At 39.4% G+C, this 68,956-nt stretch overlaps 5 protein-coding genes and 1 long non-coding RNA gene across 9 annotated transcripts in view; 3 read left to right on the top strand and 3 right to left on the bottom strand.

Moving 5' to 3' along the window:
• LOC126593121 (TATA-box-binding protein 1-like) overlaps positions 1–961 on the bottom strand; it is a 5,150-nt gene extending 4,189 nt beyond the window's left edge. For both annotated transcript variants that reach the window (XM_050259007.1, XM_050259008.1), the window contains exons 1-2: positions 648–961; positions 1–14 (exon numbers count right to left, since the gene is read on the bottom strand). The exon at positions 1–14 is cut by the window's left edge and continues 74 nt beyond it. In XM_050259007.1, coding sequence (XP_050114964.1) covers positions 1–14; positions 648–727 — 94 coding nt within the window. In that variant the 5' untranslated portion in view covers positions 728–961. The remainder of the gene's footprint in view (positions 15–647) is intronic.
• Positions 962–3,762: 2,801 nt separating this feature from the next.
• Positions 3,763–4,894, top strand: LOC126593130 (uncharacterized). Its single transcript, XR_007612886.1, has 2 exons — positions 3,763–4,121; positions 4,206–4,894. It is a non-coding gene; the product is annotated as an uncharacterized LOC126593130 (long non-coding RNA).
• A 36,219-nt stretch (positions 4,895–41,113) lies between these two features.
• Positions 41,114–43,782, top strand: LOC126593119 (lectin-domain containing receptor kinase VI.3-like). The gene has a single exon (XM_050259005.1). It carries the CDS (start codon positions 41,651–41,653, stop codon positions 43,673–43,675), a length of 2,025 nt encoding a protein of 674 aa, XP_050114962.1. The 5' UTR covers positions 41,114–41,650; the 3' UTR covers positions 43,676–43,782.
• LOC126593118 (importin subunit beta-1-like) lies at positions 43,690–48,003 on the bottom strand. Of its 2 annotated transcripts, none has more exons than XM_050259004.1 (3): positions 47,726–48,003; positions 44,392–46,800; positions 43,690–44,252 (listed from the first exon to the last, which is right to left on the bottom strand). In XM_050259004.1, the coding sequence occupies exons 2-3, from the start codon at positions 46,788–46,790 to the stop codon at positions 44,054–44,056; spliced, it is 2,598 nt and encodes an 865-aa protein (XP_050114961.1). In that variant the 5' UTR covers positions 46,791–46,800; positions 47,726–48,003; the 3' UTR covers positions 43,690–44,053. The 2 variants fall into 2 exon arrangements, with proteins under 2 accessions (XP_050114961.1, XP_050114960.1); XM_050259003.1 differs by having other exon boundaries at positions 44,392–46,797; positions 47,726–48,002.
• Positions 48,004–48,366: 363 nt separating this feature from the next.
• LOC126593117 (ethylene-overproduction protein 1-like) lies at positions 48,367–54,475 on the bottom strand. 2 transcript variants are annotated; one of them, XR_007612879.1, is made up of 5 exons: positions 51,941–54,475; positions 51,310–51,601; positions 50,920–51,229; positions 49,511–50,113; positions 48,367–48,823 (listed from the first exon to the last, which is right to left on the bottom strand). XR_007612879.1 is itself a non-coding variant. In XM_050259002.1 (4 exons), the coding sequence occupies exons 1-4, from the start codon at positions 53,959–53,961 to the stop codon at positions 49,881–49,883; spliced, it is 2,856 nt and encodes a 951-aa protein (XP_050114959.1). In that variant the 5' UTR covers positions 53,962–54,475; the 3' UTR covers positions 49,321–49,880. The 2 variants fall into 2 exon arrangements, 1 of the variants encoding a protein (XP_050114959.1); XM_050259002.1 differs by lacking the exon at positions 48,367–48,823 and having other exon boundaries at positions 49,321–50,113.
• Positions 54,476–61,807: 7,332 nt separating this feature from the next.
• On the top strand, positions 61,808–62,843 carry LOC126593127 (EG45-like domain containing protein). Its single transcript, XM_050259022.1, has 3 exons — positions 61,808–62,108; positions 62,202–62,484; positions 62,565–62,843. Exons 1-3 carry the CDS (start codon positions 62,003–62,005, stop codon positions 62,569–62,571), a joined length of 396 nt encoding a protein of 131 aa, XP_050114979.1. The 5' UTR covers positions 61,808–62,002; the 3' UTR covers positions 62,572–62,843.
• The last annotated feature ends 6,113 nt before the right edge of the window (positions 62,844–68,956 follow it).

Genomic DNA, 68,956 nt, shown 5'->3' with positions numbered 1-68,956 from the left:
TAGATACAATATTACTACAAACACAACCAGAACAGAAGGATTACTAGACTTCTTATTAAGCACAAAATACTCCAGCTTGTAAATAATGCAATCACTATAAAAGAATAAGAAAATAAATTAAGATTAAAAAATGCATATCATGAACTAATGAATACCAAACTTGGTGGATTTCATTACCGAACTGGCCCGCAATAAAGAAAGTTACTCTTTTCGTGCAAGCAAGTTTTGATGACAAGTTTTAGCCATGGCTTCATTTACAATAACAGAGATCACTATCAAATGAAATCTTTCATTGACGGCCATCTAATTCATTTCTACCCTAAATTCGACTTCAACCAGAAAAATCAAAAGAATTTCAATCCCTTCAAGAACCCAAAAACAACATCTTGGAGATATAAATGAATAAGTATACACTAGAACTTTAAATCCTCTTTTCCCTTTAGGAAACCAGAACCCTGTAACCCCCATAAACCCACAAACGGATATTCCTAGCATAAAACCAAGAAAACCAATAACATTCAAACGGTTTAGAGCATTTACCCTGCACCCGCGGTCCTGGGTTCAGTCCCCCCTCCCCAAAAATACCCAGAATCCAGAATTAGAACAACCACATAACAAATGAGTGAGAGAGAGAGAGAGAGAGATACTGAATAGTGGGAACAATGCCAGAGGGGTGAATGGAAAGATCCACAGGCTGCTTATCTTCAGATCCACCTTGTTCTTCCATTCCCTGTATTTTGGACCGGCGATTGTTTAAATTGTATTATACAGAAGAAGAAAAATTGAATCTTATTAAGGGTTTCTTGTGTTGCTGCCTCAAATTCTTCGACGTTTCTTGGCGGGCAAATTGGAATTTGGGGACGGAAGTTTTCAAATTAGGGTTTTTTTTATAGTTTTTGATGGAAGAAAATTGTGAACGATGGCGGGCTTTTGTTTGGGTTTAGGACTTCCAGTCACTCTTCCGTTTTACATTTGGGAACATATACATATACGGCGGTGTCGTTTTAGTAAATTAATGAAATAAAATAAGGTCTTCGGTGACAAAAGCCGAAAATTGATTATTATTCGGCCAATCCTTCCGAATGTTTATTCAAAATTTGACCAGAGTATGCCGAAAGGTTCTCAAAATTAACAAAAATGTGTGAGCAGTAAAAATGAATGTGAATAACACTATCCTTTTAATTATCATCTCTCTCTCAAGCCACTCTTTTGTAATAATTACCTGCATACGTAGTATGTGGTCTCATTCTAGCTAATATTCATGGCAAGTTGAATACAAGTCTCGCATCGAGAAATTGAGAAAATAAAATAAAATATATATGTGTATAGTTGCACTCCTGAATTTCTAATAACATCGAGGCCCTTTAAGAAAAACTTTACACCTCTTAAACTACATATGGTCAAATTGAGAATAATATGCTAGACCTTTTGGCTCATCTCTCTAAAACTTTAACATGGCATGTCGACCCACTTCTAATAAGAAAACAAAGAATTGGCACATGATCAATTAATTAGCCTCCTAATTGACTTGATTCTTAATATTTCAGCCTTATTTACAGTGAAACTTAGCGTCGCATAAATAGTAAAAGAATGCAGATCGAGAGAAGCTGGATGATCTCAGTTGTTCACTTCAACAAGCTCAGCTAATTAGTGGTGGTGCTCGCTGCTCATGAAGTCAAGTAGTGCTCGTATCCCAGGGCATTGGATTAGCGTCAGATTGAAACTTGAGAATCCCTTCAGCTATGATGCACGTATACTTCACTTTGGTCGTGTATCCCCTATGCGAGATTTTGTCGGATACGATACTCGTCTGATAATGTCATGGTCAACAAATATGGCTTTGTCTTGATGGATACGCGTATTTCATATGAGAGATACTTTTACACTTTCAGATAAGAAATTAAAAAGAAAAACTTAATATGAGACATAGCTTAAACTGAAATCTGATCAATACAAAGAACTTGAATTTGAATTTGGATGATGAAATCGAATTCTTGTTTGTCCAAACTTGTTTTAAATTATATATTTTTAATTGATGTGTATATGGTGTACTGTATCCTATTTTTTAGAGATTGTTTGTATTGCCATGTCGTATCGTCACCGCATCCATACTTGTATCCGTATCCGTGTTTCATAGCCCCTCAATTTGGAGAATAAAACAAGTGTCGAGATGATGATGACGATGAAGATTTCGGGGATGACAATGCTTGCAGTATTTCTATAACCATTCGAGAGGCGGCAATCTTCCCAAAGGAGGCAAAGCTTCGTTAAGTTCTGCAATGACACCAACCAATTCGGAGACAACGCAGCCCCTTGACAACTTCCTTTTACTAGGCAAGTTAAATTTGGATTTGGGTTGTAGGTGGCATCAATGTTTCTTCACTGTTTTTTGGCTTGGGCCAATACTCCAAGTGAGAACATAGAGAACAATTGAAAACTAGCTCTAGGCTAATGACAGAATGCTTTGAGTTTAGTGACAAGGGTACTCAGATTTTTGCAATATTGGAAAACATCAAATGGGATGGACCCTCAACAGCAAACATTAAGAGCATCTCCACCGACTTTATTGCCTTTGCAATTGGGTCAAATTGCCTCCAACCCAAAAAAAACTCCTCCACGGTCCAAAATTGGAGAGGCAATTGCTTCAAGGGCTGATTGCACCTTGCAATAATTACACGGGCTTCTGCCCTTTCAACTGACAGAGGGGGTGGGGGGCCTCACCCATGTGACAGCCAGCCCAGCCCAGCCCACAGATAACAGCACGATTATGTTTGTTCGTAATGCTATATTTTGATATGTAATTAAAGTTAAATGATTGGAGCTAAATACTGAATTTATTTTCAAAGATCAAACTTACTAAGTACATAATTACAAGGCACAAAACATAATATATATATATATATATATATTGTAAACACGAAAATTCCTGAAACAAACGAGACAAGAACACGTTTATAAAATAATATTTTGTATTGATGATTTAGGGGTTACAATCTCTTCTACAAATTTAGCATCTGATTCTATCTTTGTAATTGGTAGATTTGATGTTGTTGATCCAAAGGGCCGTCGAGACTTGATCTTGGGATAAACAGTTGTGCGGATTTGTTGACGTCGTTGATCCAAATGGCCGTCGAGGCTTAATCTAGGGATGAACGAATGATGAATGATGAACAATTTCTTCAAGGGCTGTTGGGGCTTGATTTTGAATGAGGATTTGACGAAGAACGAAGAGAGCTTTCTTGATCCTTCGGGATTTGCTTGGGAGCTTTGGAGTTTCAAAGTTTCAAGGTTGTGGTGTGAGGTGAATTGGTTATGAATTGGTTCCCCCAATGAATGCCTTGGCTTCCTATTTATAGGAATTCCAAAACTTGATTTTTGGGTTTAAATAATCAGATGAAATAAATTATTTCTGCCAAGCATTGACACGTGTCATGTTTGATGACTTTTCTGATGATTCTCGATTTTTTTGTTGAGTCACATGCTATGTGTAAAATTTATGTGACACGTGAACGTTGAAATTCTAATTATTGATCAACATTTATTTTACCAAAATTTCGATGTTTATATATATATATAATTTATAATATATATATATATATATATATATATATATATATATATATATATGGGGATAGTAATTGTCTTTGCCCTTTCTTCTTCCAAACATGGACTTGCATACAAACAATTATTGTTTAGAGTGAATAGTAAGAGCAATTTTATTGCTCTTGCCCTCCAATTGCCCTTTCCTCCACTAACAAGCGCAACAAGTGGCAAACTCTTTTCTTTACAACTTCCTTACCCAGAGCTTCAAACACTCGAGTGTTAAGGTTTTTCCCATTGTATTCTATTAGAATGATTCACTAGTATTGTTAAGTTGGACGTGGAAAGCTAGGGTTTCATCATTGTCTTCAATTACCATGAAGGGGCTTATAAGCACCCTACAAGGAGGAGTATTAATTGAATGCTATATTATTTAGACGTGGCTTGTTTTGGAGCAATTAAATATAGGGTTTGGAGTTGTCGAACCTACATCGCATGGAATTGGCAGGAGTAGATTATTTTTTGGAATTGAAATTCTCTCCAAATCTTCAAGTCCGAAGTCTGCGGACCCATAGATCCAGGTCATTTATTTAAAATTTTACAGTTCATTCCACTAGTCCGTTTTAACAAACTGAGAGTGCCAATATCTCTCTTTCTTTGAACAGCCCAAGTTTTTGGATTCGCTCTGTGAGAACATGGTGGGATCCAAGACGAAGAGAAGACGACAAAGACGAAGCATGAGAACATGGTGGGATCCAAGTTTTGGTGCGGCAGTGATTTTAATGGTGATGCGATGAGGCGGTGGTGTGGTGCGGCAGAGAATCACACCCATGAATTAAACAGGGATTATTTTGAATATCAATGAAATCACACCCTCTATCTTTCCCACCCAGAATTTTTTGAATATCAATTAAACTGGGATTATTCTAAGTGTGATTTCATGGTGGGTTCTAACTTTTCAAAATTACATCTGGGTGTGATTCCTGCCAATTTAATTTCAAGTTTTGGGATCCAAGGTTTAATTTTGGTTGTTCATGGTGATTTTAATGGTGATGCGATGTGGGGGTGATATGGTTTGCAGCCAGAGATGTGGAAACATAGGGAAAAGATGGTTGAGAAGGTGAAGGAAGCATAATTGTTGCACTTATTTTATCATACCTTTATTTATTTGTTTTGTGGTGGGCTTGTTTTGTTTATATTATCAAGATAGAGGGCGTGTATAACGATTTCCATGAGACTTATTTGGATGACGAGTTTGTTTAGCAATTCTCATTTTAAAATGTATAATTAGTAGTAGAATTTAGAAACTTGTCAAACTGAATAAAGTGTAGCATTTACTTAAGCATTTTACTTAGATTTTGGGAGAGAGAGAGAGAGAGAGCAAGAAAGAAGTCATCACCATTTTTTTGGTTTAAAAACGGGACTAAAAGCAAGAGCCCAACACAAACCTACTCAATAATAGATTTAGACCGGAACATCCCAAGTCGGCTCTCACGGAGAGAAGTCACCATTTCAATGGGGTTCTCATGTCTTTGCTCCAATACAAAATTAAAAAATAAAAATAAATAAAATTGAATATTTATAAAGTATTTGTTGAACATGAGTCCAGAAGTGTGATTACATATTGTTGTTTGTGATTTGGTGGACATAAACTTGTATTATTTATGGAACTTCTCAAAACTAAACCAAAATAACTCACACTATTTTTGGAACTACTGCAAAATAACTCATATTATTTCTAAAACTATAGCAAAATAACCCACACTATTTCTGGGACTGAACCAAAATAACTCACATTATTTCTGGATTGGAACAAACCGAACATTATTTCTGAAACTATAGTAAAATAACCACACCATTTCTGAAATTGAACCAATATGACTCACCTTATTTCTGAAACTACTGCAAAACCCACACTATTTCTGGAGCTACTGCAAAATAACTCACACTATGTTTTAAAGTACAGCAAAATAATCAACACTATTTATGGAACTGAACCAAAATAACTCATACTATTTCTGAAACTACATCAAAATAACACACACTATTTATGAAACTAAAACAAAATAACACATACTATTTCTGGAACTAGAACAAAATAACCCACACTATTTTTAAAACTGAACCAAAATAACGTACACTACTTCTGAAACTGAACTAAAATAACTCACACTATTTTTTGGAAGGGAACAAACTAAACATTATTCTTAGAAATACACAAAATAGCACACACTATTTATGAAAGGAAACAAAATAAACACTATTTTTAGAAATACAACAAAATAACCCATCTTATTTTTAAAATTAAACTAAAATAACTCAAACTATTTCTAAAACTACTGCAAAACTACATTCCAAGTTATTCCTACCATTTCCAAATTTGTAGCAAGCCCCGAGTTTCATTGCAGATTCCAAAATGATTAGTAATTGTTTTTATGTTCACACTTTAAAATTTAATAATAGTGCTAATTAATTAAATTAACTTCCAATATTCACTGACAACTTTCTCAGAAATGAAAGGTTGAAGCAATGGATGATGAGACATCAAAAATGAAAGTTGAAAGCCATGGTTGAAGTGTCTTTTCTCTCTCTTTCTCGTCTGCTTTTTCTATTTTCTTTTTCTTTTCCAAATTTTGTAACAGGGGAAGGTGAATGGTATTTAAACTCCGCCTATGTCTTACATGGCCGGTCCCAAGCCCGGATAAAGGAGGAGGGGGAGGGCGTCAGGTAGTCGACAGCCGGCACTCCATGATCACGTCGAATCCTTATGAAAATGAATCCAGAACAAAATCGCGCTAAAGCTAGGGCGTCACCCGTAAGTGGCGCGCTGTGTGGCCTGAGCACAGTGATAAGTGAGCAAGGGTCGCTGCATCTCCATCGGCACCCGGATGCAGTGTTAAATGAGCAAGGGGGCCATAGAAACTTCTTTTCGAACGACTCCACTCAAAGTTGTTTAGGAGCATATGCTCCTATCAACTTTACCCGGGACACACAAAAGAAGTACTTTGATCCTATTAGACGGGGGAGGGTGAAGAAGCTAGGACAGAAGGGTAGAGTTCAAGAGAGCAAAATGCGTTTAGGAACGTGGAATATAGGAACCTTAACGGGAAAATCTATGGAAGTAGTGGAAGTTATGGTGAGGAGAAGGATAAATATTATGTGCCTACAAGAAACTAAGTGGGTTGGTAGTAAGGCAAAGGATCTAGAAAACTCAGGGTTTAAACTTTGGTATTCGGGCACAAATAGAACGAGAAACGGTGTTGGCATCATCGTGGACAAGACCTTGGTACAAGATGTTGTAGATGTCAAGAGGGTAGGAGATAGAATCATGGCAATCAAGATTGTAATAGGACAAGAACTTATCAATGTGATTAGTGCGTACGCACCTCAAGTAGGGTTGGATACGAGTTCGAAAGAGAAATTTTGGGAAGATCTTGGAGACTTGGTGCAAGGAATTGCTCAGACGGAGAAGTTATTTATAGGAGGAGATTTAAATGGACACGTGGGCAGGGAGACAGGCAACTATGGAGGTTTTCATGGTGGCCATGGTTTTGGGGAGAGAAACGAGGATGGGGAAGCTATCTTGGATTTTGCAATGGCATATGATCTCTTCTTAGCCAACACCTTCTTTAAGAAGAGAGAAGAACATGTGATCACCTACAAGAGTGGGTCGTCAAAAACACAAATAGATTTTCTTCTAATGAGGAAAGGGGATCGTATAACTTGTAAGGATTGCAAAGTTATACCAGGAGAGAGCGTGGCTAATCAACATCGCTTGTTGGTGATGGATGTACATATCAAAAGAGTAAGACAAAAGAACAAGACTTGGAAGTGCCCAAGGACTAGATGGTGGAATCTAAAAGAAGAAAAACAAGTCATTTTCAAAGAGAAGGTAATCACCCAATGTGTGTGGGATAGAGAGGGGGAAGCTAGCCAAATGTGGGATTCCATGGCTAGTTGTATCCGAAAAGTAGCAAAAGAGGTATTAGGAGAGTCCAAGGGCTTTGCCCCACACCAAAAGGAATCTTGGTGGTGGAATGAGGAGGTACAAACAAAGGTGAAGGCTAAGAAGGAATGTTGTAAAGCCTTATACAAGGAGAGGACCGATGAAAATGGTGAAAAGTATAGAAAAGCGAAGCAAGAGGCGAAAAAAGCTGTCAGAGAAGCTAAGTTAGCGGCTTACGACGATATGTATAAACGACTAGATACCAAAGAAGGAGAGTTGGATATCTATAAACTATCTAGAGCAAGGGAAAAGAAGACAAGGGACCTAAACCAAGTGAGGTGCATCAAGGATGAGGATGGAAAGGTTCTTGCTACAGAGAACGCGGTTAAAGACAGATGGAGAGGTTATTTTCATAATCTTTTCAATGAAGGACATGAAATGAGTGATTCTTTAGGGGAGTTGAGTAACTCAGAAGAGTGTAGAAACTACTCTTTTTATCGTCGAATCCGGAAGGAAGAAGTGGTTGTAGCTTTGAAGAAGATGAAGCATAAAAAAGCAATAGGCCCATACAATATACCAATCGAAGTGTGGAAACTTTTGGGAGAGACAGGTATAACATGGCTCACTGACCTTTTCAATAGGATTTTGAAAACGAAGAAGATGCCAAATGAGTGGCGAACGAGCACTTTGGTGCCTATCTACAAGAACAAGGGCGACGTACAAAATTGCATGAACTATAGGGGTATTAAGCTAATGAGTCATACAATGAAGCTCTGGGAGAGAGTCATTGAGCATAGATTGAGGCAAGAGACACGGGTTTCGGACAACCAATTCGGGTTCATGCCAGGGCGCTCAACCATGGAGGCAATCTATCTCTTACGAAGATTGATGGAAAGATATAGAGATGGGAAAAAGGATTTACACATGGTCTTTATAGATTTGGAAAAAGCGTATGATAGGGTCCCAAGAGACATTCTTTGGAGGATTTTAGAGAAGAAAGGAGTACGAGTAGCATATATCCAAGCTATAAAGGATATGTATGAAGGAGCAAAGACTGCCGTAAGAACTCATGAAGGACAAACCGAAAGCTTCCCCATAACTGTAGGATTACATCAAGGCTCATCCTTAAGTCCTTACCTTTTTGCGTTGGTAATGGATGAGTTAACAGGACATATTCAAGATGATATTCCTTGGTGTATGCTTTTCGCAGACGATATAGTGTTGATAGATGAAACTCAGGAAGGGGTAAATGCAAAGCTTAACCTTTGGAGAGAAGTGTTGGAATCTAAAGGTCTTCGCCTAAGCCGATCAAAGACAGAATATATGGAGTGCAAGTTCAGTGCAAATGGAGGCCAAAACGAGTTAGGGGTGAGGATCGGAGATCAAGAAATACCAAAAAGCGACCGTTTTCGTTACCTAGGATCTATCTTGCAAAAGAACGGAGAATTAGATGGAGATCTCAACCATAGAATACAAGCTGGATGGATGAAGTGGAAGAGTGCATCCGGTGTGTTGTGTGACCGCCGTATGCCATTGAAGCTCAAGGGAAAATTTTATAGGACGGCAATAAGGCCGGCGATGCTGTATGGCACAGAATGTTGGGCGGTGAAACATCAACACGTACACAAAATGGGTGTAGCGGAGATGAGGATGCTTCGTTGGATGTGTGGGCACACGAGAAAGGATAAGATTAGGAATGAGGATATCCGGGGTAAAGTAGGAGTAGCCGAAATTGAAGGAAAGATGAGAGAAAATCGGTTACGGTGGTTTGGACATGTGCAAAGAAGGCCTACTGACGCTCCGATTAGAAGATGCGACTATGGGACAGAGGTTCAGGGCCGAAGGGGTAGAGGAAGACCTAGGAAAACTTTGGAAGAGACTCTAAGAAAAGACTTAGAGTACTTGGATCTAACGGAGGACATGACACAGGATCGAGCACAATGGCGTTCTAAGATTCATATAGCCGATCCCACTCAGTGACTTGGATTTTCCAAGTCTTCAATCGAGAAGTTTTCCTCACTCGGGAAATTAAGGGAACACTACCCCAACCTACATGCTCCACTCAGAAAGCTTCAACATACAAGCTTCAACAAAAGAAAATTCAAAGAACTTAGCGAAGAAGGCTTTGGTGTATTTAACACAATACGTTGAAATGAAGGAAAGCTTATTTATTGATATCCCCGATCAGCTACAAATATGTACATATACATGAGTCAAAATAAACACACAAGACGGAGCCTTCACAAAGGTTGCTTAGGAGAAGTCTCAGCAGTCGGTAGAGCCCCAGAAAGAGAAGGCACCGGAGGGGGATCATTTGGAGCCTCAGTACTGGACAGAACCCTAGAAGGAGGAGGCATCAGAGGTTGATCATTCGGAGCTTCATTACGCGGTACAGCCCCAGAAGACGAAGGCAATAAATGCCTTTGGAACAAACCCACAAATCTCTGATGATCAAGTAAAACCTGACCATCAGTTTCCTTCATCTGGTCAAGCTTCCTCTTCATGTTTGTAGCATAGTCATGTGCGAGCCGGTGCAACTGTTTATTCTCATGCTTGAGCCCTCTAATCTCCTGTTTGAGACTCATCACTTCAGCCGCCAAGGATTCAACTTGGCGGGTTCGAGCAAATAGGCGTTGGGCCATATTAGACACAGAACCTGCACACTGAACACTGAGAGCCAGCGAATCCTTAACAGCTAACTCATCAGACCGTTTGGAAAGTAGTCTGTTATCTTTGGGAGTGAGAAGGTTCCTGGCCACCACCGCAGCGGTCATATCATTCTTCATCACGGAATCCCCAACGGTAAGAGGACCAGTAGGGGAGACGAAGGATGAGCGCCATATGTTGTCTGGAGAAGGCGGGGCTGCCTCTTCAACAAGGTTCAAGTCAAAACGACGGTCGGAGGGGCCAGACATTTTCAAAGGTGTTGAAGAGAGAAGAGGTCGGACAAATCAAGATCTTAGAAGTGCAAGAATGAAGCTTCTACTGGTGGAGATTCAAGTGTGCTTTGGAACTTAATGTCAGCCTCTATAAAAATCTGCACTCGACGGAGCTTCGGAAATCGAAGAGGCGCCTGCTCAGAAATCGAAGAGGCGTTTGCTTTCTCAAAAGCTGGGCTGCTTAGAGATCACGAGGGTTGATCTCAGAAATCGAAGAGGCGTTTGCTTTCTCAAAAGTTGGGCTGCTCAAAGACCACGAAGGCCGATCTCATAAATCGAAGAGGCGCTCGTTTTCTCAAAAGCTGGGCTCCCCAGAGACCACGAGGGCCGATCTCAGAAATCGAAGAGGCACCTACTTTTCCAGCCTTGTCAGCACCCGTCACACGCACACTCAGTTTTGCAGAAATTATGGGCATTCTGTCGAAGACTTCTGGGGAAGTAGAAAACACATGAATCTTACTGTTCAATCACCCACTTCTCACACGCAACAATAGCTCATGGGTACCACAGATAACTTTGCCAAAGTTCTCTGCCAAAGTTGAGCACGTGAAGCTTGCAGCTCCCACTACATCGCTCTGACCAAGAAGGGTAAAAGAATAGCAAAGAAACAGCACTAACAAAGTTTAGACCCATAAATTTTGAAGGTCTAGCTACCATATTATTACCCACAAGGGTAAAGGAACAGTACCACTGCTGGATAATTGGAAAGTCCCTGTGTGTCAACCTCTGTGCTTCGTGGCAAGGTAGACTAGCAAACATGCCCAACCTTTACTCACATTCGAGAAAACACTCCCAATAAGATTGCTTGCTCCAAAATCGAAGAGGCACCGTCCTCCGAATCTCGAGAGCCAGACTCCCAACATGACTACTTTCTTAAAAATCGAAGAGAGGGTAAAGGAACAGTACCATTGCTGGATAATTGGAAAGTCCCTGTGTGTCAACCTCTGTGCTTCGTGGCAAGGTAGACTAGCAAACATGCCCAACCTTTACTCACATTCGAGAAAACACTCCCAACAAGATTGCTTGCTCCAAAATCGAAGAGGCACCGCCCTCCGAATCTCGAGAGCCAGACTCCCAACGTGATTACTTTCTCAAAAATCGAAGAGACACTGCTCCCCGAATCTTCGAGAGCCAGACCCCCAGCATGATTGCTTTCTCAAAAATCGATGAGGCATCGTTATCCGAATCAACCGAAGAGGCGCTTGCTTTCTCAAAAGCTGGGCTGCTCAGAGACCACGAGGGCCGATCTCAGAAATCGAAGAGGCACCTACTTTTCTAGCCTTGTCAGCACCTGTCACACGCACACTCAGCTTTGCAGAAATTATGGGCATTCTGTCGAAGACTTCTGGTGAAGTAGAAAGCACATGAATCTTACTGTTCAATCACCCACTTCCCACACGCAACAATAGCTCATGGGTACCACAGATAACTTTGCCAAAGTTCTCTGCCAAAGTTGAGCACGTGAAGCTTGCAGCTCCCACTACATCGCTCTGACCAAGAAAGGTAAAAGAATAGCAAAGAAACATCACTAACAAAGTTTAGACACATAAATTTTGAAGGTCTAGCTACCATATTATTACCCACAAGGGTAAAGGAACAGTACCACTGCTGGATAATTGGAAAGTCCCTGTGTGTCAACCTCTGTGCTTCGTGGCAAGGTAGACTAGCAAACATGCCCAACCTTTACTCACTTTCGAGAAAACACTCCCAACAAGATTGCTTGCTCCAAAATCGAAGAGGCACCGTCCTCCGAATCTCGAGAGCCAGACTCCCAACATGACTACTTTCTCAAAAGCGAAGAGAGGGTAAAGGAATAGTACCATTGCTGGATAATTGGAAAGTCTCTGTGTGTCAACCTTTGTGCTTCGTGGCAAGGTAGACTAGCAAACATGCCCAACCTTTACTCACATTCGAGACAACACTCCCAACAGGATTGCTTGCTCCAAAATCGAAGAGGCACCGCCCTCCGAATCTCGAGAGCCAGACTCCCAACATGATTACTTCCTCAAAAATCGAAGAGACACTGCTCTACGAATCTCGAGAGCCAGACCCCCAGCATGATTGCTTTCTCAAAAATCGAAGAGGCATCGTTCTCCGAATCTCGAGAGCCAGATACCACAGACCACTTTTTCAAAGTGCTCTGACAGAGTTAAAACATGTGAAACTGGCAGCTCCCACTACCGTGCTATGACCAAGCAGGGTAAATGAATAGCATTACTACCTGTTGTTAGGGAGACTCCTATATATGTCGACCTCCATCCCCAACGGACAGGCAGACCTGCAAAAATGCTCAACCCTTCATCATATCTGAGAGGGCACTCCCAACGAAGCCTTTCGAAATATTCAGCTTTCTTTCCCCCCGATAATACCTCTGCAAACAAGCTATACTAGAGCAAGAATATCTCATATCATCAGGGTTAAAAGCAAGAGTATCCCATATCATGCTTTTTCCCTGTCTTTTCCTTTGGCCTTGTTTTTACCTGCAAGACAAGGAGAAAGAGAGCAATCAGTCAGCACTTGGATCAAGCTTCCAGCCAGGAACTGACTGCCTGGAACCCCTTACCTGATTACTTACCTGGCATTGCTCTCGAGTACTCATCTTCAACATCTTATGTTTCCAGGGAAGATTCCGCATCTGCTTGAGGAACAGATAGGGCAAGTGCGAAGGATACAAGGAAGCATGTGGAGACAAGCGTAACAGCACACGTGCCGATACACCCATTACTCTGTCAAAAGCAAAAGTATCCCATATCAGCAGGGTGGAACGTACTCTAGATTTGATGGACTTGTTTTGACCCTCAAATTCTTCAGTCGGCCTTATACTCTGGAGGAAACCAGAAAACCCTCGAGCTCAGTTCAAGAATAAGCCTGTGGAAAGTTACTTCTTCAAAAGCAAAAGTATCTCATATCATCTCTTCTCATTTTTCTTCTCTTTATCCTTCATGCTGCTGCAAGATGGGGAGAAGGTGAACAATCAGTCGGAGCTCTGATTGCTTACCTTGTCTGTCACCTCTTTTAGCAGACCCCCTAGCTCGGCGACTTGGGGGACTCCTACTACATGGTTTGTATTGCGCTTGACCAAGCCTGAGACTACAAGTAAGCTTCAAGTGAAATTGATACATTACCTTGTGCATCTCCACCAGTTAAAGATACCACCCCTGGATGGAGGAAGAGTACTTCCAGAGAAGATGCCACATCTACCTATGAGACAGATAAGGCAAGTCAAGACGACACCACACTCCGATACTTAGAAGTTTCGTGATTACGAGATCATTCTCCCACAATATTTCCTAATGTCATTTGTACTAAATCATTCACTTGTACTCACTAAAGGAGAGCTTGAACCTATGTACTTGTGTAAACCCTTCACAATTAATGAGAACTCTTCTATTCCGTGGACGTAGCCAATCTGGGTGAACCACGTACATCTTGTGTTTGCTTTCCTATCTCTATCCATTTATATACTTATCCACACTAATGACCGGAGCAATCTAGCGAAGATCACAAAAAGCGACCGTTTTCGCTACCTAGGATCTATCTTGCAAGAGAACGGAGAATTAGATGGAGATCTCAACCATAGAATACGAGCTGGATGGATGAAGTGTAAGAGTGCATCCGGCGTGTTGTGTGACCGTCGTAGGCCACTGAAGCTCAAGGGAAAATTTTATAGGACGGCAATAAGGCCAGCGATGTTGTATGGCACAGAATGTTGGGCGGTGAAGCATCAACACGTACACAAAATGGGTGTAGCGGAGATGAGGATGCTTCGTGGGATGTGTGGGCACACGAGAAAGGATAAGATTGGGAATGAGGATATCCGAGGTAAAGTAGGAGTAGCCGAAATTGTAGGAAAGATGAGAGAAAATCGGCTCCGATGATTTGGACATGTGCAAAGAAGGCCGACTGACGCTCCGGTTCGAAGATGTGACTACGGGACAGAGATTCAGGGCCAAAGGGGTAGAGGAAGACCTAGGAAAACTTTGGAAGAGACTCTAAGAAAAGACTTAGAGTACTTGGATCTAACGGAGGACATGACACAAAATCGAGCGCAATGGCGTTCTAGGATTCATATAGCCGACCCCACTTAGTGGGAAAAGGCTTTGTTGTTGTTGTTGTTGTTGTTGTTGGAAGGTGAATGGTATTTAGGTGGTGGTCTTTCACCGGTAGAGATTTATTTTTCTTTCTAGTTTTATGGAGAAATGGGTGCAAGGAATTGGGATTTTTGGTTTTTTCCAGTTCCATGGAAAATGGATTCAATTTGGGGGTCCTCCTCCTTGATTCAATTGCACAGCTCTTTTCTTGTTCGTTTTTTTTTAATTCTAGTTTTGGAGATTGGATTCAATAATTTGGGATTTTTTTCTTCTCAAAGTCTAGTTATTCTTCAAATTTGAATCTAATTTGAACAACGAAATTCAAAGACTGATATATGCACCAAGAATGAAGGAAGAAAAACCCAAAAAACGAAAGGTTTCAAACATGCGCCTCCTTATTCTTCAACCATTCTTTGTCCCGTTGAAAGAAAAAAAAAGGAAAGAAAAAGCACGTTAAATCCAGCCGCACGATCTCATCGATGGCTGAGCGCATCATCCTCATTTTGTGACTAAGATGGGGATCCCACTCTTTAAAGAACCTACACTATAGTCTAAGTTTTCTTTATGTTGGGGTAATTTTGGAAACTTATTTTTTGTTCATGTTGGGCTCAGTAATCCAGCCCATGTAGAATTGGAGGCCTATGTCCTTATGGTTAATTTTGAGGTGTTTTTGTTAAAGAAAACTATTGGGTGGTTTTTTTTATTAAATTAGTCTTGGTCCAAACCCTTTTCATTAAAACTCTCATTATTATTATCATTGTGGATAATATGGGTATTATGATAATGTTGATTATATAAATATATTATTGCATATTGGAGTGGAAGAATTTTATTGGAATATTCGAGAATGAGATAAGGAGATTAGCATTTGTGTAGTTGAATCTATTCATTGTGAAACCGGCTAACACGAGTAAATTAAAAATAAATAAAAAACTCGATTTTAACGAATTTATGCTCTTTTAGTCTCAAGCCTTGTTTTTTAGAAACTTATTCGTTTCTATACTTGTTTTCTAGAAATTTAAGTTCTAGTTTCTATATTATTTGTCTTGAGACCTTTCCGCCAAAAATATTTATTGACTGGTTCCGTTTACGCCTAAATTATTTCCATGGACACCCATCAGCTTTAATTAAAATTAAAATAAAATCTTATATCCATATGTAAAATTATCACAAAGAGCTTAATAATTTCTCGAGAAAAAAATAATTTTTTGCTACACATATTGGCCATCATTAGGATTTTTAAACAATACAACGTGGTAACCAAGCGATTACTTTTTTGAAGAACACATCGACAACTATGATGATTCACACTATCATTGTTTTATACTTTTATTATTTGAACTCTTTTTCCATCTTTGATTAATGATGGCCTTTCTTCGTGTACCATTTAGTATTAAAAAGAACACGAAGAAATAAAGAGCATGGGACTACATTACTCAATAAATCAAAACGTGGGCCTAAACTAACATGCGAGAAGTGACAGCTATCTATGAATAAAGGGTAATTTTTCTTTTTTGTGGTTGCTGTGGTGACATGTTAGTAGATTTTATATTATATATTTTACCTTATTTTTAGTATATTGTGGTTAATATTTTGAAAGAATTTTGATGATTTGAATTGTATTTTCACTATAGGACTTTTGACTTCCTCTAGAGCAAAACAGGAACAAATGGACGAATTTTGGAGTAATTCCAGTTGGAGGACGTTCGTGAGTCACTTAGCTTGATCGTATCAAAATTTGAGATTTTTCCACCAAGCGGTTATTTTTTGGCAATAAAATAAAAAGCGATGCGCAGTGTTGGAAAATGACGTTTTTGAGCTTAAATTGCGTTTTTGGAGCCCAATATGACCTCGGATGGGTTTGTAGCCTTCTAGAGAAGTGTTCAGAATATTCCAAACATTGAATCCAGCTATATTGGGCCAATTTTGGAGCAGCTTATGGGTCCAAAACGTGACTGTTCATATTTTAGACGAATTTTACCATTTAATTTAGGGTTATGTTTCCTATTTTATTTTATTATTATTTTTAGTTTCCTGGTGGGAATAAATGACTTGTTTTTAGGGTTTGTGTGGGGGCTTAGCAGATATATTGCTTGGCCGTCTACAGTTTTTTACTACGCTCTTTTTATGCAATTTTGGAGACAGAGAGAATTGCTAGGGTTTTGGAGATTTTCTACTTTGAAGGTGCTTTCAATCCTTTTCTTAAATATATTTTCTATGATTTTAATTATGAATATGCGTAACTAATTCCTTTTGCTAAGGCGAAGCCTTGAGCCTTAGCATGAATATGTGATTTTTATTTAATTGTTTATGATTGATTGTGTTTATACCATATTTAGGGCCTCGTATTTAGATCTCGTACAAATACTTGAGGGACTTAAATGTAATTATGTGATAAAGGAAGAGGCAAATATGTAATAAGTGAAGAGTCCTTATTCTATAAAAGGACCCCTCACCCTCACAATTAGAGGAGGCCATTTCTGGAGCCTTCTCACCCCTCTCAACGCTCTCACTCCTAGAGCTCTCTCTCCTCCTCACTTCTCAGAGAAATATAATACAATCAGTGTGGACGTAGCCCAAACTTTAGGGTGAACCACGATACATCTTGTGTTATTTACATTACTTGCAGATTCACGGTCGGATTTACGTTGTTCCAAGACTTCCGGTTTTGTGCATCAACAGATTGCATGCATACTTTGAATTGTTAATCAACAACAACAACAAAGCCTTTTCCCACTAAGTGGGGTCGGCAAAGTTGGCACGCCCGGTGGGATAAAATATAAATACTCAAAACCTGCTGGAGAGGGGATTCGAAAAGTAATTTGATGCAATTTTGGTCAGAATGTTCCTTGAAATTGATGCTGGCTTTTTGTGATTAATAATTGTAATTTCACTTAGGATGAACACCACGTCTTAAGGGTTGCATGGTTTTTCAAAGGGTTTTCATAAAGCATAATGAGTATTTCATGTTCAAATTTGATCCGAACGTCCGGACGGGTTGCATGTTAGATATACGTTCTATGTTGGAGGTTCCAAGTAGAATATGAATTAGGAAAATCTAACCTTCAAAGTGACATGTATAGATCATAAGTAATTGGTAAAAGTTCATAGGATTGCTAGGTGATGGTGGAATCCTAGTGCTTTCTTAATTTGATTTATCCCAAAAACTGTTTTCTTTTCCCTCTAGTTTTAATATTGCAGATTGTCTTATTTTTATTCTTTAATTTCGTTTTATTAGATTAGGCCATAAAATCAATCATCTCAGTTTCTACTTTACAATAATTAACTGGAATTTGGATTGTTTCGAATTATTTAATCATTCATGTGGAGAACGACCTTGCGAGATCCGTTTATACTACAACAACCTTGTGATTTTTGCAAGTATAATAGGAGTTTTTAGCCCGTTCACATGAGTAGTAAAATCCCTATCATTACTTTCAATGTGACCTCTGTGGTGAAACAACTATTAATTAAACTTCTGCGGTTAGCCCTGTTAGCAATTGCTCCAAATCTAAAGTTCCATTAGTCTTCCGTTAAATAAAACCATGTGAATATGACGTGTGGATCTGTCAAAATTAAGTTTATTTATTTTGGAAAATAAAAAGACAAAAGCATGATTGAATTAAAATAAAATTACAAATAAAAGAAACTCGTAAAGATAAAAAAACCCAATAGTTCCCGTATCTCATCTCAAGCTCCCACCCACTGCCGTAGCCACTTGTGGACCTCCTCCACCATCACTAGCCATCACCCCAATTTGATAGCACATGTATCTCAACCTATATAATGCACTCTATATGCATTGTAGAATATATGCATTCAGACATGACACACCCCGTCCCGAATGAAGGCATGCTGGCCGTCACGTGAGAGTGACGTAACCATTTACACAGTTCGGAAGCTTTAAAAATAAAATTACTAAGATGAAACACCCGAGGGTGAGTCCTACTTTTGTGAATTCTGTCAGAACACCGTTGGATTCCCCGTGGCCACCAAAGCTCTGCTATCTAGAACCTGGAGGGGCGCAAAACAAAATTGAGTGGGTCAGTAAAACAAAGTTTTTCGAAAACTTTTCATTTAAAACATTTCTAACCCCTCGCTGTAAAACATGTATACTTTCCCAGAAAATAGCATAATAGCATAATACTTTTCATAAATCTCAAATCATCAATTTTTCTCAAAAACTAGAAAGTATGCCATGTTATAATTTCAAAAACAGAATGAATGATGCATCAATGTAACAAGTGAAATGGTGAATTAACCGGAGACCCTGCAGTTGGTCATGTACAGTTAATTCTATAGCTCAACATCCAATCCAACCGGAGTCACCTCGGTGACCTGTACGGCACTACACTGCATATAAGTCGGAACTACCTGAAGTAGTCTGTACGACATGAATGGTGTAATAATACGCTCTAGTGCTTCTCTCATCAATCATCTGTGCACATAATCTAAGGTCACCTATCAGTTGGAACCCTCTCATGGTCTGTACGACATGCACCTACTTGGATCCAAGGTGAGCGTGCGGTGCGAGGTGAATAATATAAGCACTAACACCATGATTGCAGGTTATGAGCTATCAACATAATATACATCATCAATGATTCACATGAATAATATAAAACTCACCTGATACTTACCTGTGCTTCCACAACACCAATTCACATATATATATGCATCAATTATCAATTCATATAACTCATATCATTCATATCATTCATATTATGCATGCATGGCATTTTAGAAACATACTTTCATTAAAACTCAATTTCTGGGAAAATTCATAGTATATAGGTATAAATAGAAAGTACTGCCCACTCACCTGGAGTTTGCCCAACAACTCCCTAGCATAACACATCAAGGCGTCATGACGATCGGCGCCTAGAACAATAATCAAATCCAACCTCAGAAATCATATCAATAGAATATAACTTATATAAAACACATCACTACGCAGTTCGATCTGGAAGATCTGCAACTCAGATTTCAAATCCATAACTTCCAGAGGTCCACAATATACCTCTAGGACAACATCCTAAAATTTCATTACCATCCAACGGTCGGATCTCCGTCAATTTCCAAAACCAAGTGACGGTTAACATTCTATTTTATGAACTTACAACTCCAATTCCGGAAGATCCATAAATCGGATTCCCAATCCGTAAGTTCCTATAATCCTCGAATATTACGTATTACAACAAATCAAAGTTTGGTGACGATCCAATGGTCGGATCGTCAATTCACATTTTCACCTAACCACGAATCGTAACGAACTTAGGTTCAATTATTCAATTTACGTCCATCAATTATCAAAACTGAACCTAGAACCTTAAACACATGCCAAGAATGATATTGGCGGGCCATTGGCCACGCGCCACCGCACGGGCCGCCGCGGGTGGCGGTTGGCCGTCCCGACTCGCCGAAAAATCCAACTATTTCCAAAAATTCTCAAAAAATAGAAGATCTCAATGAGTAGAGTAAACTTTATACCTGTGGCCAAGGCCAATTTTTCCTGGAAGAGCTCCAATTTCACCAAAATCTGTGTGGACCCTAGAATTTGGTGAGCTTCAATTCGACCTTCAAACTTGTTCCAACACCTCTACTACTTCTTGGGCTTTGTTCTAGGCCTCAAGAGAAGTGTATGGGTGGTGGAAATTGAAAGAAATTGCTTCGGAATTGGGTGATTCGAAGCCAAAGCCGCCACACCCCTTCTTGCGGTTTTCTCTATTTTCAAAGCCAAATCTCTCCAAATTTGAGATGGAATGGATAGAGGAAGGCTCCTATAGTGTTTCCCATGAAGTTTCTTGAAGCAATTCGCCGGAAAAACGGGTGAAAATCACCGAAAATCGGCATGGGTGCCGACCAGGTCAAAAATGGGCCAAGGGGATCCGGTCGATCCCCCGTGTCTCTCTCTCCCTCCTTTCCTCTTTCCTAGTTGGCCAGATTCTCCTTCTCTCTTCTCCTTATTCGTCCCCTTCTTCTTCTTTCAGATTGGGCAGTTTTGCCCAATCCCATTTTTCCTTTCTTCTTCCCCGATGCCCAATCCTCATTCTTCTTCTTTTTCTTATGCACACACACGCACAAACCTTCTTTCTCTCATCCCAACCATCCATTTCAAATTCCTTTAATCTGGGCCATCCAAATTTTAATAATAAAATTTATAAAATGCCCAAACTTCAAACTTTAAAATCTTTTTCGTTATAACTCCAAATAACGAACCGTCAGCACTCACACGTCCGTAGCGACGAGTACTACGAGAATATGTTAAGAAAACAAATCTTAGATGGCACGACACAACGATTAACTTTGAATAACGTGCGTGCCTCAAAGGGCATTTTTGTAAAATCCTTTATTAAAACTTTAAAAACTCTTAAAATTAGGGACGGGCTGTCACAAGACAGGTGAAAGACATTGTAGAATTAAAGACAATGGGTGAAAGGCATTGCAGAAAATTCAATCTTCAGGTCTACCCTCTGCAAATGAACTTCAAGAGTGTAAGAAAGTTAAAGAATTAAAATTCAAAGACTACAACAACAACAACAACAAAGCCTTTTCCCACTAAGTAGGGTCGGCTATATGAATCCTAGAACGCCATTGCGCTCGGTTTTGTGTCATGTCCTCCGTTAGATCCAAGTACTCAAGTCTTTTCTTAGGGTCTCTTCCAAAGTTTTCCTAGGTCTTCCTCTACCCCTTCGGCCCTGAACCTCTGTCCCGTAGTCACATTTTCGAACCGGAGCGTTAGTAGGCCTTCTTTGCACATGTCCAAACCACCGGAACCGATTTTCTCTCATATTTCCTTCAATTTTGGCTACTCCTCCTTTACCTCGGATATCCTCATTCCCAATCTTATCCTTTCTCGTGTGCCCATACATCCCACGAAGCATCCTCATCTCCGCTACACCCATTTTGTGTACGTGTTGATGCTTCACCGCCCAACATTCTGTGCCATACAACATCGCTGGCCTTATTGCCGTCCTATAAAATTTTCCCTTGAGCTTCAGTGGCCTACGACGGTCACCTAACACGCCGGATACACTCTTACACTTCATCCATCCAGCATTCTATGGTTGAGATCTCCATCTAATTCTCCGTTCTCTTGCAAGATAGATCCTAGGTGGCGAAAACAGTCACTTTTTGTGATCTTCGCTAGATTGCTCCGGTCATTAGTGTGGATAAGTATATAAATGGATAGAGATAGGAAAGCAAACATAAGATGTACGTGGTTCACCCAGATTGGCTACGTCCACGGAATAGAGGAGTTCTCATTAATTGTGAAGGGTTTACACAAGTACATAGGTTCAAGCTCTCCTTTAGAGAGTACAAGTGAATGATTTAGTACAAATGACATTAGGAAATATTGTGGGAGAATGATCTCGTAACCACGAAACTTCTAAGTACCGGAGTGTAGTATCGTCTTAACTTTCCTTATCTGTCTCATAGGTAGATGTGGCATCTTCTGGAAGTACTCTTCCTTCATCCAGGGGTGGTATCTGTAACTGGTGGAGATGCACAAGGTAATGTATCAATGTCACTTGAAGCTTACTTGTAGTTTCAGGCTTGGTCAAGCGCGATACAAACCATGTAGTAGGAGTCCCCCAAGTCGCCGAGCTAGGGGATCTGCTGAAAGAGGTAACAGACAAGGTAAGCAATCAGAGCTCCGACTGATTGTTCACATTCTCCCTATCTTGCAGGCAGCATGAAGGATAAAGAGAAGAAAAATGAGAAGAGATGATATGGGATACTTTTGCTTTTGAAGAAGTAACTTTCCACAGGCTTATTCTTGAACTGGGCTGGAGGGTTTTCTGGTTTCCTCCAGAGTATAAGGCCGACTGAAGAATTTGAGGGTCAAAACAAGTCCATCAAATCTAGAGTACGTTCGACCCTGCTGCTATGAGATACTTTTTCTTTTGATAGAGTAGTGGATGTATCGGCACGTGTGCTGTTACGCTTGTCTCCACATGCTTCCTTGTATCCTTCTCACTTGCCCTATCTGTTCCTCAGGCAGATGCGGTATCTTCCCTAGAAGCATAAGATGTTGAAGATGAGTACTCGAGAGCAATGCCAGGTAAGTAATCAGGTAAGGGGTTCCAGGCAGTCAGTTCCTGGCTGGAAGCTTGATTCCAAGTGCTGACTGATTGCTCTCTTTCTCCTTGTCTTGCAGGTAAGAACAAGGCCAAAGGAAAAGACAGGGAAAAAGCATGATATGGGATACTCTTGCTTTTAACCCTGATGATATGAGATATTCTTGCTCTAGTATAACTTGTTTACAGAGGTATTATCGGGGGGAAAGAAAGCTGAATATTTCGAAAGGCTTTGTTGGGAGTGCCCTCTCAGATAAGAGGAAAGGTTGAGCATTTTTGCAGGTTTGCCTGTCCGTTGGGGATGGAGGTCGACATATATAGGAGTCTCCCTAACATCAAGTAATAATGTTATTCCTTTACCCTGCTTGGTCATAGCACGGTAGTGGGAACTGCCAACTTCACAAGTTTTAACTCTGTCAGAGCACTTTGAAAAAGTGGTCTGTGGTATCTGGAAAGCTGATGTTGCGTGTGAAGATTACAGACAAGCTTTATCCAAGGAGATCCGGCTCTTGGAGTTGGGAAAGTGGTGCCTCTTCGGTTTTCGAACAAGCAATCCTGTCGGGGATCTGGCTCTCGAGATTCGGAGAACGATGCCTCTTCGATTTTTGAGAAAGCAATCCTGCTGGGGATCTGGCTCTCGAGATTCGAAGAGCGGTGTCTTCGATTTTTGAGAAAGTAATCATGTTGGGAGTCTGGCTCTCGAGATTCGGAGGGCGGTGCCTCTTCGATTTTGGAGCAAGCAATCTTGTTGGGAGTGTTTTCTCGAATGTGAGTAAAGGTTGGGCATGTTTGCTAGTCTACCTTGCCACGAAGCACAGAGGTTGACACACAGGGACTTTCCAATTATCCAGCAGTGGTACTGTTCCTTTACCCTCTCTTCGATTTTTGAGAAAGTAATCATGTTAGGAGTCTAGCTCTCGAGATTCGGAGGGCGGTGCCTCTCGATTTTGGAGCAAGCAATCTTGTTATGGGTGTTTTCTCGAATGTGAGTAAAGGTTGGGCATGTTTGCTAGTCTACCTTGCCACGAAGCACAGAGGTTGACACACAGGGACTTTCCAATTATCCAGCAGTGGTACTGTTCCTTTACCCTCTCTTCGATTTTTGAGAAAGTAATCATGTTGGGAGTCTGGCTCTCGAGATTCGGAGGGCGATGCCTCTTCGATTTTGGTGCAAGCAATCTTGTTGGGAGTGTTTTCTCGAATGTGAGTAAAGGTTGGGCATGTTTGCTAGTCTACCTTGCCACGAAGCACAGAGGTTGACACACCGGGATTTTCCAATTATCCAGCAGTGGTACTGTTCCTTTACCCTTGTGGGTAATAATATGGTAGCTAGGCCTTCAAAATTTATGTGTCTAAACTTTGTTAGTGTTGTTTCTTTGCTATTCTTTTACCCTTCTTGGTCAGAGCGATGTAGTGAGAGCTGCAAGCTTCACGTGTCTCAACTTTGTCAGAGAACTTTGGCAAAGTTATATGTGATACCCATGAGCTACTGTTGCGTGTGGGAAGTGGGTGATTGAACAATACGATTCATGTGCTTTCTACTTCGCCAGAAATCTTCGACAGAATGCCCATAATTTTCGCAAAGCTGAGTGTGCGTGTGGCAGGTGCTGACAAGGCTGGAAAAGTAGTCTCAACTTTGTTAGAGAACTTTGGCAAAGTTATATGTGGTACCCATGAGCTACTGTTGCGTGTGGGAAATGGGTGATTGAACAGTACGATTCATGTGCTTTCTACTTCGCCAGAAATCTTCGACAGAATGCCCATAATTTCCGCAAAGCTGAGTGTGTGTGACAGGTGCTGACAAGGCTGGAAAAGTAGGTGCCTCTTCGATTTCTGAGATCGGCCCTCGTGGTCTCTGAGCAGCCCAGCTTTTGAGAAAGCAAACCTCTTCGATTTCTGAGATCGGCCCTCGTGGGCTCTGAGCAGCCCAGCTTTTGAGAAAGCAAACCTCTTCGATTTCTGAGATCGGCCTTCGTGGTCTTTGAGCAGCCCAGCTTTTGAGAAAGCAAGCGCCTCTTCGATTTCTGAGATCGACCCTCGTGGTCTCTGAGCCGCCCAGCTTTTGAGAAAGCAAACGCCTCTTCGATTTCTGAGCAGGCGCTTCTTCGATTTCTGAAGCTTCGTCGAGTGCAGATTTTTATAGGGGCTGACATTAAGTTCCAAAGGACACTTGAATATCCACCAGTAGAAGCTCCATTCTTGCACTTCTAAGATCTTGATTTGTCCGACCTCTTCTCTCTTCAACACCTTTGAAAATGTCTGGCCCCTCCGACCGTCGTTTTGACTTGAACCTTGTTGAAGAGGCAGCCCCGCCTTCTCCAGACAACATATGGCGCCCATCCTTCGTCTCCCCTACTGGTCCTCTTACCGTTGGGGATTCCGTGATGAAGAATGATATGACCGCTGCGGTAGTGGCCAGGAACCTTCTCACTCCCAAAGATAACAGACTACTTTCCAAACGGTCTGATGAGTTGGCTGTTAAGGATTCTCTGGCTCTTAGTGTTTAGTGTGCAGGTTCTGTGTCTAATATGGCCCAACGCCTATTTGCTCGAACCCGCCAAGTTGAATCATTGGCTGCTGAAGTGATGAGTCTCAAACAGGAGATTAGAGGGCTCAAGCATGAGAATAAACAGTTGCACCGGCTCGCACATGACTATGCTACAAACATGAAGAGGAAGCTTGACCAAATGAAGGAATCTGATGGTCAGGTTTTACTTGATCATCAGAGATTTGTGGGTTTGTTCCAAAGGCATTTTTTGCCTTCGTCTTCTGGGGCTGTACCGCGTAATGAAGCTCCAAATGATCAACCTCTGATGCCTCATCCTTCTAGGGTTCTGTCCAGTACTGAGGCTCCGAATGATCCCCCTCCGGTGCCTTCTCTTTCTGGGGCTCTACCGACTGATGAGACTTCTCCTAAGCAACCTTTGTGAAGGCTCCCTCTTGTTTGTTTATTTTGACTCAAGTATATGTACATATTTGTAACTTATCGGGGATATCAATAAATAAGCTTTCCTTCATTTCAACGTATTGTGTTAAATCACCAAAGCCTTCTTCGCTAAGTTCTTTGAATTTTCTTTTGTTGAAGCTTGTATGTTGAAGCTTTGTGAGTGGAGTATGTAGGTTGAGGTAGTGTTCCCTTAATTTCCCGAGCGAGGACAACTTCTCGGTTGGAGACTTAGAAAATCCAAGTCACTGAGTGGGATCCGCTATATGAATCTTAGAACGCCATTGTGTTCTGTCCTGTGTCATGTCCTCCGTTAGATCCAAGTACTCTAAGTCTTTTCTTAGGGTCTCTCTCAAAGTTTTCCTAGGTCTTCCTCTACCCCTTCGGCCCTGAACCTCTGTCTCATAGTCGCATCTTCTAATCGGAGCGTCAGTAGGCCTTCTTTGCACATGTCCAAACCAACGTAACCGATTTTCTCTCATCTTTCCTTCAATTTCGGCTACTCCTACTTTACCCCGGATATCCTCATTCCTAATCTTATCCTTTCTCGTGTGCCCACACATCCAACGAAGCATCCTCATCTCCGCTACACCCATTTTGTGTACGTGTTGATGCTTCACCGCCCAACATTATGTGCCATACAGCATCGCCGACCTTATTGCCATCCTATAAAGAGCCTGCATCAAAGACTAAGAAAAAAAAATTAAATGGTTGTGTACTGGCTGACTAGGGCCTGCATAAAACCACATTACCAATTAAAGACAAAATTGAAAGGCATTTATGCATTCAAATTGGTACAAATTGATACAAGAATGAAAATTCAAGTAAGACTAAGACTCTAACTCATGATCAAAGACGTGTTGGCATTGAAATAAAAAACAATGGTATATTAGAAGTATTAGGATTTCCAAATGAAATTAAATCATACCTAAGAAATTAGACGCGACTTCACCTTCACCTCTTCTCCTAGCCATTGACGTGGTTTTACCGGTTTAGTTTCAGTCTTTGCGTTCAAGCTTTTTTTTTTCTTTCTATAAAATCTAATTTCAGTTAAACCCTAAATTATACTAGATGTCCATTGAATAAGATGTAATTTGGATTAAAATGACGAATTTGACCATAGTACATGAGTTTATTTAACGAAAGACTAACAGAAATTTGGATTTGGACCTGAATTGCTAACAAGACCCACCACGATGGTCACATCAAAAGTGACGTGTCATCACACAGATCATGAAAAAAATTTGGCCATAAATAAATGCATAAGTAAGTTAAAAAGGTGAAATGATTTTTTTTCTTTTTTATATTTTAACGAACATATGAAACTCAAGATTCAAAATAATTCAAATTCATATTATTTATAAGTAAACATGCTTAATATCGTTTTGGTCGAATCCCCAAGTATCTTATAGCGATTGGGAAATACAAATAATGTCAAGGTCACATGATTCATTTCGACCATAAAAAATAGGTAACGTGACTCATATTTTATTTTACTCATGTATATAATGTTTATATTCCAGCCACGATATCTCATCTTTACCGCAAATAGTACAAGAAATTAATTGTTTATGCAAAAATCGAAAACGTGATCCATATGATATGTAAATTGATCACATCATATTTTGTGAGATGATGCACTAGACTAGAGTGCAAATATGGTTAAGGACGCTTATATGGTTAAAGAAACTTAGGCCCAAGAAATTACAAGTATGTCATAATCATTTCACAAACGTGCATAAGTGTCTCCGCTTCTAGAGTTGTTAATTTGTTAAATGAAATTGTATTTTCAATTCAAATTCTTCCAACTCTCATACTCAATTGGTTTGACACCACACAAACTCTTTGAAAAAAGAATAAAACTTAACTTTTAACGTGAAGATCAGAAGATGAATAAATCATCCGCATAAAGAACATGAGAAAGAGAAATACAACTTCTTAGAGCAAAAATTGGCTTAGTAAGCCCATCAAGTTGAAGTCGACTCAGACCCCTTGCTTATGTAATGGCTAAGATGATGACCAGAAGATAGATGGGAAGAAATCATGGCTCTACTATTGGTGAGAGATTTTAGATTTGATTCTTACTAAAAACGAATTCGAACTAAACTATTATGGTAATCATTGTGAAGTTTAATTCACTTTTTCACTACTCAATATAAATAATATCCTATGTATTCAAAACAATTATTTAGTTTAGTGGGCACATAACTTATTTACTTATAAAAAATTCTCATAAAAGATCGCATTTAGATCATGGCAACACTGGCCTACCCGGTCCACAACTTTTATTTATTTTCAAACTTTGCTTTTTTGTTTCATTTTTTTTTCGCATATGAATAGTGAAAAGAACATCAAACATTCACAATGCATGGCGTTGCTCAAATTAAGTTATAATTATATATTATTTAGCTAATCTTTTCTTGTCAAATTGATGCAGCACTTTGCTAGCTCGCTAATTCTACGGAAAGGACTTGCATGTGTTGATACACAAAATCAGTGAGGACTTTGGTACAACATAAAATGTTAAGTTTGTAACATTCGCTAGATTGTTCCGATCACTAGTGTGGATAAGTATGTAAATGGATAGGGACAGGGAAGCAAACACAAGATGTACGTGGTTCACCCAGATTGGCTACGTCCACGGAGTATAGGAGTTCTCATTAATTGTGAAGGGTTTACACAAGTACATAGGTTCAAACTCTCCTTTAGTGAGTACTAGTGAATGATTTAATACAAATGACATTAGGAAATATTGTGTGAGAATGATCTCCTTTTATAGAAGAGAGTTTCTGGTTTTGTTCTGACATTGACACGTGTCGTGTTGTGATTGGCTTCTGATGTTGACATGTGTCGCACTATAATTGGCTTCTGATGTCGACACGTGTCGTGTTGTGATTGGCCTCCTGGTCGGAGGGAAACTCTTCTGGGTCTTTGACGGTATAACGTTGACCGGTGCTTAGTAGTTTCGGGATTTGTCAAATATGGTACAAAGAGTGTTCCCTTAAGTTCTCGAGTGAGGGAAGCTCCTCGGTTGGGGACTTGCAAGATCCAAGCCGCTGAGTAATCACGAAACTTCTAAGTACCGAAGTGTGGTATCGTTTTCACTTGCCTTATTTGTCTCATAGGTAGATGTGGCATCTTCTCTGGAAGTATTTTTCCTCCATCCAGGGGTTGTATCTTTAACCGGTGGAGATGCATAAGGTAATGTATCAATTTCACTTGAAGCTTACTTGTAGTTTCAGGTTTGGTCAAGTGCGATACAAACCATGTAGTAAGAGTCCCCCAAGTCGCTGAGCTAGGAGATTTGCCGAAAGAGGTGACAGACAAGGTAAGCAATCAGAGCTCCCAACAATCAGTCCTAGATCAGAAGTTTGATTTCGAGTTCCAACTGATTGTTCTCATTCTCCCTATCTTGCAGGCAGCAAGAAGGATAAAGAGAAGAAAAAGGAGAATAGATGATATGAGATACTTTTGTTTTTAAAGAACTAACTTTCCACAGGCTTATTCTTGAACTGGGTTGGAAGGTTTTCTGGTTTCCTCCAAAGTATAAGGCTGACTCAAGAATTTGAGGGTCAAAACAAGTCTATCAAATCAAGAGTGCATTCGACCTTAATGATATGGGATACTTTTGCTGTTGACAAAGTAATAGATGAATCGGCATGTGTTCTGTTGCGCTTGTCTCCACATGCTTCCTTGTATCCTTTTTACTTGCCTTATATGTTCCTCAGGCAGATATGGTATCTTTTATGGAAGCATAAGATGTTGAACATGAGTACTCGAGAGCAATGCCAGGTAAGTAATCAGGCAAAGGGTTCTAGGCAGTCAGTTCCTGACTGGAAGCTTGATTCCAAGTGCTGACTGATTGCTCTTTTTCTCCCTGTCTTGCAGGTAAGAACAAGGGCAAAGGAAAAGATAAGGAAAAAACATGATATGGAATACTCTTGCTTTTGACCCTGATGATATGAGATACTCTTGCTCTGGTGTGGCTTGTTTGCAGAGGTATTATCGGGGGAAAGGAAGCTGAGTATTTCAAGAGGCTTCGTTGGGAGTGTCTTCTCAGATATGATGAATGGTTGAGCATTTTTGCAGGTCTGCCTATCCGTGAAAAGTGGAGGTAGACATATATAGAAGTTTCCCTAACAACAAGTAGTAATGCTATTCTTTTACCCTTCTTGTCATAGCAATGTAATGGGAGCTGCAAGCTTCACGTGTTTTAACTTTATCAGAGCACTTTGAAAAAGTGGTCTGTGGTATCTGAAAAGCTGATGTTGCATGTGAAGATTGCAGACAAATTTTATCCAAGGTGATCTGGCTCTCGAAGTTCGGAGAGCGGTGCCTCTTCGGTTTTCGAACAAGCAATCCTGTTAGGGATCTAGCTCTCGAGATTTGGAGAGCATTGCCTCTTCGATTTTTGAACAAGAAATCCTATTGGGGATCTAGCTCTCGAGATTTAGAGAGTGGTGCATCTTCGATTTTTGAGAAAATAATCCTGGTAGGAGTCTGGCTCTCGAGATTCTGATAGCGGTGCCTCTTCGATTTTTGAGAAAGCGATCCTGGTGGGAGTCTGGCTCTCGAGATTTGGATAGTGGTGCGATTTTTGAAAAAGTAATCCTTATGAGAGTCTGGCTTTCGAGATTCGGATAACGGTGCCTCTTCAATTTTTGAGAAAGCAATTCTGGTGGGAGTCTAGCTCTCGAGATTCGGGGAGCAGTGCCTCTTCGATTTTTGAGAAAGTAATCATGTTGGGAGTGTTTTCTCGATGTGAGTAAATGTTAGGCATTTTTGCCAGTCTGTTTTGCCACGGAGCACGGAGGTTGACACACATATGAACTTTCCAGTTATCAAGCAGTGGTGCTGTTCCTTTACCCTTGTAGGTAATGGTAGGGTAGCTGGACCTTCAAAATTTATGTGTCTGAACTTTGTCAGAAATCTTTGGCAAAGTTATCTATGGTACTCGATGAGCTGATGTTGCGTGTGTGGATTGTCGACATATTTTACTCAGGAAAATCTGCTTCTCGAAATTCGGAGAGTGGTGCATCTTCAATTTTTGAACAAACGGCCATGCTGCCCTTTCTTTTATAGGGGCACCAATTGTGTGCAAGAAGTACGTTCAGAGAGTTATTACTTGTAGGAATGTTCCCCTTATTTTCATACTTCATAGATTTATTGGACCTCATTTCTCCTTCATTATTTCTGAAAATGTCTGGCCCATCTGACCGTCGTTTTGACTTAAACTTTGGTGAAGAGGCAGCCATGCCTCCTCAAGACAACATATGGCGCCCATCCTTCTTATCCCCCTACTGATCATCTTACCGTTGAGGACTCTGTGATGAAGAATGATATAGCCGCTGCAGTGGTGGCCAGGAACCTTCTCACTCCTAAAGATAACAGACTACTTTCCAAACGGTCTGATAAGTTGGCTATTAAGGATTCTCTGGCTTTCAGTGTTCAGTGTGCAGATTCTGTGTCTAATATGACCCAATGCCTATTTACTCGAACCCACCAAGTCGGCTGAAATGATAAGTCTCAACAGAAGATTAAAGAGCTCAAGCATGAGAATAAACAGTTGCACAGGCTCATACATGATTATGCTACAAACATGAAGATGAAGCTTGACCAGCTGCAGGAATCTGATGGTCAGATTTTACTAGATCATCAGAGGTTTGTAGGCTTGTTCCAAAGGCATTTATTGTCTTCGTCTTCTGGGGCTGTACCGCGTAATGAAGCTCCAAATGATCAACTTCGGTGCCTCTTCTTTCTGGGGTTCTGCCCAGTACTAAGGCTCCGAATGATCACCCTCTGATGCCTACTCTTTCTGGGGCTCTGCCGACTGCTGAGACTTCTCCTGAGCAACCTTTGTGAAGGCTTCCTCTTGGTTGTTTATTTTGATTCATGTATATGTACATATTTGTAACTTATCGGAGATATCAATAAATAAGTTTTGCTTCATTTCAACGTATTGTGTTAAATATACCAAAGTCTTCTTCACTAAGTTCTTTGAATTTTTCTTTTGTTGAAGCTTGTATGTTGAAGCTTTGTGAGTGAAGCATGTATGTTGAGGTAGTGCTCCCTTAATTTCCCTAGTGAGGAAAACTTCTCGGTTGGAGACTTGAAAAATCCAAGTCATTGAATGGTCGTGAGACTTCTGAGTATCAAGATGCAGTAGCATACGGTAGGAGTCCCCTAAGTCTCCAGTCGAGGGAGTTGACGAAGGAGGTGTCTTGCTAGTAGCCAAATTACCAAAGTAACAAAACTTCACCATTTTCCTTTCTAAAGTGGTAGCCCAAAACTCCTCCTTCATATATATTTGTTATGAAAGTTGTTAGGCCCAAAGAAGAAGAGGCCTAGGCAAATTTTTTTTTCAATTTTTTTAATTGAAAAAACTAGAAATTTGTTGAATTTCCCAATTTCCCATTTTTTTTTTTTTTGAATTTTTGAATTTCCGAATTTCCGAAAATGTATATATATATATATATATATATATTTTTTTTTAAGCTTTGTAGGTGAAGCTTTGAGATTGAAGCTTTGTTGGGTACCATGAATTGATTTTACTTCACACTATCTTGATCTAGAGTGTGTGAAGCTTTTGTAGGTGAAGCTTTTATAGGTGAAGCTTTGTAGGTGAAGCTTTGGAGTTGAAGCTTTTGTAGGTGAAGCTTTGGAGTTGAAGCTTTTGTGGGTGAAGCCTTGTTGGATACCATGAATTAATTGTGCTTCACACTATCTTGATCAAGATACTGTGAAGCTTTTGAGAATTTGTAGTTGCCCCCCATTTGTTGAAGCTTTTGTTGGTGAAGTTTTTGTGGTGAAGCTTTGTAGGTGAAGTTTTGTAGGGTACCATGAATTGATTTTGCTTCACACTATCTTGATCAAGATAGTGTGAAGCTTTTGAGAATTTGTAGTTGTCCTCCATTGATGAAGCTTTGTTGAATTTCCCAATTTCTTTTTTTTTTTTGAGAAAATTAGAAATTTGAAAATGTGGGAGAGACAGCATATACAAATTTTGCTTCCATATTGTTGAGCAAGAGATTGTGATGCAAGCCACATCTTGTAGTAGTCGAAGGTTTGGATGAACCATATAAATTGAATTTCTTTCGAACGGTCTTGATCAATAGTGTGTAAAGCTTTCTACGAGTTGTAGTTGCCCACCATTGATGAAGCTTTTGTTGGCACCATAAATTGGTTTTGCTTCACACTGTCTTGATCAAGAGTGTGTGAAGTTTTTGAGAATTGTGGTTGAACTCCTTTGATGAAGCTCTTGTTGGCACCATAAATTGGTTTTGCTTTACACTGTCTTAATCAAGAGTGTGTGAAACTTTTGAGAATTGTTGTTGCCCTCCATTGATGAAGCTCTTGTTGGCACCATAAATTAGTTTTGCTTCACACTGTCTTGGTCAAGAGTGTGTGAAGCTTTCTACGAGTTGTAGTGTTTGCATTGTTACAGAAGAGAAATGTCTGAAGCAGATGCAAGAGGGCTGAATAGCTTGATCTTCATATGCCATGCACTGAAGTTGTTGTTGGCTTGCAATAAGACTTTGTTGGTGACTATAACTCTTATTGGGCATAAGTGATCCCCTAGTTGAGTTGTCAAGTTTGAGGGTTTTTTATTTTTTGTGAATGCTAGGAGTTCATATGTACAAGTTGTACCACTCGTCTTCTGGTAGGTGGAATGAATGATGAGTTGCTTTCATCATTTGGTTGGTGGTACGAATGTGAGTTCCTTCACCACCTTTCATCACATTTCATCACCTAGTTGGTGGCACGAAGATGAGTTCCTTCTTCACCTGGTTGGTAGCATGAATGGCAAGTTGTCAAATGATATTAGAGTATGGGTTGTACATTTCATCACCTGGTTGGTGGCATGGAGATGAGTTTCTTCTTCACCTGGTTAATGGCATGAGTGGCAAGTTGCCAAATGATATTAGAGTACGGGTTGTACATTTCATCACATGGTTGGTGGCATGAAAATGAGTTCTTTCTTCACATTTCATAACCTGGTTGGTGAGAATAAGGGCAAGGTGTCAAATGATATTAGAGTACGAGTTGTACATTTCATCACCTGATTGGTGGCATGAAGAAGGGTACGAGTTGTACATATTATTTGTACCATACTTGACCAATCCCGAAACTACCAAGCACCGGTCAACGTTATACCGTCAAGGACCCAAAAGAGTTTCCCCCCAACCAAGAGGCCAATCACAGCGCAATACGTGTCGACATCATAAGCCAATCATAATACGACACGTGTCAATGTCAGAACAAAGCTATAAATTCTATTCTATAAAATGAGATCATTCTCCCACAATATTTCCTAATGTCATTTGTACTAAATCATTCACTTGTACTCACTAAATGAGAGCTTGAACATATGTACTTGTGTAAACCCTTCACAATTAATGCCCTCTACTCCGTGGACGTAGCTAATCTGGGTGAACCACGTACATCTTGTGTTTGCTTCCCAATCTCTATCCATTTACATACTTATCCACACTAGTGACCGGAGCAATCTAGCGAAGGTCACAAACTTAACATTTCTGTTGTACCAAAGTCTTCACTGATTTTATGCACCAACACATTTCATCACCTGGTTGGTGGCATGAAGGAGAGTACGGGTTGTACATTTCATCACCTGGTTGGTGGCATGAAGATGAGTTCCTTTTTCACATTTCATCACCTGGTTGGTGAGAATAAGGGCAAGGTGGTGAGGCACATTGTAGCAAGTGTCGAATGACACAAAGTATATTGAACCCTTTCGAAGCACAATTGGCGTATGTATGAATGTGTTGGAATGTATGATTGAACGAATATATTGTGAAGCTGTTCGTTTATTTGTATAGTCTTGTTAACATATACTTAGACTTTGTTTTATGTTGGAAGCATTCATGTTGAAGCTTTAATCCGAGTGTTTCATTGTTAGGAAAGTAAGAGGATTAAGACCGAGTTGTCTAAATCACCTCTTTATTAAATTCATGCCAAATAGTCTTCGTTACATAGGATGTCGAACGGCTTAAGTTTAACATTTGTACAATGTGAGTTTACTTGTAATAGGACTTCAAGTGATCAACGTTCCATTGATGGCCAAGGGTCTTGCCATCGGAGCTTCTAAGCTTGTAGGAGCCAGGGCGATTGATGTCAACAACTTCAAACGGTCCATCCCAATTTGGACAAAGTGTTCCTTCACTCGGGACTCTGTCACAGAGTAATCTTTTCTTCAATACCAGTCCTTCACTTTGAAAGAACGAGGTTTGACCCTTGAGTCATAGTAGTTGGAGATGTGCTGCTTGTAAGCGACATTCCTTAAGTGAGCCTGGTTTCTGTGTTCCTCGACTAGATCTAAGTTAAGGGTAAGTTGTTTGTCATTTTCGCTTTGCACGTAGTTCTGGACTAGGAACGCTGCTTGCTCAAGATCAACTGGGACAACTGCTTCTATACCAAAAGTAAGTGAGAATGGGGTTTCTCCTGTTGATGTCCGATACGAAGTGCGGTATAACCAAAGAACTTGGGGTACAAATTCTGGCCAACAACCTTTAGCCTTGTCCAAGCTGGTTTTCAAAGTTCGTTTGATTATTTTTTTATGGCTTCGACTTGTCCATTAGATTGGGGATGAGCTAGGGAGGCAAAACATAAGTTAATGTTGAACTTAGAGCAGAACATCCTGAACTTATTGTTGTCGAACTGTCTCCCGTTGTCAGTGACTATCGCATTAGGAATGCTGAATCTGCAAAGGATGTTCTTCCATACGAAGTCTTCTATTTTTGCTTCAGTAATAGTTGCCAAGGGTTCTACTTCAACCCACTTTGTAAAGTAGTCAACTGCAACGATTGCATAGCTAACCTTACCCTTCCCTGCAGGCATTGGGCCGATCAAATCAAGTCCACATTGGGCGAAGGGCCAAGGGTTGATCATAGGAGTGAGCGGCTCGGGAGGGGAGTGAGGAATAGTTGCGTATCATTGAAACTTATCACATGAGCGAGATATTCTGATGGCATCTTGGTGGAGTGTTGGTCAGTAATACCCTTGGCGAAAAGCCTTATGTGCTAGGGATCGAGATACAGCATGATATTCGCAGACTCCTTCATGTATTTCTCGAATGACAATTTCCGCCTCCGCTGGCGTAAGGCATCTTAGGTATGGTAGGTTAAAATCCCGTTTGTAGAGTTGGTCATTAATGATCAAGTAACGGGTATCCTTGTATCGAATCTGCTTAGCTTGGAATTTAACGTGTGGGAGGGTACCATGCGTAAGGAATTTATAAATCCGGGTAATCCAACTATCCCCCTGTTGTAAGTTGTACACTTCCACAGCCATGGTGCTTGGTGCTGCCAACAATTCGACTTGAATTTTTCTCCCAATTCTGTCTTCCACTGCTGAGGCGAAGCGAGCCAAATCATTTACATGACTGTTTGCCGCTCGAGGAATTTTGGTGATATGGTAGTGGAAGTGCTTGAGCAACAATTGTGTTTGTGCCAGATATGATGTCATGGAGTTATCCTTAGCATCAAAGTTGTTGGTGACTTAGTTAACCACCAATTGGGAGTCACTGAAGATATCAATTCGTTTAACCCCAAGGTGTTTGGCCAAACATAAGTCTGCTAGAAGGGCTTCATATTCGGCCTTATTATTGGATGTCTTGAACTTGAAACGAAGAACATACTTCATTGCCACTTTGTCAGAAGGTCATAAGGACTAGTCATGCTTCACACCTTGTTGGTGAGACGAGCTATCAACATATGGACTCCATGCTGGGGCTGTTGGTTCTATTTTATGAGCTTTCGAGGGTAATGAAACCACTTCTTTAGGCGTAGAAACAATGTCAACAGGATATGTGAAGTCGGTGATGAAGTCTGTCACTGCTTGGCCTGTCTCAGCTGGCTTTGGTTGGTAGGAGATGTCAAACTTACCTAATGTTATCGCCCATTTGATCATTCTCCCCGAAGTGTCAAGACTTTAGAGTATCTGTCGAAGATGATGATTGGTAAGCACGATGATGAAGTGTGCTTAGAAGTAAGGGCGAAGTTTTCGAGCAGACATGACCAATGCTAAAGCCAATTTCTCAATGTTGGAGTATCGTGTCTCCGCATCTTGTAAGGCCTTGCTAGCGTAGTAGACATGCCGTTTGACATTACCATTCTTTTGAATGAGAACGGAACTTATTGCTGAAGTCGATACCGATAGATAGATAATGAGAGTGTCACCAACCTCAGGTTTGGATAGCAGATGGGTTTTACTCATGTAGTCTTTGGGGTTCTTGAATGCCTCGGCACATTCATCAGTCCATGTAATGTACTTCTTACTTCCCTTAAGTGCTTTGAAGAAAAAAGCACATCTGTCTGTGGCCTTAGAGATAAACCTAGTTCAGGCTGCCACCTTACCAGTAAGGCTCTAGATGTCTTTTGAAGTTACCGGTTCCTTCATGTCAAGGATTGCTTTGATCTTCTCAGGATTAGCCTCAATGCCTCGTTGGCTTATCATGAAGCTTAAGAATTTTCCAGAGCTTATGCCGAAAACACATTTATTGGGGTTCAACCTCATTCGATACCTCTTCAGAATGGTGAAAGTTTCAGATAGGTTAGTGATGTGTTGGTCAGCATGTTTGCTTTTGACTAGCATATCATCAACGTAAACTTCTATGCTCTTCCTAATCTGTTCAGCGAACATTGAATTGACTAGTCTCTGATAAGTCACTCCTGCATTCTTTAGGCCGAAAGGCATGACTTTATAGCAATATAGTTTCCTATCAGTAGTGAAAGCTGTGTGTTTTTGGTCCGGAGGGTTCATGAGGATTTGGTTGTATCCTGAGTAAGCATCCATGAAGCTCAGAAGTTCACACCCCTACCATAGAGTCTATAAGTCTGTCAATGAGAGGAAAAGGAAAGCTAACCTGCGGGCATCATTTGTTTAGGTTGGTGTAGTCGACACACATTCTCCACAAGACCTTTTAGAGCATTAGACTTTCTTTGGTCGGATTTCTTAACAAGGACCACATTTGCTACCCATGTTGGGTAATTGACTTCGCGGACGAAGCCTATGCCTTTGAGTTTTTCAACTTCTGCCTTCATTGCTTCATATCGTTCAGCGTCATAAGATCTTTGCTTCTATCTCACTGGCTTGGTCTTGGGGTCAATACTCAAGTGATGACATATGATATCAGAAGAGATGTCTGGCGTGTCCTCGTATAACCAGGCGAAGACCTCAATGTTCTCTTGCAAAAAAGAGATCAATGTCAACCAAATAGGTGGTGACAAGGGGGTGCCAATCTTCACCATGCGATCTGAATAATCTTTTGAGATAGAAACCTCATCCAACTCTTCAGCGGGTTGTGCTTGCTAGGTGAAAGAGTTGTCTCGAGGATCGTCGGGTTGACTGTTGCCACCATGAAGATCCAAGTTAGCTTCGTCTGGGCTGGTCTTTATGACTTGATCATGTATAGAAAGGGTTTCCTTGGGCACAGGCAGGTGTTGTTGCTTGACTGAAGTGTTGTAACATGATTGTGCACTAAGTTGATCTCTTCTGATGTAACCATTGCCATAGGCGGTTGAAAATTTCATCAACATATGTATGGATACCATGACTTTGAGATCATTGATGCATGTGCATCCGAAGATGACATTGTATGTCGTTGGGCAATCAACCACCAGGAATACCATGGCCTTGAGATCCTTCCACTCCTTCTGTAAGTAGCTCGCTCCTCAACAGGAATACCCATGTCAATGGCAAATGACCCTCTGTGTTGGGAGGCACCCAGTTGATGGTTGACTTCCATAGGGGTGATAAGCTTGTGTGTTTTAATATATCTAGCCTCATGGAGCATCTCGAAGACCTTCTCATATTGCTCTTGGAGGATCTCATTCTTCATTGCTATCTTGTTGTTCTGAGCCTCCAGCTCATCGACTTTAGCTTGAAGAGCAAACTTCTTTTGTTCCTTCTTTCGTTGTTTTGCATCAGGTGCAAAAGGGGTGTCATTCTGTGTGTTGTGGCTTCCTTTGCTCCCCATATTGGAAAGGGATGCCTGGTAAAAAAAAAAGTGTACGAAAGGTGGAAGCCAACTTAACAAAGCTGAAGAGAGTGGGAATAAGTGTCGTCAAAGGTGTGTCACAGACGGTGCCAAATGCTAATGCATAAAATTAGTGAGGACTTTGGTACAACAGAAAGTGTTAAGTTTATGACCTTCGCTAGATTGCTCTGGTCACTAGTGTGGATAAGTATGTAAATGAATATGGACAGGGAAGCAAACACAAGATGTACGTGGTTCACCCAAATTGGCTACGTCCACGGAGTAAAGGAGTTCTCTTTAATTGTGAAGGGTTTACCCAAGTACATAGGTTCAAGCTCTCCTTTAGTGAGTACTAGTGAATGATTTAGTACAAATGACATTAGGAAATATTGTAGGAGAATGATCTCCTTTTATTGAAGAGAGTTTCTAGCTTTGTTCTGACATTGACACGTGTCGTGTTGTGATTGGCTTCTGATGTTGACACATGTCGCACTATGATTGGCTTCTGATGTCGACACGTGTCGTGCTGTGATTGGCCTCCTGGTTTGAGGGAAACTCTTCTAGGTCTTTGACGGTATAATGTTGACCAGTGCTCAGTAGTTTCGAGATTGGTCAAATATGATACAAACAGCATGAAACATGAATGTTAATATAACGATGTTTCAAATCAATCATGTAATATTATGTGAGAACTTAAAAATAAAACACTTGACGTCGTGTCATAGGTTCAAAATGTCAAAGTAGCTTCCAAAGAATGCAAATAAGTCCTCTAAATCAGGGAAGCTTTAACATGAAATAGCTAAGGGTTTTCTTATTACATCTTGAACCCCCTTTGTTGTATTGTTTATTTTACTGTAAAAGCTCTGCCATGTTTATGGATTCCGAAGAAACGCTAGCACATACCTATTTTTAGATCACAAATTCAAATACGAAACAATTCCAACTCATGATGATGTCGAGTTCAATACAAATTTATTATGGTTGGGTTGGCTCATTGTTTGAATTAGCTAAAATTTTCAATCATTTAGTGTTAGTATATCGTGGTATAGAAAATAAAAATTAAAAAGTGTTTGACAACGCTGTTATTGTCTTCAAATCAATCAGCTTCTACTTTTACATGACTTTATTTGATTTTGATACACCAGATGGTTTTATCCATAACCTTAAGTGGATTGATTGGGATGTAGATTTTTGTGATGTTAACCAGATAGTAAGTAGCATACATACATGACTCGTTCCGAAACGCTTTTAAAATGATTGAAAGTACTAAAGAAAATATTTTTGGATTTCAAAAGCAAGCACCAATTATATACTTCTTTCAGGAAATACTTTAAGTGTTTTTTTTTCCAAGATTTACTTATATTTTTATTAAGGATTTGTTCTAAAAATGTTTTCACCAAAAACCTTTTCAGCTTTTTTTTTTTGGGAAAATCTCGACGGTTCAAAGGAAATTTTATTCTTTTAGCTATTTTAAAAACACTTTCAAACAAGCTCAATCATATTGAATCTTTCGGATGGAATGGATGCTCTTTGTTGCTGGTACGAGCCATCTCCATTGTGGAGGAGTTAGTGATATATATTTGGCATTATAATAAATTTTGGTATTGGAACAAAAAAAAAAAAAAAAGGTTCTGGTACCAATTTAGAACAAAGAATTATGTCATTACGTCATACCCGCAATCTCCAAATTGAAGAGAAAGCCTTCTTATCTAATACAAAGAAAATGGATGTTCAAAGAAAAATTATTTCATTAAAAGTATAAGAAGGGTATTCCTAAAAGATTAGTAAATTATTTTGGGGTTTCAGTAAAACAAGGACGTCCGAAGAAAGAATTTGGATGTAAATAGAACCGCTTATTTTTATTTCGTATTTTTGATATTTTATAAAGTATGTAGAATTTTATTATTTTGGAGTTAGGGTTTGTGACACTAAATAAGAAAAACTTTTAGCATGTACTGTTGACAATCTTTCATATTATGGTGTGACAGATGATGATACGTGGTATGTACTACTATAAAGTATAGAGTCTTGTGGGCAAGAAATTTCAACAGTGCTTTCGAACATTCCAATGTGTGTTATTCACACAATTGAATCCTCGTGGCCGGCTGCCTTGTGTTGCCTACGCGTAGTAATTGACTTCGATATAATTAGAAATGGGAGACTGGTGGAGGAGAGGAGTGCTGCAACCATCTTCAACGACCGAGATAGTCTTCCCTCTTTGGGTCAACAAACGCACTCTGATCTTTAATATAAGGGCTGATTCCTTTTGCACTCAAAAGTGGATATGGACAATGACAGAGGCACCTAAGACCCAGGAGTCTGCGGGCTCCATTAAGGTAGTGTGTAGAGAGAAAAAAAAAACGAATTTTTGATATTTAACTTTAACTTATTAGTTGTAATTTTAATATAATATGCACAACAAGCTATAATTAAAAAATAATAATGTCTACAAGTTGGCTGAATGAAATTTGAAAAGAAAAAGAAAAGCAACGAAACTATAGAAGATATTATACTATCTTGAATTTTTTTTCTCTCAAGAATAACCAAATGTTAATGTCGTCATTTCTAAAAAAAGTTTTTAGTTCTATCCTTGCATATGAGACATCCAACTTTTTTGGACACACATGTTTCATTTTTAAGTTTCTTTGGATACCCCGACTATCTTTGTTACGCCAAAAAGTAGACTGCCCAAGATCTGTAGCCACTCAATAAGCTGATTAGCAAGTACTTTTCTTCCGCAACACAAGGAGGTCAATTGCTAAAGGGCTGAGCACGTCAATGGTGGCAATTATTTGCCAATTGCCTTTTATCAATTGGTCAATACCTTCCATGAAGTTCCTTCTTATCTTGCTTACTATTTTTGTGTCCGTCTTGAGAATCATACCATATGTACATCCACACACACGATAACCACACCATATGTATGTCTGCACACACGAGAACCACACCATATGCACGTCCACACACACAATTAAACGGGACTCCTTGTATTGGGATTTGGGAGGGTGTTTCTCTACATGCATATGCTCTAAACTTCGACCATTTCTAAGTCCTTCACCTTCTTCTCAAGCTACGTTAAGGTCTTGGACTCGCTTCTGCAATTCCAAAAACCCTAATGGCTTTAGCAATTCCTTTAGGTTTTCTCTTCTTGTTTCCCATGTTTTCTCCGGCTTGGGGAGTTGAGTTTTTGTTCAACGGATTCAATGGAACCGATGCAAATGACCTGATCTGCGAGGGGGCGACTATAATCAAGCCCTCCGGCATGCTCAAGCTCACGAACACATCACATAATATTACAGGCCATGCATTCTATCCCAAACATATAAACTTATTTGATAAAAACTCTTCTTCTTCGTACCCTAATGCTTCTTCCTTCAGCACACAATTTGTTTTTGCAATAGTCTCCCCAAGTTCCGGCCCCGGAGGCTTTGGCCTAGCCTTCACACTCTCTCCCTCTCCAAAATTCCCCGGGGCGGAACCCGGGCATTTCCTTGGGATTTTCAACTCCACAACTGACGGTAATCCCTCCAACCACATCTTTTCTGTGGAATTCGACACGGTGAACGGATTTAAAGAGAACTCCGACACTGCAGGAAACCATGTTGGTATAAACGTCAACAGTGTGTACTCTCAAGCATCTGAACCGGCTGCGTACTTTGTCAAAGGAGCACACAAAGAAGAAGTAAACTTGGAGAACGGTGATCTCATCCAAGCTTGGATAGACTATGATGGCGTAGCTCAAAAGCTGAATGTCACAATATCTCCCATAAACGTGAAGAAACCAGAGAAACCGCTATTGTCGGAAACAATCAATTTATCTACTACTCTTCAAGAGACTATGTACGCCGGCTTCTCTGCATCCACCGGAGAACAAGCAAGCTCTCATTACATAATAGCGTGGAGTTTCGCGGTGGACGGAGTACCGAGACCAATCAATATTTCGCAACTTCCTAAACCGGCAAAAGAGAAAGACTCATCCTCTTACAAACCTAAAATCAAGGCTCTTATAATCGCCTTAGCGGTTGTGGTATCCATGTTGTTGCTAGTTTTGTTGTTCTTCACCTTGTACAAAGGACGGCATGATGAGTTTGAGAGTCTTGAGGATTGGGAGCTGGATTGTCCTCACAGGTTCAAGTACAAGGATCTTTACGCAGCAACAAAGGGTTTCAAGGCCTCCGCTGTAGTTGGAGCCGGCGGTTGTGGTGAAGTTTACAAGGGTGTCTTACCTTCTAGTGGATGTGAAATCGCGGTTAAGAAGATAACCCGAAATTCTATCCAAGGAATGAGGTCATTCGCCTCAGAAATTGAGAGCTTGGGAAAGTTGAGGCACAAGAACTTGGTCCATCTCCAAGGCTGGTGCAAGAAGAAGAAGAAACTCCTCATTGTCTACGATTACATCCCATATGGAAGCTTAGACTCGCTCATTTTTGGGTCCGAAGACAACTTTGTGTTGAGCTGGGCACAAAGATTCAACATCCTCAAAGGCGTTGCATCAGGGCTTTTGTACCTGCATGAGGAATGGGAGAAAGTGGTGATTCATCGTGATGTGAAGTCGAGTAATGTCTTAATAGATGCAGACATGAACCCGAGGCTAAGCGACTTCGGCCTTGCTAGGCTGTATGATCACGGAGAGATATCACACACTACATGTGTGGTTGGCACAATTGGGTATATTGCACCAGAATTGGCTCGCACAGGGAAGGCCTCCACACGCTCTGATGTGTTTGCATATGGAGTTCTGCTCCTTGAAGTGGCTTGTGGACAGAGACCTATCGGCTCAGGCGAGTTTATATTGGCAGATTGGGTTATGGAGAATCATGTAATGGGTCGCATACTGGATACAGTTGATCCAAATTTGGATTCGAATTTCGTTGTTAAAGAGATGAAGTTGGTGCTGGAACTAGGTTTGCTTTGCACTCACTACAAACCAGAAGCTAGGCCTACCATGAGACAAGTGGTTCGATATCTCAACGAGGATGAGCAGCTTCCTGAAGTCGAAAACTGGAACCTTGTTGATTCCAGGCGGGTCAGTGAAATGAACTCGAGATTTATGAATGTCCTTTTGGGTGATACGATCACATCGTACCCTTCATCGTCCATAGGTGAGATGTCCTGCAGTTCCATGAACGCCGGCAGATAGTAGCGCTAATGTACTTTTCAACGTAAATTCTTTTCATTTATTTCTTTTCGAATCAACATTGTAACACTTGTTTCATACAGAGATACATATTACAAAGATTATCGCAACTCTCTTTTAAGTTTACTAAACATTGGATTTGATGAAAACTATTGGCTCAACATGCAACCAAATCCAAAACAAAAGAAAGGACACCTTAACTGTAGCCTCAGTAAAGTGAGGATGTTCAAAGAGCCAAAAACCGAAAAGTACAGAGATGCATCCGTAATGCAAAATCGACGAAAACAAGTTTCTAACTTCCATGACGCCTATCTTTAGACCTCAACAAATACCGCTATTAGACAGAAATGATCAATTACTCACAAACGAACCAGTCACTTCTCATTGATTCATAATGCGCCTCACAATCGCATAAGCCCAAGCTGTTGTTTCACTTAGACTTTCGTCATCGGTTTGAAGACACTCCTGCAAAATTCCCTCAAAGAATGCAAAATCCCCAAACAGTGGCTTGATGGTTAGGCCAAGCACATCAACAAGGTCACCCAGCGCAGAAACTGCAGCTTTTGTCACATTGGCATCCCTATAAACAACGAACAAGGACATTGAATACGAACAAATCAGATTATAAACCCAAAAGACCAGACATTTCGGGTCAGAACACACACACACACACAAATATATTAGAGAGAGAGAGAGAGAGAGAGAGAGAGAGAGAATACCTGTTTACGTCCCTTAAAACCAATTCTATAAACTGCAGGAGATGTTGGGCATATGGCAACATGACCTCAGGCTTTGAATCCTTAAAGCCCTGAAGTATACCAGAATAAGCTTCAAAGATGCTACACTTTAGCTGGTTTCCATATTCCATTAACTCCTCATCACTAGTGTCCATCCGAGCACAAAGCTCCGAAGCTCCCTGCATCATCTGCACTGCATAAGGGACATACTTCTCAAAATGTTCTCCAATTGCAAGACCTATGTCGCCAAAGACAGAGAATATGGGAGGCTTGACAGACCGGTGGAGCGCTTCACTTGACAAGTCCTTCATCAGGTGACTCATAATCCCGTCACAGTACGGTAATGCCTTCTCATCCAATGCACGGAAAATGTCACCAACCACCCCAACTGTGATAGCACATACTTGAAACTCCCCAAAATTCTGCAACCCCATCTCCAAATACTTGTACAATTCAGGAAGGTACTTTTCAAACCCAGGCCCAGTTGCATAAGCCAGCGCACCAATAGCAAGCATTGCTTCCTCATGTACTGTAGAACTACGACAGGCAAACACTCTAAGAAACAGAAGCATTATCTGATCAGCTGCTTCCAATATAATACGCTTACTTTCATCATCACTGGTAAGCTTCTGGATAATAACCTGTAGAACACCACAAAAAGAAGCTTGCAAGTCTCCTTGCTTTTCCTGGTCATCTGACGATACAATCGAAAGTTCTAAAGTCTGGCCCAACTTATTCATAATAACAACAAGTAGTTGTGCTATAATTTGTGATGTTTCTTTAATATTAGAACACCTCACAACAGCATTCAACGATTCATAAGCAGAAGACCTCAATCTAGAATCATCACCATCTGTACGATTAGCAGTGGAAATAAGACATTCAATGATGCCCGGCACATACGGAGTAAAGAGAGAGGAGCAGGTTTCCTCATACCCCTGAGAAAGGTGATAGATGGCCCAACAAACCTTCTCTGCAACATTTGGGGCATCCTTAGTGCCTTCCGCCAATATTTCCACCACCTTTGGAAGGTTAGCAGAAGAAATCACAGTACCATCAGGACCGTGCAAAAACTCGAATATACGACTAAGAGTCCAGGCAGTAGTGTCTTTGACATGGTTATTTTCATCTTTCATTAACCTAAGCATAAAATCCAAACCTGAATGGACCAGAACAGATAGCTTCTCTGTGCTTGGGCCTTCAAGTACCGAGCCAAATGCAAATGTAGCTGCCTCACGACAGTGCCAATCTGGCTTCACTATGTTAGCCTCCACAAATGGCATCACAAGGGGCAGAATGGCATCTCCAACAGTCCTTGAAACAAGTTGTAGGCACGTCCCACCAGCCATCGCAACATTCCAAATGTCGTCATCTTGGTCTTGATTTTCTTCCTGTTTCAGCAAAGTTTCTAGCAACATTGGAACTAAAGATGACAAAGCTTTTTCTATAAATTTTGAATGAGAGTCCCCAGTGTCAGAGATCTCAAATTCTTGAAGCTCTATTTCTTCATCACAAATGGAGCTCCAAAACTCAATTGCTTGAAGGGCAACTGTCTCTTCATCCCCTTTTACAGCATTTGATGTAAGCTCAAAGAGAGCCTGCATGTAAGGCCCAAGCACCTCATAATATCTAGAAGCAATTGAAGCGAGACACTCAAAAGCAGCCTGCCTAATTTGAACCTCCTTAGACAAGGCCGTCTCGCAGACCATCTTCATGATGAAATCCCGTTCCATCTGAGTGTCAAAGTTGGTTTGTGCGAACTCCAGGGCATTATATAAAGCCCTTATTGCAGCCAGACGAACTTCAGGGCTATTTTCAGCAAGGTTCATTCCCTGGACTACAGCAGTAAGAACATTGTTCACCTCGCCTTGCTCAAGATCTTGATGAGATATCTCCTCACATACATAACCAAGTGCTTCCAAGGTTGACTGCTTCAAACCAGCTGCACTATCTCGCTGAGTCATATTGTTGAGCAAAGACCCGATTAGGTCAGGCCATTGTTTCCTGGGAATATCAATAGATGCAATTTTTGCAATAACTTGGGCAGATGTGTGTCTTGCTTCCGGGACAGATGACCCAAGTGTCCTTAAGAGCAAGTCCTTAATTTGGGATACAATAGAAATATCAATAGCCATCCATTGTCGAGTAAGAATTTCTTTTGTACCAGCATCTTTGGCATCTAATGAATTCTTAAGCACAAGACCAGCCAACGTACGGGATTCAGTGGGTTTCTCATTGTTTGCAAGCTCAACGGACAACGACAGAAGAAAAGCAGGAAGGTTTTGCTCTTGGAATTGCCTAATATTAGCCTCTGCTTCAGTACGAACCCTTGCATCTGCTGATTGAGCTGCCAATAGAAACTGAGTAATCTCCACAGCCATTTCGTTCCTACTACAAAAGAAGAGAGAAGCTAAAAAAGAATATATAAACAGGAAAAAATTGTTTACTTAAAACCAATAATTTCTTAAGGCTATACAATATGTAGCAGACTATATATGTAATAAATTAAGAGAGACGTTATTCACACTCCAATGTCTAATTTCTCCACCCATTTTTTGATAAAATTCTCAATTACAAGTTTGCCTATTTGTGAAATGACAGATAAGGACCTTAAAGGATATATAATAATACTAATTTGGGCGCAAAAAAGTAACAGGAGCCCTAGATTTACATTGGGTTGTGAAAGAAATGGGCAAAATGTAAGCTGAATTTGCAAAAAAAGACATAAAGGATGAAGATAGAAAGAATTATGGAGCGAGAAAGTGTGGATGTCTTTGTCCAATTAAAAGGTAAGAAGCTAGCAATTAATGATGATTGGATATTAATGCTAGTTACTGGAGGGCATAATCATACATTTCGAGCATCATTCATTTGCTGGTAGATTATCGTCACAGGAGACTTCGTTGTTGGGGAAATAGCATTTCAATTTTCCAGGAATAATAGCCGGTGGAAAAATAGCATATTAGAGGCTATTTTAAGAATAACACTGGGTGGGAAAATAGCATTTCAATTCTTTAACTTTTTATGGTGGATGGGATTTTAAGGTGGGTGAAAGTAAACAATGATTGAGTCTGGCAGCTCTCTAAATTAATAAATCTACTAAAAAACTAGTTAAACCACTAGAGCACAGACACATTGCGCGAAACAACAACATGACCAATTTCAAAACCCTAATCGCATTTCAGATATCACAAATACTAGAACCAATTTCAAAACCCAGGGGACCAAAACAAGCAGAAATAAACAAAATCAGCAGATCTATCACCACAAACGCAAACCGAAGTCCACAGATTGAGATTAGAAGAACGAGAATTACCACGTGCGCTAGCCGATTGAGTAGCAGCGGCGGCGAGCGAGCTCTAAAACCCTACTCGACGAACACGCAGAGCGAGAAGCGAGGACGACTTCGGCTTCTCTCTGTACGTTTGCGCCGTGAGAAGGCAAAGCACACAGAGAGAGGGAGGAGAGAGAGTGCGGAGGAAGATGAACTAATCGGCGATTTATACAAATGGTTGTATATTTCGAATATGGGTGGAAGAAGCGGGAGCGAGAGAAGAAGGGTCACCTAAATTTTTCTGAAGTAAGAACCAGCGGGCAGGGGTCTTGTGCCTGCCCGAGCTACCCGGGTCAACCGCCTTTGAAAACCCTAGTATTTGAAGTCTCCCACGTGTGAGTGGTTGTGATATGATTCAGTTCAGCAAATTACCAAAACTACCATTGTATTTTAGGATCTCAATAAAAAAATCGTATGCGTTGTTTGGATTACCGTCAATGGACATACATGCACCTTTGAAATTCTATTGACCATAAACATTGCACTAGCGTCGATGCAACGATGACGATTTAATGACCTTAAGAAAACGTGCTTTGTACATTTTTAAAATTCACTAACCGTAAAAAGTGCACTGGTATTTGGTAATTTGATAGATTTAAAGAAATATGTGGGGCAAACGTGAGTGTGTGAACTTAAGATAAAATACATTGCACAATAAGTATAGGATGACATGAAACACGTGTGATCGTTGAGATTCACACGTGAGCTAACCAGACTAATACCATAAAAATAAGTTATAGTTATACAATACATCAAGTAGTACGAAGCTTATGATCTATTTCTCTTGTGTTTTACACTGCACTGAGCTTGTTCATTGACAGGGCTTTTCACTCCACAGAGCTTATGCTTCATCCGCCAAGGGAAGAAAACCTGCACACCGTTCTCGAAACACAAGCCTCCGCCGTGCCGGTATAATTCCACGGATAGCAGAGTCTCTTGCTTGAACTGATTTGTGACACATTTAGCTTCAGTGTAGATGATGCAGCCAATGCAGTGGCATCCGGAAGAAACCGCTCGATGATGAAGTCCGGACACGTTTGATCCATCTCGTGGCTTGACTCTGCAAGCTTTAGCTTCAAGCTGTAGGTGAGTGATAAGAAAGGAAACGGTAAGAGGCAGTTCAATGAAAATAATTGCTGGACGGTTGAAAATTTATGGACATTTTGTGCAGTCCGTTTAGCTGTAAGTTTTCACTTTAAGTGGTCACAGGTGATCAGGTAGAAAGACCCTTTTGTACGAAATTTGGAAGGGACCCCTCGACTTACTTGGAAGGATCTTCTATGTATAGGGGTTGGCATAGGTCCATGTAGGGATGTTTTGTTTCAAGTCAATCATCTAACAAATTGGGAACTACGCACTAATAGAGCTGCTCCAAACTCTTAATAAAAAATAAAATCAGACAGACGTCTTAGGCGTGCATCTAATTCTATTTTTGATAAAAAAAAAAGTTTGTAATCAGTTCCATCTGTGTGTATTTCCAGAAAAAACTTAAAAGAAAATAGAAATCCTCATACTCTATATCGTATGAGAAAAGTTAGTGCGGAAAGAGTGTCCAGGAGAAGAGGAGGATGCAGATCTGGCTCTGAATTTGGCACCAACAAGCCTCTTTGAAAATAAATCATTTTCGCGCCGGTTCTTGATGAAAACCGTGAAGCTTATACAACAAATGAGAGAACAGAACGACAAGATTACAACACATTGCAAACCACTTGGCAAAAACAAAGGGTAGACACATCTAAATTGGACAGACACACATCACAAGCTTACATGATCATGTACAAGATACTTTTCGCCTTTGGTTACTTCCGCTCCCGTCTTTGCTGGAGTAGTATGTCAGACAGTAGCAGCAGCAGGTCTCTGCGCTACTTAATAAGTTGATCCAATCAATAAACAGCTGATCTATTTACACGCTATCTTGCTCCTCTCTACTCTCCTCCGTGAATCCAAATTCTCTCCTTGCTTCCGCTTTACATACCCTTTTCCAAGGCCATGGGAATCTACAATTGTACGTTTCTAGAGACAAAATCCAACGGATTGCCTATGCTGACAATTGCTGGCCATTCCCATGTTAAATGAATCGGGTAGCAACAGCATGATTGCCCCCAAGACGGTAAAGAATAATCGCTCTGTGGTTCTCTCACTTCTTTTGTTCATTGACACGTTCCCGTGCTTTAGAATAGAGTTCCTGAGTGTCAGCATGGTTGGGATCAAGACAGAGGGCTGCTTCACAGTCTCGCACGGTGAAAACAAAATTGCTCATTGACTCGTGGAATGCTGCTCGAAGATGTAGCAGTTGCAGGTCTAGCTTGAAAGTTATGGCTTTTGTTAGCTCTTCGATGGCTTCTCCTTCTTTGTGGTCATCCATCAAAACTGTTGGGCCATAATTCCCATGTTAGTAGTTCAGAGTTTTTTCACACTCACAGACACTTTTCTTAGAAAAATTCATGGTTTAACACTGTACAGCTTTGATAACATAATCATATGAAGCAGATAACAGATCACAACCTAGGTTCATCCAACAGAATGTCAAAAAATGTTTGATCGGTTTTATATTTCCCTTCTTTTCGTTTTTCGGCTTTTCACTCAGAAGCCCTTGTTAACAATATACTTCAGAGAAAAACAATTCAAACCCAAAACTTTAGAAGGACAAAAAAAAACCCAGCTGCCTTTGTAAGGAGAAGGGCACCAAACAAAGTCCATAACTAAGAATCCTTAAGAACATCACAAGTGGATAGACGAGGTTTTATCTTTCTCCAGTTGAGCTCCTTAAGTGTTTTTTATAGAACTTACAGTTGTCAGGTTTTTTTTCTCTAATTTATTATTTATTAAACAATCTACTTCCATCTTTTATAGTAAGTTTGGCCAGTTAAACTGACGAATGCTTAGCAATTGAAACTCCAACGAGCAGAATGGGCCACTAGCTCATCTGCTTGAAGACCTAGATATGTCTATTCTAGTTTCTAAGTGATTGAATCGACATATAGCAGCTCTACACTAAGTTAAGCCCCAAGGATTTGGAATCAATAATGACAGGCGTCTCTGCATATTTAAATAGTAAGAAAAACGCCATGGATGCAGTAGGGCGTTCATCTCTGAGCACCAAGACTAACCATAAGCATCAACTTCCACTTAAAATGGCATGCACCAAACAAATGAGAACTATAGTCAGAACATACCTGCTGCCCTATATCTGTACGGATATGTCCTCAGGGGATCTAGTTGTGTTGCCATACTTAGATCACTCTTTGCCATGTCACGGTCACAGTATTCTGAACGTTTCTCAAAAGCTGATGCATTGTTTCGAGCCTTCTCTATCAGCTTTGTCATCTCATCATATGCAGCCTTGCGTTGATTTTTAAGATGATATACTCGTGCTAGACCCTGATGTGCTCTCGTATGCTTAATGTTGAGTGCATTTGTGTAGCAATCGGCAGCAAGATCCAGCTTATCAGAATCTACATAGACACTTCCTAAATTATTTAGTGCCTGCAGGATAACAGACCAATCTGATTAATTTGACGTTTAGATAACAAGATCGAAAAAATTATTCTTAGGATGACACTTACTTGTCCTTTTCTAAGACCATCCGAAGGGCATCTAAGTGCTTCCTCTAGAAGCTGGATCACATATGTTGAAGAATCAGAATCAAGACTTGAGTCTGCTAAAGCATATGCTTTAAGGAAAAATGCTTCAAACGATCTCTGGATAGCAATGGACTCCTCTGCCTTTGCCAATGCTTCTTCCCGATGGCCAGTGTCATACAAGATCCATCCTTCATAGACAAGCGTCTCATGCTCAGAACTAGAATGATTCCGGGCCAACCGCAGACTATGCATAGCAGCCTTTTGACAATTTAACCTACGATTTTCAGGAACGTCAGAGATGCTTCTAAAACAGACTAATATAACAACCAACGACATCAAAGAAGCAATAGAATCCTTCTCTATGATGTCTTAGGATCAGACGAGGTTTAGAATTCTGCCCAACATGCAATATAAAGTCCGTCAGGCACATACAATTCCTATGAACCAAAAGTGACAAATTCTACTTGTGTCAAGAACTTAAGATGTTATGTTGTGGATTAAGCCCTTCATACAAAAACAATACAACTGATTTTAAGAAAGGAAGTTAATTAAATCCACAAGCAAATTATAGATAGGCTAGTTGGTATAGTAATGTATGCTTTCTCCTACTTACCGCAACAGAAGGAGAGACTGCCTAAAGCGTAGAAGGCTCTTCCCAGGGTCATTTGCCAACATATGATGTACAACAGCTAGAGAACCAATATCATCAACAGAGGACCATCGATCATATAGTTGCATCCAACAATCAGCCTGACTCCACTGTTGAACAAAAGGGCAGAGCAGCTCTACCAGATGGTCACCATGCATTTTCCCATGAAACATCATGTAATTTGGGTCCAAAGTCAAGAGTGCCCGGACATCTCTGAGAGCTCCTTCAAAATCTTCGAGGGCAATTGAAAACCAAGCCCTCAATTCGAGACAATCAGGGGAGACCTTGAAACTAATTATCTTATTGATCTCTGTAATAGCTGCTTCAAACTGGTTCTCCTCCAACAAAGAAACAGCCCTATACTTGTATGGATAAGATAGAGTTGGATCCAAGTGAGTAGCGGTGCTCAAATCCATCATCTTTTCCTTTCCAATACAATACAGAGATCGCTCCTGATACATCCACCCAACCGGTGTATAATCAGAAATGAGAGAGTTCATTTGCTTGTAAGCCGCATACTTATGGCCACGCTTGAACTTGGCCCTTGCAATGCCCACCAAGGAATAAATATGACCAACCTCTACTGCTGCTTCAAACCACCACTGAGCATCTTTAAATTCTTTCCTCTCAAGCATCACAACACCCAACAGGTGAAATGCAAGTTGCTTCTGCCAACTTTCGGTGGCACACTCTGCCAGCCTCTCTAGAAGCATCACCGTTGTGTTCGATCTCATGTCATCCTCAATAGCAACCTGGCTCAAAAAATAATACAAAATGAAAGAAGAGTGCCCGGACATAGCCAACCTTTGCCTAGCTTCTGAAGTACAAAATAATCTCATCATATGAGAATTGTGCAACGAACTCGGTAGCTCCCTCAAAAACACCTGCAAACAAGCTGCCACGAGAAAATGAGCAGTCTCCTCCAACCCATAGTCAATCAGCAGCATTGCATCTTCCAGTTCACAAACCAGAGATGCCAAATGAGAATCACATGCCGTCTTCAACTCATCGCAACAAAACGTGTTTGCAAAGGATAGCAGGTCCAAAACAGTTTTCACTTCAAAAGAATCTACTCTTTTTATCCTGCTAAAAATCTCCACTGCCCTCATTGCCTCCACAGATATCCCATTCTGTGTGAAATTTATCTTCTCCCTTCGTGTCTCCGTGAAGTTACCATACAACATTGCATTAAAAGGCCTCGAAAGCGAAGCAATGTTGTATCGAACACACCTAATCTCGGCATCTCCAATACAAAACGACATATCACCATCCTCCTCCGAAGTGGAACATTCCTCATCCCCCATCACAAGATCATCATCGTCACCTTGCCCCTGCGGCGTCCTAGAACAGATACAAGACTCAAAAACAGACTCAGGATCATACCCGGAAACCAAACTAGCCTTCGGACATTCAACATTTCTACCACAACAATACATTGCTGACGACCCAATAAGCTCATCCTCTCTCCTCTCATACCTCAACCAAGACGCCAGCACCACCTTCGAGTGCACATCAACCGCGTGCTGCCTCGCCGACCTGAGGCTCCGCCGGAACAATTTCGGATCCGAAAGGCCCCGAAACGTCGCACATTGCTCCAAATACATCTTCCACATCTCGAATTGGGGGCAAATCACAATCCTACGGTACACATCAGCTAGGGTTTCCACAAAATCGACCGATTTGAGGGATGGTTCGATTCGGGGCTCAAGGAGATCGGACACCGGCAGACCGTAAGGGAGAAGAGTCTCGAGCAAAACATTGTTGGCGGTAGGGTTCGGAGCCTGAAAACTGCCCCGACTCGCTCTGGATCGAATCGAGTTGACCCGGAGATGGTCGTAAAGAAGCTTGTCCCCCGAACCACCACCACCACCGCCGTTTCCGCCGGCGGCAGTAGCTCCGGAAGGATTAAGCGCGAAAACTTGACTTCCTTTACACCCATCCATGATCTTCAAGCTCCGCATTGTAGTAAATATATTATGCTGCATCTTCCAAAGTACCGAACTTTTTCAAATTTCCCAAACCACCCTCAAAATTCAAAGCTCTAAATTCAAACAAAATACAATTAATTCAATAAAATTTGAAGAAATAGATAGGTAATTGAGAGCTAACTCATTGCCCAGCAAGCACCACCGTTTGGGCACCCAGAGAATAAAAATTAAAAAATTAAAAAAAAGGACACAAAATTGGAGGCGGGAACGATGGTGATGCAGGCGAATTCGAGGTGGGGAAATCGCAGATTTTACTGGGTATTTTTCTTTTTCCCAAAGAAAATGGAGAGAAAGTTGGGGTGTTTTGAAGAGAAAGAGAGGAGGGAGAGAACGAAGGAATGATTGCTCACATTGACTTGCAAAATTTGCAGCCAGATGTGTTGAGGTGGAGGGTGGCCTGCCTGGCCGTTGCAACCGCGATCTCTCTCTTTTTTCCCTCTTTTTTTTCTTTCTATTTTTTCTGATTTTTTCTGATTTTTCTTGTCTTGTCCGTCTAAATATGCAAAGCCTTTCCTTTTCTCTCTGTTTATTTGCTGTTTTTATTTATTTATATATTTTTATAAATGTATATATTTGCAGGTGTATTTTTGTGTAATGTCTGAGACTGACAAGATGGATTATTGGGTATTTGTAGTGTTTTGGGACATAGGAGGATAGGCGTTAAAGTCGGCCTACCTCCCTCTCTCTCCGATCTTTGTTTACTAGAAAGACAGCTACAAATATTATTATTTAGACAAAGATAAATTTAGACTTAGATTAGCAAACAAGATCAAGTTTCATAAACGATAATTAATCACACAAAACTATAATATGCAGAGGTAATGTAGAAAACTGACCTAAAGAACTTCCATTAATCGAAATTATGAATGAACAAAATCAAAAGAATAATCGCATCAGTCTTCTTCTCTGTCAAAATTTCAAAACTTAAATTAACTATATGTTCAATGAATTGAAAGCAGAGGCTAATCTCTCTCTCTCTCTCTCTCTCTCTCTCTCTACACATACACACACACACATATATATATATATATATATATATATATATATATATAATTCAAATAAGGATTCTTTATTAAATTCATATAGGAAACTGAATACGTTTCCTTTAGTGTACAAAATATCAGTTTTCTATTGCAATCACACGCCAATAAGGATTAGCACTCCTCTTCTGATAAAACATTCTTATTCAAATCGGACTCCAAGCAATTGGCCACTAAAACTCTCATTCTCATACTCGTTAGAGGAACAACCTCACCGCATAGCAGCCAATTTAGATGTAGCTTGATAGACTAAATGATATTTGACCTTCCATGCGTGTTTAATTACAATAACATCTTTGAAAGGAGCCAAATGCATTGCATGTGAATATTATTTAATGAGTAATGTTACGCGTACCACATATTTTTACCATTTCTCTAATAGAAGTTGGGTCCACCAACATATGTGGGTTCCATATTTATTAGAAAGATAATACAAATGATGTTACGAGTAACATTTTTGTTATTTAGTACAAAAAATAGATGAAATTCGAGAGAGTTGAACGCAGGTGTCAAAACTTGTCATATAACATGAATCTCACATAATTAATTAGGAAAAATTGTAGTCTATGTTCACAAACATAGAAGTTTATGGTGATATTATGCAATTTTCAGTACTAATGAGTGTTTTCCTTGCTAATTAGCGTGTTAAAGTTTTCGCCTATCTTTCTCTCTTCCTCTTTTTTTCCCATAAAAATGACTAAGAGTTTACAAAGAGAACCTTTACGACATTCCTGATTCAATTGATCAAAGTGCAGAGCTGAATAAGCAGCATATTGAAGGAGTACAACTATAATCTAAAAAAAAATATTTCCATTTTCTTAATTCGAATAATAAACTTTAGATTATAGTTGTTCTCCTCTAGTATGTGACATTGCACATCATTCATTTGACTTGTATCGAGCCAAAATTTGGCCAACATAAAGTACCACTCGAGGGAGGTGGTGATAGTATTCCTCACTTGTTGGCCCAAGTAAGAATTCTAACTCCCACAATAAGGTCCAGCAATGTTGAATGATCCTGAAGGTCATATTCGCATAATCATTTTTGGGCCAGGATTATGGGCAGTTCATCATCAAGTCCTCACATAATGTTGTAGGCCTTGTAGCTAACACTCATATGCTGGCCAATGTTTATTTATATATATTTTTTCTTTCAAAGAAAATAAATATTATGGACTATAGAGGATAAATTGAAACTCTAAAATCTTTTTACAGTTAGAACTTTGGTGTGTATAAATGTTGGCAAGATTTTTCAGTTTTTGAAAACCAAATTTCTCAGTTCTTTTCGGAAAAATTATAAAAGGATACTTAAATTTCTACAAATTTAGAATTTTAGGCATACCTCAATGATGGATGCCATACATGGTTAGTGATTGACAACAACGTGTCTTCTTCAATGCTTCGTTAAACGTTGGATTTTAGTCTTTGATCTTAGAATTTGTGGATTTCTAGTTTTATAGAGAGCAGCTAGTCTGGTGTGTGGATATGTGAGTGTAGAGGAAAACCTACATACTTTTAAGGGTGGATGACATTTGGTATCATAAAGTGTAATATTGAAAAGTATTGGATAAACTTATACTATAAGGGGGTGTTTGTTTGCCCTCACTAAACTTCACTAGACTGGATTGGCTTAACTAGGATTTCTAATCCGTGTTTGGTTGGAACAAGGATTAAGTTTAATGGGACTAAGTTAGACTCGTGCCGACTAAGTCCTTCACTACCAGTTCTTAGCTAGGCCGCCTGAAACATAGGGGATTGCTAATCCCGTCTCTAAAGCTGCGTACAAAGTCTGCACACTGCATCATCTTCACGCTACAAGTCGTCTGCTTCTCTGCAACTCTGGCCACCTATACTCAGATCTGAAACCCACCACACCCACCGCCTAATTTTCAACATCTAACAACCAAAATTTGAAAAGAAAAAAAATATCAATTCGATAACAACAACAAACTCAATAGAAAAATTCTTCATTTTTCGCAGAAAACTAAGAGATTTTTTGAGAAATCAGAGGAGGGGCGAGAAACAAAGTGGTTGTGAAATCCATGGTGCTGCAGAGAGGAGCCTCTGCCCGATTTCAATTTTCCGTGGGATTTGAAGTTGGGAAATCAGAATCTGTGGTGCCATAAATAATTTAGAGGAATCACAACAGCAAAGAAAAGGAAAGGAAAAAAAAAAGAGAACAAAAGGAGGGTGATGAATGACGCTGTTTTGAGGGAGGAGAGAGTGGAAAGGAAAAGAAAAAGATGAAGAGAGGGAAAGGGTCGGAGCAAAATTAGGAAGAAAAAGGAAGATCAAAGGAAAAAAAATTAGGAATGGAGATGGGAGGTTTCGAGAATGAAAAAAGAAATAGACAATGGTAGTAATAAAATATTACTAAATATGTATTAAATAATATAAAATACTAATAAAATATGAATGAAAAAAATATAATTTTAGAATTTGTTGTTATCCTGTTTTTTAGTCTAACACTGCACCAAACGTTTCACTAAGCTAGTCCAGCTTAGTCTAGTCTAAGTCAGTCCAATTTAGTTCTTGAAGCTAATCTAGTCTGAGATAATCTGGTGCAACAAACGCACCTTAAGCTTGTAAAACGTAATTGAGTTATGATACTAAATTTGGCGAACTTAATTAAAAGTTAAGCATTAGTTATATTATTACATTTCTAATCTCAAGTTGGACATGAAATTCATATGACTATATAATTTGGCATTGGACTATTATTAGGTAATATATATATATATATATATATATATATATATATATATATTAACAATGGCGTATATAAAAATATTGTTTCTTCCAAGAATACAACTCTAGCATGTATTGGAGCTCAAATAAATTATATATTGACAAAACGAAGAAAAAATTAATTATATCTTGCGCTTATCTCTTTCCGAAACCTATCGTGCAAACAACAATATTCCGCCTTTTTTTCTCCATTCTCTCCTTCTCAATCTCCCTTTAAATATTTCTAGATTTTAACCTAGTTTTAGGGCTAGTTTGGTTGTACTTTTGAAGGAGCCAAAAACGCTTCTTAATGAGTAAAAACACTTCAGTTTTTTTTTTTAAATGGTCGTTTGACAAATATTTTAAAAGTGCTTTTAGTTAGAAGTATAAACACTAACAAACATTTTCTAAGAAGCACCTCCTTCTAAAATTGTTGTACAGAAAAAACAAGGAAAGCACTTTGCTCATTTAATGATTTTTTTTCAATTCCAAAATTATCCTTATTTTTTAATTTGCAAAGTCTAAAATGCCATTACACATTAAAAAATCATCAAAACTGCCATCACCAATTTTTTCTAGTGCTTCTATACAATATAAAAGCACTTAGTTGGTTATGTGCCAAACAACAAATTACTTTCTCTTTCTCATAAAAACGCTACTGAAAAGTGCTACAAAAAAAAAAAGCTAATGAGTAAAAGCATTTTATAAAATATCATATCCAAACAAGCCCTTCTAGTATAAAAAAACTAAAAAGGAAGTAATCCGATTGAAGTTGTTGAGTCAACTATGACACATGGACACATGAAAGGTTAAGTGAACTGGCAATCTTGTACTTTGATAAGGATATATATTGTAAGGGCTTGATTTTGAAAAATGTGTGCATCATGATTTTGACTCTAAAAATGCTAGAAGAATAAATTTTCAATGAATGTATTCTTATATATTTATTTTAGTCAAACTATTATGTTTAAAGCCCAAAAAAAGAAAATAAAGAAAAAATTTGAACATTTTATTATCCTTGTGAAATAATGTGTTGGAAGGGGCCTGTTTTAGTTTCTCGCTCTAGACCACCAAAAATTTAGTAACGGCCATGTTTATAGTGGGCAAATACCAAAATGTTGATAATATCATACTGATGATCGTTATTATTGTTTGCTTTAGGTGTGCATATTTAAGTCCAACACTAAACGAAGCATTTATGGTGATTTTTTCAATTTTATTGTCCTTGTTCACGATAGAAAGAATGTAAGAAAATCAAGCGTGGGAGGCAGAGTTCGAACCTCTTGCCTTCTTTTCATGTTAAGCGACTCTTGTTCTTTCATAACCCAGTTAATCGGTGAAGCAGATTTCACGCATGCAACCTTGGATGAGGATCATGGGGGTCACTCAAGCAAGCTGACCCATATTATACCTACCTACACCAAAAGTTGCAAACACAAATTCATATGGCTAACATACGTGTTAATAATTGTTTGTAATCTAATATTCTAGTGGATTGGTTTTTGGGTTTCTATCCATGCGTCCACGGTTCAGAACTCCATCATCCCCTAAATTATTGTAACAGTTTTAAACTCTCCCCACTTTTCTCCTAATAATAGTATATAAAAATAAAAAAATAAAAAATTTACATGCATAAAGACAATACTTTGATTAATTAGTGTTGATAAGAAAACTCAATAGAATATTTATGTGCTACTTTGTGGTGTGCTCTTAATCCTACCAAGAATAAAGACAATACTTTGATTCATTAATTCAATACATGCAATTGGGTGGCAGACATGGGAGATGGCAAGAAGAAGGAAAGAAGCCAACGTGCTTGTTTTAATATTAATTCATTGCAAATAGTAGGTGGAGTTCTATGCACAAGTTCAAGCCAAATTAAAGCGCAATCTCATGCTTATACTCTAACATGGACAACCTCATAATAAACATCAGCAGGGGCGCAGACTGAATGCTAGTGGACCTTCCGAAAGCAGGTGTCAAACTGTCACATAACGTAAATTTGACATCATTAATTAGGAAAAGTTTTAGTCTATATTCACAAATATAGAAAATTGTAGTGATATTATGCTATTTCCCTTCCTAGTTGGCATGTTAAATTTTCCGTCCCTCTCTTCTTCTTCTTTTTTTTTTTTGGGCTAAAAAAAAAGAGCTAAAAATTTACAAGGAGAAGCCACTGGGATATCCCTGATTCGATTGATTGATGTGCTTACGATGATCAAGGTTGGCTAAGGCGTGAGCGGAGAAATTTGCTTCTTGGAAGTTATGGAAAAATCTAATATTGAAGAAGTTAACGCATATGTGCTCAGTCAAGTTGAGTATATCAATTTGCTATCCGTTCTACACCAAAAATTTTTCTCTTCATTTGTTTTGACGAATTTATTATAAAATATAACGTTTGATAAAAAAAAAAACAATATCTTCACAATTAAAAAGATAAAAACAATATCTTCAAAGTTATATGAATCTGTTTGATTTAATCAGAAAACATACCAACATCTCCCGGGACTTTTTTCATTAGAGTAAATTGTAGCAATGATCCCTCAACTTTAATCAAATTGGAGCAATGTTCCCTCAACTAAAAATCTATTACCATTGGTCCCTCAACTTATCAAAATGTATAGCTATAGTCATTTTCATCAATTTCGTCAAAATTTTGTCAAAATAAGTTATGTTGGAATAACCATTTATATAATTAGGGTCCCTCAACTCATCAAAGTGTGTAATTATGATCCTTTTCGTCAACTACGTCAAATTTTTTGTTAAAACGAGTTATGTTGGAATGACCATTACTACGATTGGGTTAAAGTTAAGGGACCGTTTCTCCAGTTGAATTAAAGTTGAGGGACCAATGGTAATGAATTTTTAGTTGAGGGACCATAGCTACAATGTACTCTTTTTCATTAAACATATTTATCTTTTGCCATATTAATTCTCTGACAAAAAAAGAAGTATTTAATTAATTCAAAAAAGTGTGCTTCATGATTTTGACTCGAAAAATGCTAGAAGAAGAAATTGTCAATGAATGTAATCTTATATATATTTTGGTTAAACAAATATGTTTTAAGCACATAAAAGAAAAATATAACAAAAGATTGTAACTTCTATTTGCGAGTAATGATACATTTATCATATATTTGTATCATTATTTGTACTATTTTTCTAATAGACGTACGGTCTACCAACACATATAAGTTTCATCTCTATTATAAAGATGATACAACTGATCGAAAAAATATGTAATAAGAGTCGTATTTTTATTTTTCTTATGAAAATTGTACATTCTATTTTTCTTGTGAAAAATTGTACATTTTAGTCTCTTTGTTGTTTGGTTAATTTGGCTGACGACGTTTTTATTAAGGGAACTTTAACGAAAAGCTTCTGGTACTGTTTACTTTAACGAAAAACCATATTTTTATACTAAAAAGTCAATCATGATACTATTCACTTTACCCTTTATTTTGTCCTTATCATTAAAACTCAAAGTTTTCAAATTATTTTCATTAATTTTTCTTTTTATTAAACCACCTTACAAATTAAACCATATAATGTCCATACCGAAGATTCACACATCACATGGATCAAAATACAAAACGTCACATGTTACCGACATATTTCGTATTATCATAATTTGTATAATCTCCAAAATGCCTTCCAAGGGGCACAAGCTGACACGTCGTCCCCAGCCACCACCGCCGCTATAGACGTTTTCAACCCTTTGACTTGAAGTTGTCAAATTCTAGAATGATATCATTATTTTGCAATCTAGAGAGAGATTGAGAGAGAGATAGAGAGTGAGAGGATCTCGAATGCCAATGCCAATTAAATATAATATATTACTTGCTTGCTTCAATTGGATACTCTGATGTGACTCTTACAAACGTCACGTCGTCGGGCCCTTCTTCATGGGACCGGCTTCTTTGCCCTTCCACTTCCCATACATTTTCATTCATTCTTATTTTATGCGATTACGGTTAAATCACGTTAATATTTTATATTAATTTTTTTTATAAAAACAATAAGATAAAAAATAATAGTAATATAAAATGTTAACATAACTTAACCGTGATCGGACAAAATAGGAGGAGATGAGAGTGTAGAGGGAAGTGGGAGGGCAGAGAAGTAGGTCCCTTCTTCATTGCAGTGATGTCCCCCAATTCATCGCCGTGCCCAAAACCACCAAAATCTGCCAGGATTGTTTGATCGTCGGAGGATTGTCTGATCTGTAGGCTCCGAAGGTACAGAATCCGGAGAGTATCTTATTCCGTGAGCATGAGCCTCTTAGTCCTGCCAGTGGTGTTATGCTTACTCTGCACAGTACCTAGGCCAGTTTCTGCCGATCTGGGAACTGCAACTTCATACGGCCCTCCTTATATACGTGAGCAAACAATATATATCTCAACGCAATAAAGATAAATAGATCCAGTATGTTTGGGTTTTCTTATGCCATTATATTGTAATTGTTGTGCAGCTACAAGATGCTTTGGGAGGAGGACTGACCAGTTCCCTCCGCAGTACTTTTTTGTGGCCGTGAGTGAAGGATTGTGGGACGGTGGTTCTGCGTGCGAAAGGGTCTATAAAATTAAATGCCTCAGTGGACTTAATATGCCCTGCAAGGTTGGTGAGACTGTCGAGGTGATGGTGGTGGACCTTTGCCGGAAATCTCCTTGCCCTTCCACCATAGCCATGTCAACCGATGCTTTTGCAGCCATCTCTCACAATTCTTCTGCACCAATCAACATCGAATATCTCCAGTAAACATCTATCTAAATTTTGCACTCTCTTGTACTTCTATTCTTACAGTTCATTATATACTAATATACATGATATACAGGATATGAGACTGTACAGCATCATCGAAGACATGTTCACATACACCAAAGGTGGAAGCGTTGAAATGATTACGAAGAGCAATACACAGTGCAGTGCAGTCACATTTTCTCTTTGAAATGTTTTGTATTCTGAATTGTAAAAGTTCCTGCAGACGGGATTGAACCCTGTTGAATGACACAGTTCGATGCACAACCTTCATAAGCCTCCTCTGCTCCATTGTACTTGTCAATAAAGTCCTTTCTTGGCAAAATTAATGAAATGTTTTGTCTGTGTTTATGAAGTCTTCATGTTCGATGTGTTTTGTTGCTGCACCATCATTCTGCTCTACTTTTTTCAAGGAACCATATCCCAAAGCCAACGCTTCTAAATCCTAAAACTTAGCTCTCATATTTTCAACCATATTATAAAATAGTGAACTGTAATTTCAAAGGAACTCCATTACACCTTCCAACTTCACAGTCTGACATTACAGCAGAATTATGAGATGACCATGCTGTTTCTCCCCCTGATATTGGCATACTATGCTGAGGCTGCTCAACCATTGGTGGTGCTGTCACAGACGTGGAAAGAGGTTCTCCCTGTTCTGATTCTGATTTTTTCAGTGAATGCTGAAGTACATTGGGCTCGATACCTGTCTCCGGCGTTACCTGCTGCACAGGCTGGATAATAGATCCATGAGAAGATTCAGGGTCATGTGTAGAAGTTGTACATTCAGAGCTCGGTCTAGTGAATAGATTGGAACCGGTCTGAACTTTTTAGCAAAGTGATTACTTCCTGGCCTATCATGAGATACCTCTGGTAACGATAAAAATGAGTTTGAGAATTGTGCCCCCCTTGAATCAGGAAAATTGTATTGATGATTAGCATCATTAACCATGGCTGGTAAACGCAATGAATATGGGGCAGGATCCACCACATTGCCCATTACAGGTCCAGAAACATGTTGGAACTTCTCGCCTTCTTCAGACATGAGAGGCAAAAAATGGGTTCTGGGGTGGCAGCACCTTGCTCTGTGGTGTTGGCATATCAAATTGAGCTTTCTCAACAGATTCCGATGGCTAACCAACTCCAACCAATTCTCTCTGAAAAAAGGGAAGCATGTTGTATTCCCATCCTCCATTGCATTGGTGGTAAAAGTGGCCATGGTGGCATGTCTTCCAGATTGACCACAGTAGCTTCAATGGGCAGGACTGATATAGAAAGGGTAGAATCTAATGGTTCCAATGTTTGCTATATAACATCAAGTTCCTGGCCTAATGGTTCTGGTAAGAACTTTGATGTTAAAGCATGGCTTGGAAGATATTCAGGATGACATTCCGGGGAAGCATCCAAGCATACTTCCTGATTGATTTGCTCCATAAATGGTAACTGGTTGGATTTCTCCGAATCCATGTGGTTTTGAGACCCTGCCTGTACAGATTGAAGACTTGATAAAATGATACTTGCTTGATCTTCTTCCGAACTTTCCACATCAAGCTCATCAGATTGAACCACCAGAGAACGCTTTAAGTCAGCTTCTGGCTGATGCCTGATCCCTTGCTCCATCTCTTGGCAACTATTTGATACCAACTTGATTTGCTTGCAACTCCAATGAATTCTCCAAACTAGTTTCAGGCTCTGGCAGGTAGCAGGTAGGTGAAGACACAACTTCCGTATTTTCTAAAGATGCTGAGGCAGGAACAGAAGCACACACGAATGGAAGCAGGAACAGAAGCAGAAGCAGGAAATTCCATTCACCCCAGGTGAATATGTTCGTCTAAGCTTTCAAAAATCAGTCCATCACATCTGCTAAATCCTTTTCAGCTTTGCACATAACTTATCTTTGTTGTTTTTACTCATTCTGCTCGAGTTTAAACTCCACAATAACAACTTTTTAACGATGATTAAGAAAATACTACTAACTCTTCAAAATGACTAATTCTTCAGATGTGCTCACATCAGATGTGATCACAAAATGACTAATTCTTCAGTGTGAAAAAGCTCTGTGCAGAACTAAATACTAAGTCCACTGCAGAATACAAAATGTTATTATTAGCAACGCACCGGTTCGAGTTCTACCAGTAATTTTCGAAGCTTGGCCACTCTAACCTGCAACAAAACCAACTAATAAGCAAAAAAGAACCCGTATTCCACAATAAGCAAAAAAGTGAGAAAAGGAGTGGATTCAGACCAACTAAATGAAAAACCATGGATAACTTATGCCCTAGGAAGGTAAAACTTAAGCATCAGACCAATTAAATGAAAAGACCACTGATGATTGTGTTATTGTTGTGCTAATGAATCTGTTGACCACTCGCATCTGGTGTTTGGTTGATACTTGATAGTTGAACAAAGAGTCTTCAGCTCGAGTAATTGCTTTTTTAGAATTTATATGCTTTGTTGAGGATATCTGCATGTTAGATTAATATCGTGTTACGGTATATTAGCACAGAGACTGAGGTCCTTTATTTGGCAAAGCATCGCGCTACTATTTGTGGAAAATTACATAACTCCGAACTCATATGAAATGATTGTTTGCATCTCCTATTTTGACTAAGTTCTCTGCGGTTGTAGGTTCCTCTCGATACGTAGCATATTAAATTTGAATTGGGGAACTGTATGAATTATTTGCGGGGTATAAAGATGGCCACCATAACTTCCCCACGTTTGTGCATCATACACACATTGCAATTCTACATCTGCATCGCTTAGTGAACTTTCACAAAATTTGAGGCAATAAGAGCCAAGCTAGACGTGCAGACTGCAGAGAAATTGAAAAGTAGCAATGTTACCTATTTTGTCCATTATTATTTTAACCGTTGAGAAAAGCAGTCCATCAGCATGAGCATACCAACGCCAGGAAATAGGGTTAAATTTCCATGTATGAAAATGAAAAGCTTAAATCAGGTTGTTGAATTTGATTTACATATCCTGATTTGAGCCTTTGTTGTTGAATTGGCTTCTTCTGTGCTTGATATAAATGTCTTCTGTGCTTAAATCAGGTTGTTGAATTGATTTATATAACCTGCTTTCTCCTATTTTTGTGGATTGCAGGAAACGTGTGGAATTTTAGTTGGGGCAATCGATTTTTATAAGTGGGTTTGTGAAATTATTACTCTATAGGCGAGTAATTTTAGGAAACACTAGAAAATATGCATGTGCGTTGCTGCGGGACTTGAATGCATCACCTTAACTGCATGAATAAGACACATTTTACCTGAATAAATTCAACACAATCATGACTAAACATAAGGATAGATGAGTGAACGGAGTCGATAAGATATGCAGCTTCGTTTTTATATACATTCAACTTAGCTGACATGAACAGACATTGTACAATTAACAGGACGAAACTGAAACGTTTTGTTTCCCTAATAAACAGAAGCAACATGCAGTTCACACAAATCTTGCCCCTGCAGTCAAGGTGGCAAAATATATATCCTGTAGGTTAGGCACATGTTTCAGCAGTTGACAAAAAAACATAAAAACTGTTTCGTTCTTATTCTAGCATCCAAGTTTTCAAGCACAAACAAAAAACATGCAGGATGCCTGTTTCCATAAGAAACAGAAGTCTGAGAAGTGTATTTTAGTTTAGAGAAGATGCATATATTTTCTAACAGCGAAAACATGAGCAAATATGATTGGGCAGAAACATGAGAGTAAAAAATCCAAACCTCAAGAATATGATTGTATTACAACAAATATGATTGGGTTGTACTCGAGGATCAAATGGGGACTTGAGATTTTGGTAATTGTGTAGAAGAAAAAGAACACCAATGGAACATTCCTAGAAACTAACCCTCAAACCCCATCCAAATCAGATCAACTAATCAACCAAATTAGCCCAATCAATAACCCTAAATTTACTCAATCAAATTTGCCCAATCAACAATCCATAAGGGTAAGATCATTTTTAACTATACACAAATTCGCATGCTAGTTATTTCATACATTTAACTAATTCAGCAACTTGAAAATGATTAAGAATAATTTAGAATGATACCAACCCGATTTTAGCTCATCTGGCTCCTCTTTCATCCGCAGCTTTGTATTTGAAAAGCTGAGTAGCCAAGTTTGGAGAAGTCGTTAAATAATCACTATCTGAGGATTGAGAATAACCTACATTCACATTGCACAAAGTTCTATGGAAAAGGGGACAAATTAATATATTTAAAATAAGTATTAAGATGCAAATATTCTCAAGATAAATTAAGCAGAAAACTGAATACATTTTACCAATTGTCAGACACTACTAATTTCATCCGTTGATCATGGAAACTATAAAAATCCATCCAATCAAGAGACAATGTAAAAGTTGTGAGAAGGTGAATATGCAATGAGGAATCTAGATATACCTGACAAATTTGCGATTCCATTATAATTTCACACAAAAAAAAAATCAAATTTTGATTCAAACAAAAAAATCTCATCTGTTGCAGACCGAACCAACCAAAAAAAGATTCTATTAACACGATTTTCAACCCGACTATAAAAAGGAGCTTTATAACAGCACAATCAATATCATTTCAACCCAACAAAAAAGAAACTAATTGTATGTCATCAATTTGTAAACACAGAGAAGATGCATCATATTTCATGACTAATCAAAAGCTTACAAATGTCAGGTAAGAACATACGTAAGTTCAAATGCAAGAATGCAAATGAAGATAATTCACTCCATTGTGTTCAGCAAGGGAATAAAAAGTTACGAAAATAGTATGATAGTGATTCGTACCTTTAACTTGATTTGATGGCAGGGCATTGAATGTTGACTGAACAAAATTTTGCCAGTAATGAGGTTGCATAAAAACTTTCACCTGAAAAGTTAAACCCACCATTATATGAAGGTAAATAAGGAAAATTCAATCCAATAATCACAACAATATGAGAAGTGTATTTTAGTTTAGAGAAGATGCATGTATTTTCTAATAGCGAAAACATAAGCAAATATGATTGGGTAGAAACATGAGAGTAAAAAATCCAAACCTCAAGAATATGATTGTATTACAGCAAATATGATTGGGTAGTACTCGAGGATCAAATGGGGACTTGAGATTTTGGTAACCGTGTAGAAGAAAAAGAACACCAATGGAACATTCCTAGAAACTAACCCTCAAACCCATCCAAATCAGATCAACCAATCAACCAAATTAGCCCAATCAATAACCCTAAATTTACTCAACCAAATTTTCCCAATCAATAATCCTTAAGGATAAGATTATTTTTAACCATGCACAAATTCACATGCTAGTCATTTGATACATTTAACTAATTTTGCAAGTTGTATTTCTGTAAATGGGAATGAAAATGTAACTTTTGGTCTTATACTTTCAAAACCAGTACACATCTCAAATGTGGGAGTCTCAAAAGTTGTTTCATTGATTTCATTCCAAAGAAATTTTTTGTTCGCACAGATATTCAAACAAAATACTCTCTGAATGACACTCACTTAAAACACCTTAGAAAAACTCACGTTTCTCATCTGAAAAAGAGTTCAGGGATATGAAAAAACTACTTAAGACCAAAAGCATAAACCACACTCAATACAATCAATAACTAAACTAACAATATATTCAACAATTTATCAAAAACACCATCAACTTAAACACCTTTAAACCATAAAAACCAAAGGAACAGACCATATAATTAATGAGTGGTGAGTGCAGACTTTTTGGCATTTAGGGCACCAATTATCCTAACAGAGAGCGCGTTTGGTCCTCATCCTTTGCCATTTCCTCCTCATCCCCTGAATCCTCATCACCTGCACGTTCCAATGCCGTCTCGAGAAGCGCCTTAGCAAACACTAGGGAGGAAAATCTAATTAATATTTTTTAAACAAATATTAGTGCACTACAAAAATACATCATCTATAACAAGCAAACACGCGAATGCCTGAAAACAGTATAAGTCTAATATATCCTTGCATTTCTTTTTTATTTCAGAGTACGTGGAAATCACATCAACAAATCAAAGCCCTAAATTTTTATCATCCTGAACTGGAACAACAACAACAACAACAAAGCCTTTTCCCACTAAGTGGGGTCGGCTATATGAATCCTAGAACGCCATTGCGCTCGGTTTTGTGTCATGTCCTCCGTTAGATCCAAGTACTCAAGTCTTTTCTTAGGGTCTCTTCCAAAGTTTTCCTAGGTCTTCCTCTACCCCTTCGGCCCTGAACCTCTGTCCCGTAGTCACATTTTCGAACTGGAGCGTCAGTAGGCCTTCTTTGCACATGTCCAAACCACCGGAACCGATTTTCTCTCATATTTCCTTCAATTTTGGCTACTCCTCCTTTACCTCGGATATCCTCATTCCCAATCTTATCCTTTCTCGTGTGCCCATACATCCCACGAAGCATCCTCATCTCCGCTACACCCATTTTGTGTACGTGTTGATGCTTCACCGCGCAACATT

This window comes from Malus sylvestris, chromosome 12 (genome assembly GCF_916048215.2).
Source record: "Malus sylvestris chromosome 12, drMalSylv7.2, whole genome shotgun sequence".
NCBI lineage: Eukaryota > Viridiplantae > Streptophyta > Magnoliopsida > Rosales > Rosaceae > Malus > Malus sylvestris.
This window is presented reverse-complemented; position numbering and strand designations above follow the sequence as displayed.

Excerpts from the sequence above, each read along its gene's own strand:
- LOC126593119 (XM_050259005.1), top strand. The coding sequence starts at position 41,651 with ATGGCTTTAGCAATTCCTTTAGGTTTTCTCTTCTTGTTTCCCATGTTT.
- LOC126593118 (XM_050259004.1), bottom strand. The coding sequence starts at position 46,790 with ATGGCTGTGGAGATTACTCAGTTTCTATTGGCAGCTCAATCAGCAGAT. Across the intron at positions 44,253-44,391 it reads GTTTTAAGGGACGTAAACAG|GGATGCCAATGTGACAAAAG; the intron begins GTATTCTCTCTC and ends CGTTGTTTATAG.
- LOC126593117 (XM_050259002.1), bottom strand. The coding sequence starts at position 53,961 with ATGCAGCATAATATATTTACTACAATGCGGAGCTTGAAGATCATGGAT. Across the intron at positions 51,602-51,940 it reads CAGTCTCTCCTTCTGTTGCG|GTTAAATTGTCAAAAGGCTG; the intron begins GTAAGTAGGAGA and ends TGAAAATCGTAG. Across the intron at positions 50,114-50,919 it reads GTACAGATATAGGGCAGCAG|TTTTGATGGATGACCACAAA; the intron begins GTATGTTCTGAC and ends ATGGCCCAACAG.
- LOC126593127 (XM_050259022.1), top strand. The coding sequence starts at position 62,003 with ATGAGCCTCTTAGTCCTGCCAGTGGTGTTATGCTTACTCTGCACAGTA. Across the intron at positions 62,109-62,201 it reads ATACGGCCCTCCTTATATAC|CTACAAGATGCTTTGGGAGG; the intron begins GTGAGCAAACAA and ends ATTGTTGTGCAG.